Raw genomic sequence first — 72,089 nt, 5'->3', positions numbered from 1 at the left:
CAGCTTGCTGTGTGAGTGGCTGAGATTCCTGCCATTGCTTTGGAGAAGGCTGTGTTATTGGAACTCTGGCTGAAGACACCACTGGAACTTCTGGCTGAGGATTATTGGGAAATCCACATGGAAACAAGTGACTTGGGAAAGCCCCTGCCAGGGCTGAGCCTGACTTTACCAGAGAAGGGTTGGTAGGCTTGTTAGAATCTGTTCCTTTATCTATGTTTCTCCACTTTTACTCTTTCTACCTCTTTGTAAAAAAAAAAGCCACTAAAAGTAATTTTGACTTAAGCTATAATATTTTAAAATTGGGACCACAATATTACTTTATAACTCTCATATTTAGCATAAAATCCTAAATTTACATTTTACATAAGGAAAAGATCCTAGGATCCAAGCTTTAGGATTAAAGGGGTTCTTAAAGGTCATCTAGTCTAATGCCCTCATTTTATAAATGCAGAAACTGAGGCTCTCAAGGAAGAAGTGATGTCCAGGAATTCTCTAAACCTAGTGGAATAGAACCTTCAGGAGGAGGTATATGCACTAGCAAGAGTCCAGAACTGTGGATCAGAGCTCGGGGGCCAAACAATAAAACAAATAGGCTCATTAGCATGCTAAGGAAACACATCTTGCTATCAGCATTTCAGCTTTTTAGGGTACAAATTGGGTTTTTGTAACTTTTCAGACTTTCTTAGAGCATACAGACAATCAATGGCATTCTGTGGCAACCTAAGATAGATAAGTAAAACATTTATAGGACAGGAAGAGGCAGAGAGATAAAAGGTGATCATTCAAGGAAGAAAAGGGGGAATATTTGAATTCACAAGAATTAGGTTCAAATTCTGACTTTGCCACTGTGGGAAAAAAATTAAAAGCATTATCATTTCATGACCTCTTGATGTCCTAAAGAAATAGAAATCCCCCAACCACTTGATGAGATAATATTAGGAAGGACCCAATATCCTATGCAAGGTTACAGCAAAGGGAAGGGTTTTAACCACAGGGTCATCCTTGGGAAAAAAACAACAACCTTGTGGCTTTGTCTAAAAGGACTTCTTTCACAATTGTAAAAATATTTAGTCATTTCCCCTTGTCTCCTGCTCTTGAACAGAGAATGATTTCTTATTCAAATAATAAATCCTGCCACCTACATTTCAAATACTTCCCTTTTCTTCTATGAATGATCACCTCTGGGAGTGAGCAAGACTTCTGGCTCCCTGAAGGCTCCTGATTGGTTCTGTACTGCAAACAGGCTTATTCTATGTCCAGTGCATCTGTATAGTAAGGTAGCTCACGGAAAATAGATACATTAGTTTCAGGAATATTTCGACAAACATAAAGTGCTTTAGAAGTATCAAGCTATATAAATATATATAAATGGAAAGTATTAATCCCAACTACTTCACACCATTTTTGTGTCCCCTAAACCACATAAAAACATTTGTACTAATGACTGTATATAATATAAATATCTAATTATGTAATCTATAATCTGTTTGTGTCTTCAACTTATTACTAGCTAAAAAAGAGATATTAAGCTAGGTATTTTTTTTTTGTTTCTGGGCCCAGTTCTAAGAACTGTACCTTTCTATATAATGACTAAACCAAACCCTGGGAAAACAACCATATAATTATAATTGCTTATTTATAAATCTCTTAAAATTTACATGGCATTTGTCAAAGATCTTATATATATGAAATTTTATTGCCATTAAACTTCTGAAATAATCAATTTCTATATGTTATAATTATATATATATATATATATAATTATAGAATTTCTAGATTATAAAATATTACCCATCTTTCTGTGTTTCTCTCAATACAACTCATTGTGGCCATATAACAACTTGCCTTTGCTGTTGTCTACCCTGTCCCAAATGTAATTGAGAGCCAAGCTAAGAATAATCATTGTAGGTGCTACTGTGATAACATGAGTGGAAGGGGAAGACAATCTCAGAATTAAAATTTCTTTTGTTGGCTTGCTGAAACTTTTTGTTTTTTCTGGTTTAAATAAAACACACACACAATTTTCTGAAATAGTACTCCATAGGCTAAATTTTAAGTTTTCCAGAGAGGAAAGATTAAGACATACTTAAATCGACAGTTGGTGGAGATAGGGTTATACCTCACCGGAGATAAGGTAAAAAGATTTGTATGGGGACTTAGGTTAAAAAAAAAAAAAGCAAACTATACATATACTCAATGGAGGAGCTTTAGTTATAGAATTCAAAACCATATCAAAACTAATACTCACTCCAAGTAATTTGCACCCCATAGGTGGCAGTTAAATGATGTAGTGAGATACTGGGCATCTCATAGAGTCAGGAAGACCTGAGTTCAAATATGGTTTCAGGCACTTAATAGCTATGTGACCCTGGGCAAGTCACTGTCTGCCTCAGTTTCTTCATTGATAAAGTGAGGATAATAATAGAGCTCATCTCTTGGGGTTGTTTTGAGGATCATATGAGATAATATTTATAAGGCTTTTAGCACACAGAATAGAAGCCTAAATAAATGGTTATTTTTTTCCCCTTTCTACTACTGTCAATGCCACCTCTTATTATTATTAAACTACAAGTTAAACATGAATCAAGAGCTAATGCTATCTGTAGATGCTTTAATACTCTCTAGATGAAGTTTCTAAATCTTGACCTTGGCACAACTAGGCAGAAGGAGCCCCTATTCTTGGCATGATCCCTAGCTGAACTTAGAACATCAAAGAGAGATATGGATAATCCCTACCACTGGTAAACAGTGCCCAGGGAATTCATTGTATCTGTATATTCCCTTCTGTGATAGAAAGGATAACCAATAGCATTTTATAGTCCAGAAAAAAAAATCCCTAATTATATAAAGTTTCCAAGCAAGTGTCCAACAGAGTGGACTAGACTCTGAACTTATCTGATTGTACTTCCATTAGGCCTCACAGTCTCTAAATTTTCAAATTTAAGACCACTAACTAACAAAGCAGAAAGCATCTGTTAACTTTATAATTGGAGTGTTGTCATAGAACCAGCATGTAGTATGTAGTAGAAAGAGTATTATAGGAGACAACATCCCAGTAGATTGCAGCATCTTTGAGGCCGTTTTGTTTTTATTTTTATCTCTGTATTCCCAGTACATATTATAAGGGTATTATGGGATAAGAAGGGTTTGGATCTTCAATTTCATTGGTATAAGTAATAGTTCTGCAAGGAAACTCCTTCTACTAATGCTTTACAGTACCTTCTCTTCAAAGAATTGTCTCAAATTGTTTCTCGGAAAAGTTTAGAGGTTAAGTGATTTCCCCAAGGTTATGAGGCCTGTTTGAGTAAAATTTAATCCTTACACTCATTAGATAGGCAGAGTATATTGTGACCATTTTACTGATGGGGTAACTGGAACTTAGAGAGAGATTAAATTATTTGCCCAAAGTCTCCTTAAATTAGGTCTTCTTACTCCTTTTAAGTTGAATGTTCTGTTTTTGTTGTGGGGTTTTTTTCCCCCATTATACTCTTCCTTCTTAGACTAGGGCATTTATCTACTTCTTGTATTTACTCACTTATTTTTCCCTCTCAAAGTCCCTCTTCCAAACATTCCTTATTTCAGAAACAATTTAGAAATTATAGTTGCTTTGTCCCTCCTTTTGGCATGGAACTTTATACCCCCAAAGTATAGAAGTGTTTCAGGTCAAATTATAAGCAGGAAAATTCCTTTCCTTCCATGAATTCCTTGTTAATGCTGAGGAAAGGGTAATCCTGAACATCAAAGATTAGGATAAGAAAAGAGTCCTGAGACAAATATCCTCCTTGGAATTTTTCCCTAGATTTTGAGAAGGATATCAAGATACACCTCCAGGCTATGTTTTGATACCATCACATTGTATCCAAGACATCTACTCTCACTATGAGGGTCACCCCTTAGGTCTTAAAGACACAAACCCCTGTCAGATAACAAACATCCCCCCCACTTCTGCCCAACCACATTCCATTACCTCATCCTTGGTCCCATTATTATCCCTGCTTTTGTAAGAGTATAAAAGACTCAGAACATATTCCCTTTAGGAGGCAGTGTCCCATCTATGCTGACCTCCCAACCAAATTCAATATGAATTCCCAATTAATAAATTTCTCTTTTTTTTTCTAAACTGGAGTCTTGCATTCTTGCAAAGGATACCCATCCCAAATCCCAGGGGTTCACCTCAAACTCCCCACAACTTTTATATTTCACTCTTCTTTTCTTTGAAACATCAAGTTAGAGTACTACTTATTTCAGGCCTCTAAGTTTAATTTCATAGCTAAAGACAAAATGATTTATAGAAATAAAGAGGCAATTTGAAATTAATTATTTAATCTATTTATTTTTACATAATGAATATGCTTTGCCCTGGATATAGCACTAACTTGAATAAGAGAATCAGAGAACTAACTGGAGTTTGGCTCTGTCTGGCATGTAGTAAATTATGGCAGTTATGTTTATGTAGGCAGTAGGGGGTCCTTTGACAAATTCTACAATTCTTCTGGGAAATCCTAGATCAGTAACCTGGGACTACCTGTTCCTTCTTCCCTATTTAAGCCTGGAATAGAAAATTTGAAGTCAAGAACAAATCAAATATATTAAGAACTTTATGTGAATATAATAAATATATTTATATTTAATATATAATATATTATATTTATAAAATAGTCTCAGCCCTCAAGAAGCTTATATTCTAATGGAGGAAACACCATTTATATAATTGGGTACATACAGAATATAGGCAGGATAAAATTGTAGGCAAAGACACTAGCACTGAGATAGAATACAGCAGAAAAGGTGTCTTGTACAAGGTTATTGTTATTTTGAATTTTTTGGAAAGGGGAAAGGAAGGTTATACACAAGAGAAGAATCACATATAAATAAAATGTATTTATTAACAAAGAAGGGAAAGGTAAGGGAGGACAAGGGGGAGAGTTTCTACCTGACTTATCCCAGTTATTAAACCAACTATCTAGCTACCCTAAACTAAACACCTAAGTTTCCTAATGGTAAGTTCAACAGGAAACCAGATTTCTCACACACACAGAGTCCTTGGTGGGTCAGGTACAGGAATCCAGCTGAGTTCTTAGATGTCCCAGGAAAGAGAGGTTCCTCCAAGTTTCCACTCTGTTCACCAAAGGGTATGGAGATCTTCCTCTCACCCTTGTTTGAGGGTATTCAAAGAGGCTACTTGCAAGATGTCCAGGTGAGTCCAGGAGAGATCAAATCGCACTTTCAGGCTTCACTTTCAACTCCAGGCTGACAGTTGGAAACCTGCTCCTTTTGACAGCTTAGAATCCTGACCCTGTGATTCTTGGAATCCAGGCCTGTCAATCATACTTTTGCTACTTTTACCTTCCTTTGCTACAGTCCCCCCTTTGCACAAAGCCTAAATCGTGTTGAAAACACTATTTTGGTATTTGTGCACTAACATACTTACATATTAAACTAAAATATCTATCCAAAATAACTAACAACGTACACTCAACTATCTTAAGCTATCTAATACAATCCTATTCTAGGGATTTTATCAAGGAAAAAAGTGAAATAAATAACAAACAAGTAAAAATTTCAAACAGATCAAACATATACGAAAGCACAAGCAAATAATATGAAAATCAAAAGATAAACACAACTTTCATGCAAAACATTAAACTCATAAATACTACTTTTATTAACTAATACAGAACATTCTACTATTATTGTAATGCATTAAAAGCAGAGAAAATTTTTTGAAAATTACAATAAACACAACATTGCATAAGTTTTACAAAGAAAATTAAACCAAACCATTAAACTCACTTATGCAAACTATATGTAACAATAGATAAAATTAAACATAAGTGATCTATTTACATATATACATATGATACCCATAACATGTATGCACACTTCATATTTACACATATGATACATATGTGTTGCGCATGTACATATACTATGATACAATTGATCTTACAATACTATTATACTATAACAGCCGTCAAGCGGCTGTTACATACAAGATTTTCCTTAGTGGGTTTGGGCACAAGAAGGAGCAAGGAGTCTGAGAAAATGGGTGATAAATAAAGAGACACAGACAAGTTAATTTAAGTAGGGAGCAGCGCTGGTCCCTGATAACATTTTCCTTAGAAAAATAATTGAAGGAAAATGTGAGAAATAACAGAACACGTGCAAGCAAAATTTCCTAGATAGAAAAGAGGAAAAGAGTATCAAGCATGAGAATGAAAATCCAAGAGAGAAATCAGCGGACTGCTTCCCATATTTATTCCAGTGTGGATTGGGAAGTGCTCAATGAATACGTAACAAAGCATAGTTGATTCACATTGGATGCAATGGTAATGACGACACTTTCTGGGCATGTTGACTTCAACCCTCGCTTTCGCAAATAAATATTTCTCCAAATATTGCTGCCAAATGTTAATGAGTTTGCCCTGAACAAAGGCAGCATGGCTAGGTCAAGAGTCCGCTCACAAATATCAGAGTTTAACCATGTGTCTGATGACACAATATCCACACATCATTCATATTTCTTAGATGTGAATATGCCCAGAATGCTACATATACACACTATTGACATATGTGATATGTGATGTTATGTTATTTGTGTTATGTAATGTATTTTTGTAATGTAAGTTAGTATCTTGCCTTATCTTATCTACTTTAATCTAAACTATCTAACTAAATCATTATCTTCAAAATTCTCCTATCTATATTCCTATACTAAATTAAGTATCTAACTATTTTTTGTTACTAATTTATAGCTAATTATAACATTGTTAGTACCCTAGCTATACATTGTTTTACTCATTCAAATAGTGAATCAATGTAACCTAACCATTTTTATGTATTTGTGTTTATGTGTTTGCTATGTTATGTTATTTTGCTAGTGTTATGCCAGTGTTACTATTATGTTAGTCTTATGTTACTGTTGCATGTAATATTCTTACCACTCCTTCAGATCTTTCCTTCTCTTCTCATCTTATCTTGTTTGAAGAATTTTTCCTCTCCAACTCCATGGTAGTAAATATAATTATGTTTGTGTGAATATATGTCATATTGTTTTGTGTTATAATACATTACCCAAATTTTAATCCATTAGTCCATTAATTACTTGATCCTCTTAATTATAAATTCCTTTCAAAGTCATTATCTCAATATTTATAAATCCTTCCAATATTTTAACAATGTCCTTTAATTTCCTGAATTCTTTTCATCTGCATTGTCCTCTACCATCTGAATGTCCTCTTCCACTGGAATGGCCCCCTCCTTACTGATCTTTCTGACTGCAGACTCAATTTGACTGATGATTCACAGCTTCCACAATTTATTCTTCTTTAATTTATTCTTCAATGTTTTATAGATTTTCATTATTAATACCATGTGCTAATATGATATGTGAACAATGATACCATGAATCTGTGAATTTCAAAACGACTCCACCCTATTCAAACCATTCCTTAGAAGATTGGATTTAGCTATTTCCTGATCAATAACAATAGAGATACTTGGAATAACAGAATCAGGTCTTGGAAACTACATTCTCCACCCTACTCAGTGTAACAAGATTTGGAAGGGCTGCAGCAAACTCAAGATTTAATTATTTGAGAATATGGCCTTCAACAGACATGTGCAAAAAAAGGACAGACCTCTGGGCAGTCCTAGGTCAAGTTAGAGCCACCATTGGCACATGTGAGACACAGGAAGTGAGGTAGAGAACAGCCTCTGGAGTTCTCGGGACTTCCTGTGAGGAGGGCTAGAGTTCAGTTCGAGGCTGGTGCTTGGAGTTGGAGGAGCCCCGCAGACTGCTTTCCTTCAGATTGGTCACGTGAGTGATAAGGACTAATCCCTTTCCCTGCATTGGTTATCCAAGGTCTTAACGCCTTCTTTGGCTCAGCCTGAGCCAGAGTGGTTCTGAGTTAAACTTCTTTCCTTCTCTCCCTTTTCCTTCTCTCTCTCTCTTTCTCTCTCCCTCTAATACTTTCTTCCTCCTATTGTAATTAAAACACCATAAAAATTTGGCAGCTGACTTGAGTGTTTCATTTAGGAATTACATAAGTGAATTCCTTGGCAACCTTAAATTAATATATATCAGTCTTTTAAAGTGATTTCTCAAAAAAAAAAAACTTTTACTGAATATGGAGAAATCAACACAATTATGTAAGGACCTACCCAACTCTCCTGTGTTGCTGATGTTTTAGCAAAATTTTTCACATATACTGTATCTCTTGGTTTGAAATTATGGAAAGAATAATCCAATGGACCAGCTTGGATCAATACTCCCATATCATGTAATTCTTTAAGATGTTGTTTTAAAGCACTTAAGTATGAAGCAAGTTGACAATCTCCTCCTAAGAGAGATGTATAGACTCTCTTACAAGTTTTTGCCTGTAGTGGAACATGTCCAAAGAGCATTTCATAAGATGATACATGTAAATCTGCTCCTGGTTTAGTACGTAGGTAAAACAAAGCTATGGGAAGAATATCTGGCCATTTGAAATGAGTTTCAGCATAGATTTTCCCCACTATAGTCTTGAGTTCCCTATTTACATGCTCCACTTGACCTGATCTTTGTGGGTGATAAGGAACATTATATTTGGGTGTTATTCCTAGATTCTCATAGACTCTTTTCAGGATATCCTGGGTGAAATTAGATCCCTTATCAGAGTCTATGGGAAGTGGTACTCCAGATCTAGGAATAATTTCCTTAATCAATACTTTTACCACAAAGCTAGCTGTATTTGTATTTGACAGAAATGCTACAGGCCACTTAGTTAATCTATCCACTATTACCAGACAAAACTTGTATCTTCCTGCTTTTGGCATGCTGATGTGATGAATTTGTAGACTCTCAAATGGACAATATGCTTAAGGTCTACCACCTAAACCTTTCTGTCTGAATGTCCCTTGGTTGAATTTTTGGCAAACAGAACAGCTTGTACAGATCTTATTCCAGGAGCTACCCATTGCCTCTTTATAGAATCTACTACAGCTTGAGTACCAAAATGACCTTTTGTGTGGATGGCTTGACACAAATAGGTATACACATTTTTTGGTAACAGCAGTTTTCCAGTGTCTGCAACCCATATTCCATGTTCTTTCCTTGTTCCAATTTTCTCCTTCCACTTTTGAATTTCTGAATCTACATAAACTTTTTCTAGATAATCAGATTCGATAGTTGACAAATTCATTACATACACTGGAGTATTCTTGGCAGCAAATTTCACAGTTATATCAGCTCTATGATTTCCTTTAGAGACTGAATCTCTGCCATAAGTGTGACTTCTACAATGGATCACTACTAGCTGTTTAGGTTTTTGGATACCATCCAACAATTCAGTTATTTTTCCACATGAGCAATTGGTTTTCCCAATGCAGTAATAAAACCTCACTGTTTCCAGATCTTTCCTGTAGCATGACATAAAACTCTTGGAATCCAGGCCTGTCAATCATAATCTTGCTACTTTTACCTTCCTTTGCTACAATATGAGCAAAGAGCTAACGGAAACCAAGGAAATGAAAAGGAAGAGATAAGGAGGGGAGAACCTTAATTACAAAAGTGTAACACTGTTCTCTGGATTCATATTCTTGAGAGTATACATAGGAATAAAATCACTAGTTATAAAACACATGATTTCATCTGATAAATAATATATAATATAAATATATACAGAGCATAACAAATATATCATTTACTTATTAATAAACAATATCCCAAGGGTAGTACAGGAATTGAGTTCAAATTTTTCCCCAGACACATCCTAGCTGTGTGACCCTGGGCAAATAATTTAACCTCAATTGTCCAACCCTTACTTAGTATTAATTCTAGGAGAGAAGTTAAGGATTTTAATGAATGAATAAATAAATAAATAATGCCCCATAACCAATAATTTGTGTTTTAGCAATTCAACAAATTATAAATCTATTCACCAACTCTGATGTTGCTGAGTTTCTTTGTGACATCCTGGAGAACAATATGATTATTCTGAATTTTTAGTACTTTGAAGATAAGATTTCTTGCCTTTCCAGGCTCATGAATTTAGAGGTTAAAGGGTACTTAAAATTATATTTTTGAGGGTGGGGCCAAAATGGCAGAGAAAAAGCAAAATCTCATCAAGCATCTCCCAAATTCTTCTCCAGACAACTTTAAGATAAAGTCTCAAAACTAATTCTCCAGTGAAAGAACCCACAAAAAGATGAGGTGAAATAATTTTCTAAGATAATCTGGAAAGTGAGCAAGAAAGGTCTATTGCACCAGGGTGAGAGTGGAGTGTGGTCCAGGGCAGGCAATATCCCAGCATACCAATAGTAGGCTATATTTTGGAAAGTGAGCAGCAGACCTTGGGAACAACTGAATTGGCAACAACACCTTCTAGAGCTCTCAGCCCACAGATGGTTGGGGGAAACTAGTCAGAAGATAACAGAGATCCTTTTGCTAACACTGGGTGTGAGATTCTGTTTCACTGCCCATATACAGAACCAGGTTGCAGTTCTAAGCTGTAGTCCTAGGTTGAAGGAGAAGCACTAGCATACCAGAGATTGTGGCTATAGGGGAGTGTGAATTCTGGTCACAGTCCCAGATTGGAAATGAGTGTTTGTGGTTACTCATGGACCAGAGAACTAGCCAGGAAAGTAGTAAGCACATTTCTCCTTAGGTCATACTACCTTTAAAGAACTGAAAACTTATAGAACCCCAAAACTAACTGAAAATAGTTATAAAAAAGTGTGGGACAGTGCCCCATCCATTCGTATAGCAGAGCCTAACATTAACATAAAGGTAAAAGTCAGTAAATAGTCTGGGAAGGTGAGTGAATAACAACAACATATCTCACCATAGAAAGTTATTGAACTAACAGGAAAGATAAAAGCACAAACTCAGGGGTCAATAAAATAAAAATTGCAGCATCCAAAGACTCAAAGAAAAATGTGAATTAGCTTCAGGCCTAAAAGAATTCCTGGAAGAGCTCAAAAAAAAGTATTTTAAAAATAAAATCAGAGAAACAGAAGAAAATTTGGAAAAAGAAATGTGAGCAATGCAAGAAAATTATGGGGGGAAGTGTCAATAGCTTGGAAATGCAAGAACAAAAGAAGTGAAGAAAACAGAACCTTAAAAAACAAAACAGAGCAAATTGTAAAAGTGATACAAAAAATTACTGAAAAGAAGAACTCCTTACAAAGCAGAATTTGTAATGGAAACATGGGAAAATGTTTTCAAAAATTTACTGAAGAAAAGAACTCTGTAAAAATTAGAATTAATCAAATGGAAATGGAGATTACAAATTTTCATTGAAAAAGTATTTCCTTAAAAAATTAGAATTGGACAAATGGAAGCTAATGACTTCGTGAGACATTAAGAAACAAAACAAAAACAAAGAATGAAAAAATAGAAGAAAATATGAAATATCTCATTGGAAAAACAAGTGACCTAGAAAATAGATCCAGGAGAGATAATTTAAGAATTATTGGAGGGGCAGCTAGGTGGCTTAATGGACTATTGCAGATACTTCTGGATGCTGAATCTTCAGGGCCCTCTTTTATAAAGCAAGACAGAGTGTTAGGGACCTGTCCAAGTCTGAGTGCTGAAGGGTCATATCCATCACCAGCATCATGCTTAATGGCTTTGTTTCCTGCTGTGGGTTTCTGACCCACCTTGGATATTCTGATCACCCTGAAGCTTCCTTAAGGGTCTTCTTCTGTTTTCTATTGACTGCAAACAGTCTTGAAGGCTACATGTGTCACTGGTGGCACTGGAAGGTCACTGGACTATTTGCCACTACTAACATCAACTTTGCTTGTGCCCCACTTTCCTATTACCCATGAATTTCTGACTGGCTTTTTTGTAAAGTTTAGAGATAATAAGTCACTTATTGTAGTTTCTCATTACATTTCTTAATTATTATTTAGTCTGGTGCAAATGTTAAGAAACACTTTAACCTTACTTTCATCAGAATTGGCTCAAAAAAGGAACAAAATATACACTGAAATAAATATAGAAATCTATCTTCCTCTACAGGAAAATAGGAGGGGAAAGGGATAAGAGAAGAGGTGGCATTGATAGAATGGTGGGGGAGTTGGTTGTCAGAAGCAAATTAATTTAAAATTTTTTAATTTAATTCCCCTTCCCAATTACATGTAAAAACATTTTCCATCATTTTTTCAAAGAATATTGAATCTTGAATTCCCTCCCTCCCTCACTCCCCCATCCTTCCACCCCTTGAAATGATAAAGCAATATCATACAGATTTTACATTTGCATTCAGGTAAAAAGAAGCAAATAACTTTTGAAGATGGACAAGGTGAAAGGGGAGAAAGAGGATAGGATAAATAGAAGGAAAAATAGAATGGAGAGAAAATTGCAATAAACATGAGTGAAAAAATTTCATAGCAAGTTTCTCTGATAAAGGCCTTATTTGTCAAATATATAAAGGCCTGAATCAAATTTATAACAATACAAATCATTCCCCAGTTGAAAAATGGTCAAAGGATCTGCACAGGAAGTTTTCAGATGAAGTAATCAAAGCTATTTATAGTCATATGGAAAATGCTCCAAATCACTTTTGAATAGAGAAATGCAAATTAAACAACTCTGAGGTACCATCCCATACCTATCAGGTTGATAATATGACAGAAAAGGAAAGTTACAAATGTTGGGGGGGATGTGGGAAAAATTGAGACATTAATGAATTGTTCATGGAACTATGAATTGATACAACCATTCTGGAGAGCAATTTGGAAAGATTTACAATATTTTTTTTGTGGTGGCAATGATTTGGAAATTGAGGGAATGTCCATTAAGTGGGGAATGTCTAAACAAGTTGTTGTATATGATTATAATGGAATACTATTGTGCTATGTGACAAGGAAATCACTTTAAAAGACTGATTTATATTAATTTAAGGTCTTCAAGGAATTCAGCTATGTAATTCCTAAATGAAAACTCAAGTCAGCAGTCAACCTTTTATAGAGTTTAATTACAAACAGGAGGAAGAAAGGAATTAGAGATAGAGAGAGAGAGGGAGAGAGAAAGGGGAGAGAAGGGAATAGGGCTTAAACTTCTGTTTAAGCTGGGCCAAAAGGCCCAAGCCCTTAGATAGCTGAGGCAAAGAAAGGAGATCAGTCCCTATTACTCACGTGACCAAAATGGAGAAACAGTCTCAGGGGCCTCCACCTCCAGCTTCCTTCAGAGCCAACTCTCAAAGCACCACCTCTCAGACCAAAAACCTCTCCAACCAACCACCTCTCAGTCCTCAGACCCCCCTCTATCTTTAAGGAAACCATCCAAGTTCCCTCCCCTCAGTTCTCACATCTACCAATCACTGTCCATGTCTTCCCTGTGCCAATGGTGGCTCTAGCTTAACCCAGGACCGCCCAGAGGTCTGTGGCTTTGCACATGTCTGTTGAAGGTCATATTCTCAAATAATTAAATCTTGATCCTTTGCTGCAGTCCTTCCTAAATCCTGTTAGGACTGAGTGGGGTGGAAATTGTATTTTCCAAGACCTGGTTCTGTCATTCCAAGTATCTCTATTGTATCAATTCTAAAATCAATCATGACTCAAAGAAATTCCTGTTCTATGCTTAAGCATAGGTCAAAGCCCTTTCCATTGTTCAGTAAAAGGTTTCTGTCCTAAAGTAATCTTAAGAAGGGAGGAGGAGGAACCTCCCATGCCAATGGGGTTCACATTCCAATAGAGTTCCCACAATCAATAGGAAATTTTTCAAGTATGAAATTTCCCAATGGTGAAATTTCCAACATTTATAAGTCTAAGAAATTTTAAGGTTTACAGCTATAAGAAATGGTGAGCAGAAAGACTTATATGAGCTAATGCAATATGAAGTGAGCAGAAACAGGAGAACATTGTACATAGAAACAGCAATATTGCATTATGATCAACTATTCTCAGTGATATAATGATGTAAGATATTTCCAAAGAATTTATAATGAAAACTTTTTTCTACTTCCAGAGAAAGAACTGATGGAGTCTGAATGCAGATCAAAGCATACTTTAAAAAAAACAAAAACTTGAATTTTCTCTTTTTTTTATTGTGTTTTCTTCCATATGATAAATATGAAAAAATGTTTTGCATGACTGCATATGTGTCACCTCTATGAAATTGCTTGCCTTCTCAAGGATTTGGAAATAGAGGAAAGGAGGGAGAGAATTTGGGACTCAAAAATTTTAAAAGCAAATGTTAAAAATCGTTCTTACATATAATTGGGGAAAAAAGAAAATAGAAAAGAGAGAGGAAGGAAGGAGCAAACGAACAAACAAATGAACGAATGAATGAATGAATAAGCAAACTATCCTTTCTTATTCCTTCAACGTTAGCACTAAAGAAAATGAAACTCCCAGAGGTTAACTAATATCCCAGATGGAAGGGACCAGAGCTAGCATCCAATTCTAACTCTCCTAATTCTAAGTTCAAAGCTCTTTCTATGAATCAAATCATTAACATTAACACTTTTTAACATTAACATAAATCATTTTTAGTATTAAGCCTAGTATAGATGAAACCAAATAGACATTCTCTTCTTTAGAGAGAAGCCAATATAAATGTTCCTGCTTGATTACAGAAGAGAAGAAGCAGTAAAAAGAGAAAAGATGTATATGTGTGTGTGTGATGGGGATTATCAATCAGACTTGAGGCTGCCAGGAACTGGCAGATGGCTGCCTGATCTAAGGAAAATTGCCAATCTCCCCTATATATTTTCAAGTAAAAAATCTGAAATTTGTACCAGACTAAATAATGTTTAAGAAATCTAATGAGAAACTACAATAAGTGACTTATTATCTCTAACCTTTACCAAAAGCCCGTCAGAAATCCATGGGTAATAGGAAAGTGAGATACCAGTAAAGTTGTTATTAGCAGAGGCAAACAAGCCAGTGGCCTTCCATTGTCACCAGCGACACATATAGTCTTTAAGATTGTGTGCAATGAACAGAAAAAAGAGGGACACCCTTAAGGAAGCTTCAGGGTGGTCAGAATGCCCAAGGTGGGTCAGAAACCCACAGCAAGAAACCTCAAAGACATTAAGCATGGTGCTGGTGATGGATATGACCCATCAGCACTCAGACTTGGATAGGTTCCTTAGCACATTATCCTTCTGTATAAAAGAGCGCCTTGGAAATCCAGAAGACCAAGGTAAGGTAAGACCAAGCAGGGTCCACCACACCACCCAAAAGCACAGAAGGGAATGGAGCTTGGATCTAGCAAAAATCCCTAATTCAAGCATTAAAGTTGGAAAACTGAATAAAGCAAAGAAGACAGAGACCAGTATCCAAAATTATTGTAAATCTAGAGATGACCTGAAATCGAATTTGGAAGGAGAAAGTAACTAAACAAAACATGCAAATAAAGAATCAAAGAGAAAAATGAGTTTTCTAAAATGACTACACAAATACATAAAGAAATTAAATAAGACATAAAAATTAAATAAAAGATCTGAAGGAAAAAATTGAAAGGAACATAAATAACTCAGAAGAGAAAATAGTAAACCTTGTCCATGAAATGGACTCTGAAAACTAGAGTAGTCCTAACAGAAATCAATGACTTCACAAAGTAGCAAGAAATATTAGAACAAAATTAAAGATTGAAAAAAATGTAAGAGATTTGATTTTTTAAAAAGTGATTTGAAAAACAACTGACTTGGGAAATTGTTCAAGGGAGAAAATTTTTTTTAAAAATATATTTTATTTGATCATTTCCAAGCATTATTCATTAAAGACATAGATCATTTTCTTTTCCTCCCCCCCACCCCCCATAGTCCACTGGGCATTAGATGTTTTCTTGATTTGAACCCATTGCTTTGTTGATAGTATTTGCATTAGAGTGTTCATTTAGAGTCTATCCTCTGTCATGTCCCCTCAACCTCTGTATTCAGGCAGTTGCTTTTTCTCGGAGTTTCCACTCCCATAGTTTATCCTTTGCTTATGAATGGTGTTTTTTTCTCCTGGATCCCTGCAAGTTGTTCAGGGACATTACACCGCCACTAATGGAGAAGTCCATTACGTTCGATTATACCACAGTGTATTAGTCTCTGTATACAATGTTCTCCTGGTTCTGCTCCTCTCGCTCTGCATCACTTCCTGGAGGTTGTTCCAGTCTCCATGGAATTCCTCAAGTTTATTATTCCTTTGAGCACAATAGTATTGTATCACCAACATATACCACAGTTTGTTCAGCCATTCCCCAATTGATGGGCATCCCCTCGTTTTCCAGTTTTGGGCCACCACAAAGAGCGCAGCTATGAATATTTTTGTACAAGTCTTTGTGTCCATTATCTCTTTGGAGTACAGACCCAGCAGTGCTATGGCTGGGTCAAAGGGTAGATATTCTTTTGTCGCCCTTTGGGCATAGTTCCAAATTGCCCTCCAGAATGGTTGGATCAATTCACAACTCCACCAGCAATGAATTAATGTCCCTACTTTGCCACATCCCCTCCAGCATTCATTACTTTCTCAAGGGAGAAAATTTAAGAATCATTGAACTCCTTGAAAATCATAATTTTCAAAAAACTAGACTCTATACTTAAAGAAATTATAAAGGAAAACCACCTAGAGCTCTTGGAACTACAGGGCAAAGTAAGTTTGAAAAAATCTCCCAATCATCTCCTGAAAGTTATCCCCCAAAAGAAAAGTCCAAGCAGTCCAATATTTCTAAAATCCAAAAGTCCTACCTCAAAGAAAAAAATACTGTAAATGTCTAGAAAGGAATTTCTGTACCAAGGAACCAAAGGCAGGATTATATAAGACCTGGCAACAAGAAGAAATGTTGGAATACAATATTCTAAAAGGTAAAAGAGATAGTCATAGAACATAGAAAGAATTTACTCGACAAAGCTGAAAATAATCTTGCAGGGAGGGGAATAGAGCTTCATTGGAATAATTTTTTAGCATTTTTTGATTTACAAAACAAACAAACAAAAACCAACAACTAAATAGGAACTGTGAAACACACAAATCCAGAGTAACCTACAAAGGAAATTTCATTTGGGCAACTGGAAGATGCTATATGATGATGTTAACATTCTAATGGGGGAAAAGAAACAGGTGTAACTTCTGGATCTTAATGCTTTCATATGGTATTAAGGAAATTAAATAAGAAAAACATGTCCTAGGGTAGACTGGTTCTATTCTTTTTTTCTAATTTTTTTAAATTCAAAGATATTTTATTTTTCCAGTTACATGTAATAAAAATTTTCTTTAATTTTTTTTTTATTTAGTCAATTTAGAACATTATTCCTTGGTTACAAGAATCATATTCTACCCCTCCCTCCCCTCCCTCCCCTACCCTCACCCTTTCCATAGCCCACAGAGGGCAAATCTCTTGGGTATTAAATGTGTCCTTGATCAGAATCTATTTCCATGTTGTTAGTGTTTGCACTAGAATGTTCATTTAGAGTCTACATCCCCAACCATATCCCCTCAACCCATGTAATCAAGCAATTGTTTTTCTTCTGTGTTTCTACTCCCATAGTTTTTCCTCTGAATGTGGATAGTGTTCTTTCTCATAGATCCCTCCTATTTGTTCAGGATCACTGCATTGACGTTAATAGAGAAGTCCATTACATTTGATTGTACCATAGTGTGTCTGTCTCTGTGTACAATGTTCTCCTGGTTCTGCTCCTTTCACTCTGCATCAATTCCTGGAGGTCATTACAGTTTCCATGGAATTCCTCCAGTTTTTTTATTCCTTTGAGCACAATAGTATTCTATCACCAACATATACCACAATTTGTTCAGCTATTTTCCAAGTGAAGGGCATCCACTCATTTTCCAATTTTTTTTTGCCACCACAAAGAGTGCAGTTATGAATTTTTGTGTACAAGTCTTTTTCCTTATTATCTCTTTGGGGTACAAACCCAGCAGTGCTATGGCTGGATCAAAGGGCAGACAGTCTTTTATCGCCCTTTGGGCATAGTTCCAAATTGCCCTCCAGAATGGTTGGATCAATTCACAACTCCACCAGCACTGCATTAATGTCTCAACTTTGCCACATCCCCTCCAGAATTCATTACTTTCCATTGCTATCCTGTTAGCCAATCTGCTAGGTGTGAGTGATACCTCAGAGTTGTTTTGATTTGCATCTCTCTGATTATAAGAGATTTAGAACACTTTTTCATGTGCTTATTAATAGTTTTGATTTCTTTGAAAATGGCCTGTTATATTATTATAAGGTCTAAATTGTCTCCCGATACCTTTTCTCTCCCCACTCCCGAGGTAAGCAATGTAATTTTGTATTTCCTTTAATTATGAATTTGAAGAAAAAACTTTACTCTGAAAAGAGGCACATAATTGTAATGGAATATTATGCACTCTAAGATATAAAAGGAATGGATCCCGATGATCCTAGGTGAACTAATATACAGTGGAGTGAGAAGGACTAGGAGAATTTATATAAAGATGATGCCATTTGAAAGAAAAATAACTTTGAAAGACTTGAGAACTTTAAAACAATGCAATAACCAACCGCTTTTAGAGGATCTATGATTCATTCCGCTTGCCTATTCTTATGTTATAAGTTTTTGTTTTCTCTCTCCCCTCTGGATTTTTCATTGGTAGGGAAGAGGGTGGGGAGGAAATAGTAATTGACAATGCCAACATTTTTAAATGCACAAAAGTATAAACGAGTATGAATATTTAAAAATTAATGTGTAATTTGTTATACTTTTCTTAAATCAATAAATATAAATAATAAACAAATATAAAAATGCCTCATATGTGATCCTATAAATCAAAGGGAGTGGAGGAAGAGAGGGGAAGAAGCATTTAATTAAGCACCTACTGCTTTAAAAAAATGTTTTAGTGTTTGAACACCATAACAATCCTGCATGGTGGTTACCATTATTATCCTCATGTTGTAGTTGAGGAAACTGAAGGTTAAATGATTTGCCCAGGAACATATGCTAGTAGTCTTGAGGCTGGTTTTGAATTCAAGTTTTGACTGAGCCCAGGTCGGTGGCGCTCTCTTTACTGCATCACTTGGCTGATACTAAGTAGCGGCGCCTGTCTGGATTTGAAACTGTAGCTTCTGACTCCCGCTACAGTTAACTCGGTTACCACAATTTTAAAGCAAGGGTTTATAGTAACAACTTCCCGCACCTTTACATCGCACAGGGAAAGTTGTCAAGTGTCAGGGCCCAAGTTTAACACTGTGGCAGTCTAAGGCTTGGGGGTCCTTTATTCCAAGGCTGCTGAAGCTCTAGGGAGCAAGGAGAGAACGGACGAAACTTTGCACATACTTCCTCCCAGAAGAAGAAGAATCGGATAGGAACGTAAATCTGTACGCACGGTTTCCAGACACAAGACCAATTGATCTATTTTCGCTGACGCCCTCCGCTACTTCCGCCAGGAGTCTTTCGAAGTCTTTGGGCGTCAACTACTTCCGCCCTGAATCTACTGATGGCGCCGGGCGTCAGCCACTTCCGCCCGAAGTGGACGGCGGCCTAGAAATGCGCGGGGCTTGAGATCCCTTTTCCTTCCCGGAAAAGAACCCTTCCCCCTCCCCCCACCTTTTCCAGAGTCCCTCTGGTCAGGGTTGTCGGGAGAAGCACGCTCCTGGCGGTTTGAGACCCTGGCCTGAGGCTGGTGTGGGAGGCGGGGCCCTCCAGTTTAGGCTCGTGGGGCCGGCCCCTAAGCACTAGGGGAAGGGAGGAAAGATCAGGCCCTGCTGCTCCACCCTCTCCTCCACTACCTCGCCGTGACTTCCTCCGGCTTCAGGACCCCCGGCGGCGATGGAGTTTGCGGAGCTGATCAAGACCCCGCGGGTGGACAACGTGGTGCTACACCGGCCCTTCTACCCAGCGGTGGAAGGCACCTTGTGCCTTACCGGCCATCACCTCATTCTGTCCTCTCGGCAGGATAACACCGAGGAGCTGTGGCTGCTCCATTCCAATATTGATTCCATTGAAAAGCGGTGAGTCCTGCTCAAAATTTCCCTAATGTCCCTAGTGTGAGCTTGTTGGACAGATGATAATCTCACTGGGCTTCAGTTTCTTCATCTGTTTAAAAAAAAAAAAGGTAGGAACAGTTTGGTCTCTGAGGCCCTTTCCAGCCCTACTTGCTCTTTATCGTGCCGCTAATTTGTCTTTTACAGTTATCTGCATATTCTTCCCCTTTGTTGTAAGCTCCTTGAGGGCTGAAACTGTCTGCACTTAACAAATGTTTATTGATTGATTTGCATTTCCAGGATTTAGCTGCGAGCCTAGAATGTTGTAGATCCTTTATAACTGAGGAAGCAGCTTTTTTCTTGTCTCGAAAATAATTTCTAAATCTGAATTGTAGGAAACAAATGGAAAATGGGGAAAAACGGCCTAAGAGGAGAACTTCTTGTCCATCTACATACATCTCTTATTAGTAACCATTCTATCTTAGCCTCATTTCGAGAGACCTGTCTGATCCTTTATTCTGTCTCATTTTCTGAATCCTGCCATTTGACTAGTGTGTTATGCCATGCCCTCAAGGCATAATGGTCCCATTTTTGGTTTATAGCTTTAAACTTTCTCCAGAATAATTAGTTAATATTAGCCATGCAAGTCACTTCCTTTTTGTTGTTATTGTTTGGTTGGTTCTGGGTCCTCCCTTCTTTGATCTTGGTCACTTTATCAGTTTCCATAGGTTCAATTATCCTGTCTTATCCTGCCCATTCTCAGATTTACACATCTAGCTCTAGTTTCTTTACTGAACTTCAGACCCTCATCACCAAATCCCTATTGGAAATTTGGGACTGAGCAACTTATAGACATATCCAAAACATCATTATCATCCCCTTTCCTCCATTTATCTAATGAACTTTCTTATTTCTGTCAAGGATACCACCATCTTTCCAGTTAATCTAATTCAAAATCTCAAGAGTCATCCTTGACCTCTCAATCTGCCTCATGTCATGTAAACAATTTTGTATCACTTCTTATTTCTACCTCCACAACCTCTTCAATTTGATTATTTTGGTAGTATTGTCATTTGTTTGTCCTTTTAAAAATTCTCTTTCTTCTTCAGTCCATCCTCTAAAGCAGTGATATCAAACTCAAATAGAAATTGATTGATTTAGAAAACCACAAATCAACATTGTCTATGCTGTATTGTATGTCTAATTTATTTTCTTAAATATTTCCAAATTACATTTTAATCTGGTTCACTCCTTCGACACCTGCCCTACACAGCTGACCCAAATAATATTCCTTTTTTTTTTTTTAACCCTTACCTTTCATCTTAGAATCAATACTGTATATTGGTTCTAAGGCAGAAGAGTGGTAAGGGCTAGGCAATGGGGTCAAGTGACTTGCCCAGGGTCACACAGCTAAGAAGTGTCTGAGGTCAGATTTGAACCCAGGATCTCCTGTCTCTAGGCCTGACTCTCAATCCACTGAGCCACACAGCTGCCCCCCCCCCCCAATATTCCTAAAACACTGTATCACTTCCCCCTTTCATAAGCTCTAGAGCAGGAGTCCCCAAACTTTTTACACAGGGGGCCAGTTCACTGTCCCTCAGACTGTTGGAAGGCCGGACTATAAAAACCTAACCCTAACCGGGCAGCAGTATACACAGTGTGGAATCCCTTCCCCCAGATTGCTGCTCACCATGCTGACATCTTCCATTGTGCAGCCACATAATCCTTTGCTGAGTGCCAGGCAAAGGATTATGTCACTGGAAGTAGTGCTGTATGTGAGCAATGCCACGGTGCCACCACATACAATGCTCCTCTCACTGAGCACCAATGAAAGAAGTGTGGTGGGGGCTGGATGCAATTTGGGGACCCCTGCTCTAGAGGCTCCCTCTTTTTTTCAGATCCTCTCTTCTGTCTTCGAATTGATACTGAATATTGGGTCCGAGTCAGAAGTGATAAAGCTAGGCAATTTGGGTTGAGTGATGGCTAGGAAGTGTCTGAGCTCATATTTGAACCAAGGTCCTCACATCTCTAGGCCTGGCACACTATCTTTTGAGCTCTCTATCTGTTACCTAGCTGCCCCCAGTAGCTACTTTTTATCTCTAAGACTTATAAAATCTTCTGGCCTTTAAAACCCTTTACAACCTGGCTACTTTCTATATCTGCTGTAACTTACTACTATTCATGTTCTACCTATAGTAATTCTAAATTGGCCTTCTTGTTCATCACACAGGACATCCCATCTTCCATCCTTTGCACAGGTTGTTTGTAACATTCTATTAGGTGAGATAATACAATTTTTGTAGTCCCTTCTGCTTACACTAAACAACACATGAAAGAAAGAAGTCTTCCCTACTAGAGCTTGCACTAGAAAAATTATGAAATAGAGACCATTTAGTTCCTAGCCACTTCTCACTTTTGCAATCTTCAGCCCTAGCTGTTTTCAAAATTAAAATTCTTATTTCCCCTGAATCTTCTTGGACTCGGAAATTAGACTTATAGAATGTTAGAAGGAAAAAAGATTAGATATCATCTAATCCAACCCCTTCGTTTTGTAGATGAGGAATATGAGGTTCAGCAAAAGGAAGTGATTTGCACACCTAATACAAACTACCTATTCAGGAGGACATGTAAAGTTATAAACTAAAAATCTAAACATTTGACAACAACCTGATGTATTTTGTAAACAGGGAACACTTAAGATTTTAAACAAGGATGCTTAGAAAAGCAGTGCCTTAACAGGCATAGATCTCTAATGGTGAAATTCCTGGTGGGAGAGACCATTAGTGAGCATAAGAAGGCCTCTGCCTCCAAATCATACCATATAGTAAGATGGCTATTCAGGAAACCTTGTTTCCTAATACAAGTAAATAGTAACTTTGTACCTGGCTTTTTTTTTTTTTGCTTCATATATTTATCACTTGACCCAAATTGAGTGCCTGTGTGTTCATGCTAAGGTTTGCAAAGAGGTATGACAACTTCCTGCTTTCTTTATACCCCAGCCTCTAGCCCCCACATGAGCTCCTCAGCTTATATTCCAGTAGAGGAAATAAGTTACACAACTCACTTGAACTTGTTTCATTCCTCCCTTTCCCTTCATCATCTTGACTATTCTTATTACCTCACTTCTCTCAATACCTTTGTTTTCTTTTCTACCAACTTCTATTCAAGAAGAAATAAAAGGGAACATAAGCTTCAAACCATCATAATGGAGACACCCCCCCCCCCCCAGTTACTTATTACTTTTTACATTTGGTAAGAGGCCTAATTTTTTATCTATATCTGTTTGTATTGTCATAGTTATATTTAAATTTCATTAATTTTGTACCTAAGAAACATTTTCATGTCCCCCCCTTTTCTTGGTCTTGAACAGTGATTTCATCTATGTAGATATACCTTCCACTGATGAAGATCTTCCAGAAGTAGCCTGTTACCTTTATTAAAAGACCTAGAAAAAGAGTATTGAGATCCTAGTGTAAAAGGTTCTAAAAAAGCAGTAGGTGATCAACTCTTTTTATTTGTTTAAACCCTTACCTTCTGCTTTTGAATCAATACTATGTAGTAGTTCCAAAGCAAAAGAGTGGTAAGGGCTAGGCCATCAGGGTTAAGTGACTTGGCCAGGGTCACATAGCTAGGAAGTGTTTTTGAACCTAGGACCTCCCTTCTTTAGCTAGGCCTGACTCTCAACCCACTGAGCTATGGAGCTGCCCATGGAATCAACATCTCTTAAAACCAGTTTTTTTCCTGTGCTGTCTTGATGACAGTTTGTAGGAGGTTTCTTAGTTGCCAGTTGTCAAAAAAACAACAACTTGGTAACAACAACAACAATAATAATAGCATTCATATAGCACTTACTATGTACCAGGCAATATGCTAAGAGCTTTACAAATATTACCTCATTTGGGAATCACAACAACCCTAGAAAGTAGAAGCTATTTTTATTCTAGACTTACACTTGAGGAAACTGAGGCAGATTACAGTAAATGACTTGCCAGGGTCACACAGCTAGTAACTGTCAGAGCACAAATTTAAACACACATCTTCCTGACTCCAGGCCCAGCTCTCTGTGCACTATGACACCACCAGTTGCCCAACTGATGATAATGCATTTGCAGTGGCAATTTTGTAGGGATAAAAGCTGGTCTTTATGGTGGTGTATATACAGTTAAGTTTTACTAAGAAGCCAATCAATCTCTTCTGGAGACTACTGTACTGATGGAACTGAATAACATCATAGAGTGTGTTAGGAGCTTGATGTCCTGGGGAAAGGGAATTCTCTCCTATTCCTTGAGAGCAGTGTAGTAAAAAGTGTAAAGTAATGGGAATTTCAGGTTAACAAATATCCTTCTTATGTGGCTGTCCTTCCCTCCCCCCCCCCCCCCCCCCCCGGAACTTTCAAATTCTCTCCCTTTATAGAATTTGGTTGGTCAAACTAGAAAGATATTGTGTTGGCTTAGTTTATATTATATAGTACCAGTAATGAAAACAGAAAAAATCAAGCAATTATTTATAATCTAAGACACTTTAGACTGCAGGAAGGCTAACATGGAGGATATTAAGCAAAAGGAAGCTGGCCAGTTGCTAAAGAGAAGGGAGAAAACATGTACCTACTCCATTCTGGAGACTACTAGACTTTTTTTTTTAACAGATATTATTTCATTTGACCCTCCCTTAAAATAAGAATTTTTTTTATCTTTTATCTTTACAGATTATATTTTGTAGGGAAATTGGGAATTACTTAAGAAGTAATCAAGGAAAGGAATAAAATAATTTTTGAACTTCATATTCTTTGAGTTTTCCTGAACATAAAAATTAAATTAATACTGAACACTGCCTCTTAGGAGAACCTCTAAAGCCTTGTTTTTATTTGTATCTTTCCCAGTGCTTTTATGTCAAAAGCCTCTGTATAAATATTAATTCTGTGCCTGGGTGAATGACCAAGATTATAGAAGTAGTACATTATAGATCTGATTAAAATACATTGTTTGTATAAAGTAGTCCACAACTTTTTCCTGGACTTGTAGTCTATGTAGTTATTTTAATACAGAAACTACCTGATTAAATACTCGAATTCTCTCTTTTTTCTACCCTCTATTCAGTATCACTAATATTGTTAATTATTTTGTTAAACAATTTTTAATGGGAAAGAGTTGCTGTTGGGTAGTGGTAAAAGAGAAACCATGAAATGTCAGAAGAAAATTCTAATACAATAAAAACTTAATTAATTTGCACTTCTAATTTAGATTTTTATAACAAACATGGGGCCTTTCTTCAGTTTATTTTTGTTTTATTAAATAATTTTTCCAAAGTGCAAGTAATAGGGGCAGCTGGGTAGCTCAGTGGATTGAGTGCCAGGCCTATTGACCTTCTAAGTTCAAAATCTGATCTCAGATAATTCCTAGCTATGTGACCCTGGGCAAGTCACATAACTCCCATTGCCTAGTCCTTACCATTCTTCTATCTTAGAACTAATACATAGTATTAATTCTAAGGCAAGGAAGGTAAAGGTTTAAAAAAAAAAGTGCAAGTAATATAAATAAGATTATAGAAGAAGGCTACTGAATTTTGGAAGTATGAGGAATAAACAATTATGGTGAGTCATTCTCATCTATTTTTAAACTTATCTCCTAATGATATCTACTAGGTGTATTAGTCTAATTTTAATTACTGTGTATATATTAAAGTAACAAAATATTTGTTTGAAAATACTTTTTAGTTCACACTTTATGGATTCCCTTCCCCCAATTAATCTGAGCTTAGATTTTATTGTATCTAGTTGTTGGTAGTCTTAAATAGTTAGATTAGTACTTTTTCATAGTTTAGAGTTTTCTACCTAAAATGTTTCTATTCATCCCTGAACATGGAATACTATATTTCAGGTTTGTGGGATCATTGGGCACCATAATCATAAAATGCAAAGATCTGCGGATTATTCAGTTGGATATTCCTGGAATGGAGGAATGCTTGAATATTGCAAGTTCTATTGAGGTAAGAACTCTGTCAAAGAAGCTGTGGTTAAGGAACTAAGAAAATAGAAATTTTACTTACATTCTTGTCAACTGCAAATAATAGAGGTCCTACTATCTGACTTAAACAGCAAAAAATCTTAGTCTAATGTATTCTTCTTTATAAAGTTCAGAATTTAACTCGTTTCTAATCCTGATTCAGTGTTATAATCATATTCCTAGAAATTATTGGTTTCTAGGAAGTTTTAATGGTTTTCATCACAATTGAAAATTCCCCATCAGTCTTTTTGGATTCCCAGCTCTGGCACTGACTTTTTCATTTGGGGAAGTTGCTTGCCCTTTGAATCTTAGTTTCCATATTGTTAAAATGAAGCAATTGGCTTCAAGTTGACAAAAATGATTAAAAGCAAGAAAATTTAGTCTTGGTAGGGTTGTGAAATAAGCAAGTATCCTTCCTGGGTAGTAGAATCATGATGATTTAGATTCTTTTTGGAGAACATTCTAGCAGTACAAAGTAAAAGTTGTAAAAATAATCATGGGGGGAAGGGGGCAGGAACCAACAGCTTAAATTTCCATTACAGGAATACTAAAATAAATTAATACGGTCAAAATGTATGTCTGACCTAAATGTTTATGGTCTGACCATAAATCAGCAAGCAGATAGATCAAATACCTCTTTTATAGTTATGGCTAGGAAGGAAATTCTTAACCAAAATAGAGGGAAAAGCTGATCACAAATGATAAAATTGGTAATTTCTGTAACATGAAATTGAAAAGCTTTTGCATGAACAAAATATAATCAGTGTAAAAATGAAGCTGTTTGGAAAAAATTTTTGCATGAAATATGATCAGTCAATAAGCATTAAATGTCTGCAATATATGAGGCATTGTGCTAAGTACTTGGGATACAAAGAAAGGTAAAATACTCTCAAGGAGCTCACAGTCTAATGGGAGAGAGAACATGCAAACATTTATAAAACGGAATATACATTTGAAATAATCTTCAGTAGGAAGGCACTGGAATTAAGAGAATTTGGAAATGGATTCTTATAAAAGATAGTATTTTAGCTAGGACTTGAAGAAAGCCAAGAGTTGGAGACGAGGAGAGAAAAGATTCTAGGGAAGGAGCATAGCCATTGAAAATGCACAGAGTTGATTTTTTTTTTTGAGGAACAGTAAGGTCACTGGACTGTAGAGTATATAGACTGACATAAGGTATAAGAAAGATGGAAAGGCAACCAAGTTATGATGGACTTTCAGACATGGAAAAGTTTTTTATATTTGATCCTGGAGATGGTAGGAAACCATGAGAATTTATTAAGGTTGGGATGGATGATATAGTCAGCCCTGTGCTTTAAGAAAATCATTTGTCAGTTTGATGGAGAATGGATTGGAGTAGGGAGAGACTTGTGCCAGTTAGGTCAGCCAGCAGTTCATTGCAGTAGTCCAGGCATGAGATGATGAGAGTTTGCATTAGGATGATGGCAGTATCAAAGGAAAGGGACATAGACAAGAGATGTTATGAAGATAAAGTCAACAGGTTTTCTGAACAGACTGAATATTGTGGAAAGGAGTCTAAGACAATACTTATGTTATAAGCCTGTGTGACTAAAAGAGGATGTTGGTATCCTCAAAAGCAATAGAGAAGTTAAGAAGAGGGGAAGAATTTTTTCTCCCTAAATCGGTAGATGATGAATTCAGTTTTAGATATATTGACTTAATTATGTCTGTGGGGTATCCTGTTTGTGATATAAGGATAATTTTAGGGTTGTGACCTAATCTAAATTAATTTTGGTCAACAGGAAATATCCCAAATAAAATACCCAAATCAGTTATCAAATTTATGGTGGTTTAATTAATATAGAGGAAAGGAATTAAGGAGACGGGAGAGGGAAAGGGTGTAGGGTTTCTCCTGCCTGGTCTGTGCCAGGGGAAGTTCAAAGTCCTCTACCACAAGGTCTCTGAAGATTAGTGGCTTTCTAAGAGGGTAGTGCTTGGAAGGTAAAGGAGAAAGAATCAGCCTAAACTCCGATAGAGCTCAGTGTAACAGTTAAAATTTAGGAATATGGGGAGACTGAGGCAGGTAGAAATTAGTTTTTCTCTGCAAGGAGTATTATATTTTTAAAGGTTTATTAAAGATTAAGGATTAAAGAATATACAAGTAAGAAACATGTGCCTAGGCCAGAGGCCTAGACAAAATAACCTCACATCATGGAAGAGACGCGTCTGCTCCAAAACGGAAGTCCAAAAAGAGCCCCAAAAACCTTTGCCACCAGCTTAAATCCTTCCTCGATCTTGGCCCACCTCAGAATTCCCGTGAGATTACAAAGCATTTTGGGGAAGTGGAGCAAAGGCTTGTGAGGATTGTAGTCCTGTATTCAAGTCTATTTTTTACATTCCCCCGTTTGATCGTTTGCAAAAAAATTAATTTTTTTTCCAAAGGATCATGAAAACATAATCAATTTAAAGATTACAATAATTTGATGATAAGAGAAAAAAAACAAACAAACCCAATATTGCTGAACGCATTGACAAAAAGCCAGTTAGGGGGCAGTCCCCTTTGGCATGAAAGTACAGATACAAATGAATGTTCTATCAACCACACCCAAAGTTCAATTTTGTGCAACTTGTGGTCTGGAGGCTTCTTCATGGTGGCTTCTCTAAATAGTTCAGTTTCTGGATTCGGAGAGGTAGCATCTTCTTTACCTAAAATTCTTCTTAAAAGGAATTTAAACTTTGCAATTTAAATAATATTTTTTTTTTACATTTCCCCGTTAAGAGGGTGATTAAAAAACCGGGATCACTTAGGGATGCATGGCTGAGGTATGAGGTATATGAACCAATTGGGAAGAGATATTAAAAAGACATCAGAAAAATCCAAATAAAAAAAGAAAATATTGGATGAAAATATAGACTAGCAAAATCTTATGTGTAAAAATTCCAAGTAGAAGAAAAATAAATCTGTAACAGGTCCTTGAATCAGGGCCCAATTAAAATGATCTAAGCAATGACACATTTACCCAGTCAGTAGCCAGGACTACAGAAAGGTACCACACGAAGAGAGGCAGAAAAGGGGACCAGAGTATATAAGCCAAGGTTCCGGGAGCGAAGTTTGAGGTACTTGGTAGAATGTGGAACAAAGAAGACCTGCTTTTAACACATGTTAAATAGCCGCAACCTCGAACCCCAAACACGTTCAAGTCCTCTTTGTCTAGGCTCAAAGCGACATCAATTTCACCAGGATTGGTTGGTCTCTTTGACCTTATGCTCTATTGGCACTATGCAGTGGCTCTTTTGTGCATATCTTGTCCTGGAATCAGACAGAATCATTAAGCAAAGTCCCATAATTTATTTAAATAGGGCATGCATTAGCAAATGTATTTCATACTTGTAGCACTGAAAAATCAAAAGGTTAAAGAAAAACTTAATGCTGGTGACATGTGCTTCAAATATAAAAAGGAGAGAGAAATAATAAAAAAAAACTGAAAAAGTATATTGCACATGCAAGAAAAATATAATAATAAAAGAGCTTTAAAATTCAAAAATATAGCTTATAATCATTGACACACTGTCAGCTGAGAAAATATAAAATGCAAGGATTTCTCACCAAAAATGAGATCCATTTCCTCTTAATATCTGGCCATGATCACTGTGAGTAGAAGGCAAATGAATTGAACAAGGTTAACAATTTTTCATTTTTAAAAATACAGTAGTACAAATATGTAGTTATCAATATCCCCAAAATTCTCAATAGCCCAATTAATTACAATAGCAAACAAACACACTTTCACATTTCACATAAGTTGCTGTATGACATTTTTAAACCTATGAATTGATGGACATTTGTCACAATTTTTTACAAACATAGCAATCCTTCAACCTTGGTAATAAACATATTTTTAAACAAAGTAAAACTCATCTTGGGTTAAGAACATGATCAAGAAATCTATATATATCATTCTGGTGGAAGTTAAATAGTGAGCTGAAGAGTATAAATAAAGGGTTGCTCCTTTTTTGGAGGCTTATAGGGATACAAATGCCCTGAGATTAACTGCCCAACTTCCATTCACATGTGGGAAGGTTGGGGGTTTATAAAATGTATTTTACTTCAGCTACTAGAATGGGCCTTAACCTCGTGGTAGGGGCAGGCAAAAATAACCAGATTGTTAAAAAAAAAATTCCAAAAATCATATTTAAAAAACCCTTAAAATCAAATCATTTGAGGTATTTAGCACATTAAAATTTTCCAAGGTTGTTCTACAATTATAACCAGTCCTGAAGTCCATCTATGTGATAATTTACAAAGTCAAAATAGAAAGGCTGTTTTTTTTCATATGGGCTTAATTACAATAATATTTGTTCAGCACAGTTATAGGGGAAAAACAACAGAATTTCAAAACTCAGTACATTCAAAATAAATTCAATCAACCTTCAGTTCAAGCAGAATAATATTGAATCCAGTAATATATGAACTTAAAATCACAAAGTTAAACCATAACAAAAAATGCAATAGAAATACAGAGATTTTTTATAAACCATTGGAGTCTGAAATGCCTTAGAATATAGCCTTAAAATCATAACCTCCAGTCTTTAAAGTTCCTTAGGTGTGTGTTTTTTTGTTTTGTTTTTGTTTTCTTTTAATTAATTATCCATTTAAATGTCTACTGTCCGAAGGCAGAGTGGTAAGGGCTAGGCAATGGGGGTTAAGGGACCCGTCCAGCGCCCCATAGCTGGGGAGAATCTGAGGCCAGATTTTAACCCAGGACCGAATGTCTTTAGGCCTGACTCCCAGTTCGTTGAGCCACCCATTTGCCCCATCAAAGTTAAAGTTGAAACTTTGGGCTGAATCTGCTCCCTGACAGGCAGGTAAAATCAATGAAATTACCAGAAGAGTCAAAAGATATCCTTTTAAACAGCCCATTGCTTTTTAAGTTTCTGTTTGAAAAATCTGTTTCTTCTCCTCTCCCTTGCTCTCTCCCCCTGCTCTGATACCTCCTCCTGCCCCAGTCCACGTGGAGCCCAGGCTACCCACGTGGAGTCAATACCCCCGCCCACTTGGAGGCTTAGTCTAAGGGAAAATTGCCCATTCTCCTTTCCTTCTCGTCTCTCCCCTCTGCCCACGTGGCCAATACTGTTACCAGCTGTTCGAAATGAGTCCTGAGTGATCTGCTCCAAGGATCTGGGTGATGAGCCGTCTGGGTCGGAGGCCAGATGGATGAGAGACAGACCGCCGGGGTGGGTAGGGCTGGGAGCTCGGGTACCAGGTGAGAGGCCAGGAGCAGAAGCAGGAGCCGGAGAGAGCTGCAGGCAGGAGCTGATCAAGATGGTTTTCTAAAAGGCATCTTGGAGATAGTGACTTAAAAAAAATCATTATCTAGGTTAAAAAATTTGAGAAGTTCTCATCCAATCTAGTGGTCACCAAAAACTGTAACAGTTAAAATTTAGGAATATGGGGAGACTGAGGCAGGTAGAAATTAGTTTTTCTCTGCAAGGAGTATTATATTTTTAAAGGTTTATTAAAGATTAAGGATTAAAGAATATACAAGTAAGAAACATGTGCCTAGGCCAGAGGCCTAGACAAAATAACCTCACATCATGGAAGAGACGCGTCTGCTCCAAAACGGAAGTCCAAAAAGAGCCCCAAAAACCTTTGCCACCAGCTTAAATCCTTCCTCGATTTTGGCCCACCTCAGAATTCCCGTGAGATTACAAAGCATTTTGGGGAAGTGGAGCAAAGGCTTGTGAGGATTGTAGTCCTGTATTCGAGTCTATTTTTTACATCAGTAAGATGCCTCACCTGAACTAGGCTACTCAGCTTCTCCCAGTATAGTATCAAGGAAAACTCACTGCCAAACTGGATAATAGCTGCTACCACACCAAGATGCCGGAACACTTAGCACGCTCAGCAAGCTGCCACCAGCCACCTCTGTGCCTTAAGAGGCCAGAGAGAGGAAGTGACACGAAATATATAGACGATTTTGCATCACTTTCCTGAGTCTCACCTGTACCAATGGTAGCTTAAGCTTGACTTAGGATAGCCCAGGGGTCTGTCAGTTGTTTCTGATTTGTCATTTGCTAGCACATGTATATAGGCCATCCTCCTAGATACTTAATCCTTAAGTATGGGTGTAGACATTCCTGATTTTGTTAGACTAAGTAGGGTAGAGTAATCTAAAGTTCACAATGACCTGGAACAGGCTACTGGAGATTCAAGACTGGAAATGAACAGAGAGATTTAGGCTGGATAAATAATTTTATAATCATCAGCATAGAAGTGATCATTGAATTCAAGAGAGCTGATGAGATCAACAAGTGAAATAGTATAGAGGGAGAAGAGAAGAGGACTCAGGACAGAACCCTATGGGACCACCACAGTTAATTATGACATAGGCGATGAAAAAGCAAAGGAGACTTAAGAAGCACTCAGATAGATAGGGGGAGAATTAGGAGACAGTGGTGTCAAGAAAATCTAGAGAAAAGTATCAAAAAGAAGATGGTAATTGACAATGTCAGTCTGCAGAGAGGTCAAGAAGGATGAGGATTGAGAAAGGGCCATTAGATTTAGCAATTAAGAATTTGTTAGTAACTTTGAAGAGAGTAGTTTTGGTTAAATGGCAAGGTTGGAAAACATTTTAAAGAATTAGGAAGAGAGAAAGAAAGAAAGAAAGAAAGAAGTGAAGGCATCTTTTGTCAACAGCCTTCTCCAGTTTAACCATAAAAGGGAGGTGAGTTATGAGAATGTGGGTAATGGGGACAAATGGATCACATTAGAAGTTTTTGAGGATGAGGGAGATATAGGCATGTTTGGAAGCAACAGGAGCAGCCAGTATGGCGGGGGGGACTGAAGATAAGGGCTGAGAGTGGGGATGACATGATAGAGAGGGAACAATCTACTAGAGAAGATGGGAGGGAATGGGATCACTTGTACAAGTAGAGGAGTTTGCCTTGGCGTAGAGAAAGGCATTCATTAGGTAAGACAGGAATGGAGGAAATAATGGCCGAAGATATATAGATGATATGAGGTAAGGAAGTGAAAAGAGGAAGCTCTTGGTAAATGGCTTAATTTTTTTCTGGTTCTCAGCTGAGAGAGTAGGGAGGTAGGGGAGTAAAGAAAGATGAAATGGTTTGGAGGAAACTCTGTGTTAAGGGAGATATTGAATTAATAATCCAAGATAGAGTAAAAACACCGAGGAAAAGCAACTGCTTGACTACAGGGGTTAAGGGGTTATGACTGAGGAGAGACTCTAAATGAACACTCTAATGCAAATACCAACAACATGGAAATGGGTTCGAACCAAGAACACATGTGATACCCACTGGAATCATGCGTCGGCTATGGGAGAGGTGGTGGGAAGGGGGTGGGGGGGAGGAAAAGAAAATGATCTTTGTTTCCAATGAATAATGTTTGGAAATGACCAAATAAAATAATGTTTAAAGTGAAAAAAAAATCCAAGATAGATAGGAAATAAACACAAATGCCTAAGACCAAAGATCATTCCTCAATGGTTTAAGCTGCCAAGGATATTGAACACACAGTTCTGAAAAAGTACTGTAAACTATTATCATATGAAAGACTTTTCCAAAACACTAATAAGAGAAGAAATATAAATCAAAATAATTTTGAGGTTTTATCTCACAGCCAGGAAATTAAAGTCGACAAAAGATGGAAATTGTCACATTGTCAGACATACACACTATTAGTTGGTTGAGCTTTGATTTCGTTCAACCGTTCTAGAAATCAATTCAGAACTATGTAGTGAAAATAACTAAAATGCCCACATCCAGATAGAGATTCCATTAGTATTATATGGCTAAGTGGTGAGAGATAGAAAGAAAGGTACCATATACCCTCAAATATTTATAGCAGCTTTTTTGTGGAGACAAAGTAGATGTCCATTGATCAGGAATGTAATAAAATATTACTTGACCAAAAGAAGCAATGACTATGAAAAACTCCAGAGGAGCAGTTAGTTAAATGATAATTATGCAAATTGAAGTAAACAAAATCAGGAAAACATACGCAATGATTATAATTAAATTTTTTTTTAAGTCAAAACTAAATGTAGCATAATTATAATGAAAAAGGCTGATCCTGAAGAAAAGAGGAGAAAATGCACTTCTGTCCTTTTTTTAAAGAGGTAGGCAATTTTGTATTGGCAGTATTGCCTATACATTGAGGCTTGGTTTATGCATTGGTTTATTTTATATAACTGCTCTTTTCCCCTCTTTTTGTTACAAGTGATGACTCTCTGAATAGAGACAAGGGAGGAACAAGTTTAGAAATGAAGTTGACTCAAATAGAAGATAGTGAAGTTTTTTAAAGTTGTATATATTTAGGACCAACTATCAGGAATATCAAGAAATCTGGAGAAACTATGTATGAAATAATGCAAAGTAGAAAAAACAAAACTGGAATAAACAATTGTGATCATATGAGGAAAAGAAAATAACCCTAAATTTGTACTCCTCCTCCCCATCCCATGGGAGCCCCACATACCCTGTCCACCTGGCCACCCACTGCTCGCAGCCCCCTCCCCACATACACACACCCTAGGCTGGGCTGGGGCATGGCCACGGCGCACTACTGCCCAGGTGGGCCCTGAGGCACGCTGAGCCCACATGCGGCTACATGTCATAAAAAAATGGCTACATGTGTCAGTGCTGACACACATGTCATAGGCTTGCCATCACGGACTTAGAAGGTTAAGGGTAAATCAGACTAAGATACCTCATAAATACATTATGGGAGTTTGTTAGCTTTTTAAACAGCTAACTTACTGTGAATCCTTTTCTAATTAAAACAATCTTTTTTTGTAAAGTGAATGACTATAAAGGTAATTTTAAGGTTGTGACTTAATCTAAATTAATTTGGTCGCCAGGGAATATCCCAAATAAAATACCCAAGTCAGTTTGGAAATTTTATGGTGGTTTAATTAATATAGAGGGAAAGAATTAAGGAGACGAGAGAGGGAAAGGGTATAGGATTTCTCCCACCTGGCCTGTGCGGGGGGAGTTCAAAGACCTCTGCCGTGAGGTTTTTTTTTTTTTTTTTCAGAAGATTAGAGGCTTTCCTAAGAGGATAGTGTTTGGAAGGTAAAGGAGAAAAGAATCAGCCTAAACTCTTGAGAGAGCTCAGTGAAGATGCCTCACCTGAACTAGGCTACTAAGCTTCTCCCAGTATTGTATCAAGGAAACTAATCGCCAAACCCGGACAATAGCTGCTGCCGTGCCAAGACTCTTAGCATGCTGCCACCAGAGCCACCTCTCTGCGAAAAGAGCCCGGAGAGAGGAAGTGATGCGAAATATGTAGACCGTTTTTACATCACTTTCCTGAGTCTCACATGTACCAATGGTAACTTAAGCTTGACTTAGGACAGTCCAGGGGTCTGTCAGTTGTTTCTGATTTGTCATTTGCTAGTACATGTCTGTCATAGGCCATCCTCCTCAATCTAAAGTTCACATAATTACCCCTGATTTATCTTATCTCTTTTTAAGAACCTGGAGTATGAATCATTTAAAATTTGTTCTGAGAGATCACACACAACATATGCCATTTAAACCAATTCTTGTGGTCTACTTAGGATTTTTAAATTGCCTATTTGAAACATTGTAACCCAATTATGCAATTAACATAATGGGTGCTGTATTTTTCTGAATAATTTTAGAAATGCACTGACTTTTTTCCTGATCTTCCATTATCTACATCCAAATTTTGAGTCAAGATTGTGATTGTCCTGTATATTAAAAGGGGGCAGGAAAAGCAAACTGCTATTCAACATTTTTATGCTAAATAAAAGGAGTTTCTGTAACATTGAGTAGAGGAATTACAATGATGTTAAATGGATTGGAATATTGCTTTGTTAACAACTGGACAACTCATTAAAATGTAACTGGTGCATCTTCATTTAGATCCATTGTGTGGTTATTATTCAGTGAATTTATAGGATCATAGATCTAGGGCTGGAAAAAATCTCAGGGGCAGTTCAATCCCTTCATTTTATAGGTAAGGAAACTGAGGTCCAGAAGATTTTTTTTTATTCAAAAATTTCTATTTTCCAATTATGTATAATAACAATTTTTCAAAATTATAAGATCCAAATTATCTCCCTCCCTCTTTTCATTCCCCTCTCTCAGAAATAGTAAGCAATTTGATTTGGATTATACATGTATTACCAAGCAAGATATACTTCCATATTGGTCATTCTTTTAGGAGAATACTCATAAAATCAAAACCCCAAAATAAGATGGTAAATAAACTAATGTGAAAGATAGTATGTTTTGATTTATATCTGACTCTTAACAGTTCTTTCTCTGGAGGTGGATAATATTCTTTATCATAAGGCCTTCATAATTGTCCTAGATCATCGTATTGCCAATTGTAGCCAAGTCTTTTGCGAATTGATCAATGTACAGTATTGCTGTTACAATGTATAGTGTTCTCCTCGTTCTGCTTATTTCTCTTGCATCAGTTCATATAGATCAGCGGTTCTCAACCTTTCAATTTGTAGCAATGAGAATACATAATGCATATCAGGTATTTACATTCCAAATCATAACTGTAGCAAAATTACAATTTTGAAGTAGCCACCAAAATAATTTTTTGGTTTGGGGTCACTGCAACATGAGGAACTGTATTGCGGGGTCATGGCATTAGAAAGGTTGAGAACCACTGATATAGATCTTTCTAGCTTTCAGAAATCATCCTGCTTATCGTTTCTTACAGCACAGTAGTATTCCATTACCAACATATACCCAATTTGTTCAGCCATTTCCAATTGATGGACGTCCTCTCAATTTCTAATTCTTTGCCACTACAGAAAGAACTTCTATAAATATTTTTGTATATGTAGGTCTTTTATCTTTTTTTGTGATCCCTGATATACAGACCTAGGACTGGTATTACAGGATCAAAAGATACACACAGTTTTATAGCCCTTTGGGCATAGTTCCAAATTGTCTTCAGAGTGGTTTATCAGTTTATGACTCCACCAGTACTGCATTAGTGTCCCAGTTTTGTGAAATCCAGAAGATTAAGCCACTTGCCCCAAGGTCTTATAGGGAGGATCAAAAGCAAGATTTGAATCTTTACCCTTTACAAGTTAGAATAGTTTGCACCACTTCTAGAATAGGTTCACTTAACAAAGAAAGAAAAAAGAAATGTCAATGTATCAAATTCAGTCAATTCAGTTATCTTTATAGAGAAATGTGCTCCTATCTTCCTTTAATAAGGAGGTTTTTTAGTATTAAGATAGGATATGCATTTATTTATCTACACTATTGCCTGCTCTCCCTTGTAATAAGTAACATACATGCATTTGCAAGATCTCTGTGTCAGGATTTGAAGAATGCTGCTTGTGACCTATAATGATTAAAATAGTGGAAGACATAAGCTGCAGTAGATATAACAGTGGTTGTTAAAATTGTGACCGCAGAAAATATGTTTTCAAGACAGTGTCTTGTTTTTTAAATCAAATATAAGGTGGTCACCAGGGAAAAATTCCCAAATATTAAATATCCCCAAGTCAGCTGGGTTTTTATAGAGATTTTAATTAATACAAATGAGGAATTAAAGAAAGGGAGACAGAGAGAGAAAAGGAAATAATGAGAAAAGGATAGGCCAGCCCAGGTCAGCCCTGGCCAACCCAGGCCCAAGCCCTAAGAGAAAGATTAGTCAGTCCTTTATCCACTCACCACAAGATTTGTCCAAGCAAAGATTTTAGTGTTCAGAGAGAGACTAGCTCAGCTTTGGCCGTCTTCCATCTCCAGAGAGAGTTCCTCTGAGCTTTCACCAGATGAATCCTGAATCTGAATGTCCCCAGCTCTCTCTGAGCTCCCTTTTAAAGCGAATTTTCTCCTATGTCACCTCCCCTAAGTTCTTACATCTACCAATCACAGTAGACGTTTTCCAAAGGACAGACCATTCTTAATTCATACCTAAGAAGGCTTAAATTTTTTATTAAGTTCACACCAGAAAACCTGAGTAAGTTGTCACCTCTTTGCTCCTTGTAAATTCACAAGTTGCCTGACCTTTATAGGTACTTAGCACCCTTTTGTATTAGATCTAAAAATAGGCACAGCTTAAGAACTTTTGTCTTACTATAAGTATGGGTTTAAGTATTTTTCATTGTTTAGTAAGGAGTTTACAACTTTATCTTCCCCTAGGGCATGCCCAAGTAGGGGTGGAGTAGAGTTCTTACATTCCTGATCTAAGTTCCTTCATTGTTTAAAATGGGGAATGGTCTTAACCAAATCTTATGAAGTAGGGTCTGAGAATTTTTAAGGTTCACAATCCAACCTTATGAAGTAGGGTCTGAGAATTTTTAAGGTTCACAGACCCATGGTTGTAATACCTCCTCATAAGGATCCCATTATGTTGGCTGTCTTAAGCTCCATATACTAATCAGTTTATCAGCCATAGACATTGAATTAAACCAGTTGTATATTTTGGCTACATCCATTACTGTAAATCTGGGAAGGAATTCTGAAGTCATTAAGGCCTCTACCTTACTTAAATCATAGTGCTGAAAAGAATGAGTTGGGCTTTAAGTCTTTTCTTTTTCAGATTGGTCTAAGTATGTTTCAAATTTGTTTTAAAAAATTATATAGACATTATGGAGGAACCTAGGACAATTTAGACCCACTGAGAAAAGGAGCCATAAAAGACATGCTTGCAAGTTTGCCTGAGATTTCTGGCAAGGTCCAAATCTCACAGCTGGGAGCTATTGTTTGGCTGAAACTCAGATAAGAGGAACCCTTGAAGGCTTCCTCTCCAGATGGTCATAATAAAACCTTGAGCTATTCCTTATTTTGAAGAGCAAAGAAGCCTTTGTAATATCATGATAGAATGACCCAGACTTTCCTTTTCCCAAGTTACTCAGAATAGATTAGCTGTCACTCTTTCTCAATTTGCTTGTGTTTATAGAGGAGCCCTAGAAATGTTTTGGGTAGAGTAATTTCACAAACAGTATTTTATGGGAAAGCAAAACCTCTTAAAATGATGTAATGCTTAATACTCTACTTTCTATAAAAAAATCTTTTTCATCATAATGAATGAAGATCATGCATAGCTCTGTCTGAACCTTCTTTGTATCTCTCCTTCTCTTCTTCCTTCCTCTATTTTTCTATCTACTTTTTCTCTCTATGTCAGAACCCTGAATCAACAAGACAGAGTGTAGTAAGTGAAGGAATACACACGTTTTAGATAGTTTCAGAAATCTTTGGTAACAGTGTGCATGTTCTGTCGAGAATTTTCTAGATCATTGAGTATTAAGTATCACCATTTCAGGTACAGGATGGTTTTAGGTTTTTTTTTTTTTCAATATCAGATTATGGTGAAAAAAAAATTTTTTTTTCCACAATGCTGGGATGGAAAACATAATCATAACAAGTAGAAATGTTGGTCTTTTTTGCCTGGTAGGCTGGTGGCCACATTGACTGATCACAGTCTTGAGCCAAAAATGGATAATGTATCAGTTCTTTCTCGTTTGCATCATTGTAATCATTGGTAGTATTGAAAGTGTAGTGATAATTTTAGTGTTTTGACTTAAATCTAAATTAATTTGGTCTCCAGGGAAAATTTCCAAATAATAAAATACCCAAGTCAGCTGGGAATTATGGTGATTTTAATTAATATAGAGAGAAGGAATTAAGGAAAGGATGGAGAGAGAGAGAGAGAGAGAGAGAGAGAGAGAGAGAGAGAGAGAGAGAGAGAGAGAGAGAGAGAGAGAGAGAGAGAGAGAGAAGGAAGCTGAACTGAACTCAAAATCTAATTGCACTCTGAACTGAATTCAATTGCCTGAACTGACTTTTTTAGCCTCCTTTTAAAGAAATTTTCTCTTATGTCACCTCCCCTAAATTTTCACGTCTACCAATCACAGTAGACACTTTCTCCAGGACTGCCTATTCTTTACTTCTCACCTTCTTTGATTAGATTTTCTCCAGGACTGTCCACTCTTTAGTTCTCACCTTCTCTGGTTAGATTATATCTTCTGAGGTACTTCACACTTCTTTGTTTTTTTTTTATATATATATTTTTTAATTTTATAGTATTTTATTTGATCATTTCCATGCATTTTTCATTAAAGACAAAGATCATTTTCTTTTCCTCCCTCCCACCCCCCGTGGCCGACGCGTGATTCCACTGGTATCATATGTGTTCTTGACTTGAACCCATTGCCATGTTGTTAGTATTTGCATCAGAGTGTTCGCTCAGAGTCTTTCCTCTGTCATGTCCCCTCAGCCATTGTAGTCAGGCAGTTGCTTTTCCTTGGTGTTTCTACTCCCTCAGTTTGTCCTCTGCTTTTGGATAGTGTTTTTTTTCTCCTTGATCCCTGCAGATTGTGCAGGGACATTACACCGCCACTAATGGAGAAGTCCATTATATTCGATTATACCACAGTGTGTTTGTCTCTGTGTACAATGTTCTCCTGGTTCTGCTCCTCTCGCTCTGCATCACTTCCTGGAGGTTGTTCCAGTTCACATGGAATTCCTCCACTTTATTGTTCCTTTGAGCACAATAGTATTCCATCACCAACATATGCCACAATTTGTTCAGCCATTCCCCAATTGATGGGCATCCCCTTATTTTCCAATTTTTGGCCACCACAAAGAGCGCAGCTATGAATATTTTTGTACAAGTCTTTTTGTCCATTATCTTTTTGGGGTACAAACCCAGCAGTGCTATGGCTGGATCAAAGGGTAGACATTCTTTTATCGCCCTTTGTGCATAGTTCCAAATTGCCCTCCAGAATGGCTGGATCAGTTCACAACTCCACCAGCAATGAATTAATGTCCCTACTTTGCCACATCCCCTCCAGCATTCATTACTTTCCATAACTGTCATGTTAGCCAATCTGCTAGGTGTGTTCACACTTCTTTGTTAAGCTTATCTTTTGTGAGTTACTTGACCTTTTTGTGATTAATTCAACTTTTGTAGGTACTTAACACTTTTTTGTATTAGATCTAAAAATAGACTTAGCTCAAGTTTTAGTTTCACTATAAGGTATGAGTTAAGTACCTTCATTGTTCAATCAGGAGTTTACAACTTTATCTTCCCCTAAAGTATGTCTAATTAGGGTGCAGTAATTTCCAAGTTCACAAAAGTTAGGCTGACTCAGTGATGCAGTGTTCCCGGACCTGCTTATCTATTGGTGATGAGGAGAGAAGGCACTCAAATCTGTAGCTTTGTATTACCCTATATTCCTCACATAGCAAATTGTTCCCTACCAGTCTGTACCTGGAAATTGTCATGTACTTGCTACTTTGGGGAGGAATTGAGCTGTAATGGCCCATACCCTTTTACTGATACACACTTGTCCCAAATTGTCTTTATCTCATTACAAAGTTAGCAATAAAAACTTGCAAAATAAAAATCTTGAAGCTATTACTGATACAATTATCGGCCTGTCAACATATTGCTGTCTTCACATACTTTAATAAACCCTTTAGTTCTCTTTGGCTTGAATTTTTCCTTGTTAATCAGAGTAAAAACCTGAAAAAAGAATTTTCCTTGCAGCAGTTGGAAAATCTTCCTGCTAGTGCCCTTCCTCTCAAACAATTTTATAATGAATTACTTTGTATTTCTTGGTCCTTATTCTGTGTATACTTATATATTTCTTTGGTTCTCTCATTATCATATAAGATCTTTGCTTGTAGAGATTATTTAGTTATTTTGTACTTGTATCCCCAGGCCCTACCACCTAATAAGCACTACATAAATACTTGTTGATTAATTAGCTGATCCTAATTAACCAACCTTTTTCTCCCTCATCTTATATCACCTAGTATGCTTCCTACCACTATATTCTCTTTCACCTATAGCTCACAAGATAGCCCTTATTCTTGCCTTTATATACACAAGTAATCTGATTCTATCACCCTTCTCCAGCAGATTTCCCCCTCTATCAATTTCATTCTCCCATTTACTTCAAACTTTCCCTGACTATTAACTGTTTTTTATTGCCTACAAACATGTCTATGTCTCCCTTAGCCTTAAAAAAAACTTTCATTTGGGGGGCAGCTGGGTAGCTTAGGGGATTGAGAGCCAGGCCTAGATGGGAGGTCCTAGGTTCAAATGTGGCCTCAGACATTTCCCAGCTGTGCGACCCTGGGCAAGTCACTTAACCCCCATCGCCTAGGCCTTACCACTCTTCTGCCTCCTTACTTTCCCTTACCCTCATAGCCAATCTGTTGCCAAGTCCTGCCAATTTTTATTTTCTTAACATCTCTTGCATATATCACCTTCTCTCTTCTCACACTGTTACCACCCTAGTGCAGATTCTCATCACCTAATGCCTACATTATTCTGATAGCCTGCTGGTTGAGCCCATCTTCCAGTCAGCTTTCAAAGTGATCTTCTTAAAGCATAGATCTGAACAAGTCACTCTCCTGTTCAGTAAACTCCAGTGGCTCCCTGTCACTTCTAGGATCAAAAATAAAATTTTCTTATTTGGCTTTTAAGGTCCCTCAAAACTTGGCAACCCCTGGCTTTCCAATCTTATTCCTTATATCTCCTTCACCCTCTACCATCTACTCTATAATCCAAGATATTGACTTCTTTGCTCTTCTTGGTTTAAGACACTCCATCTAAAGGCTTAGGGCCTTTTTCGCTAGTTTTTCCTTATACCTGGAATGCTTTCTCCTTATTTCTGCAGTCTTTACTTATCTTCCTTCAGGTTCCAGCTAAAGTATCAGCTTTTCCCTATCCTTTATAATGCTATTGCCCTCTCTCTGATGATTTTATCCTGTATGTGGTTTGTTTTTATATAGTCATTTGCATATTGTTTCCCCATGACTGCCCTCCTTGAGTAGGGACTGTCTTTAGGGTTCTATTTTGTTTTGTTTTTGTATTCCCAGCTCTTAGCCTAAACTCTAAAAGTCCAAAACAACTCAAACCCACCCCTCTGCCAAATTCTTGAAGGCACTCCTTTTTCAGTCCTTTTGTAGTCTTAAGTTAGGCAATATCCTGAACTCCCTAATCACTCTCTTGCCATTTAATTCTCCATAAGATCTCTCAAGTCTGACCCTTTATTTTGATTGATACCTTATCTTAAGTTAAGCCTTCTTCACCTCTTACCTTGGTTATTGTAATGACCTAATTGTTCTGCCTGTTGCAAATCTCTCTCCATTCCAGACTTTTATATGCTGCTCCCAAAGGGATTTTCCCATGTTATGTCCATATCACTTTCTTGCATAGTAAAACTCCATGGCTCCCCGTTTCCTATAAGAGAAAATATAAACATCCCTATTTAGATTTTTAAAGCCCTTCATAATCTAGCCCTGACCTATCTTTCCAGACATAAATGATTCCTTTTACCACCCTTTGTAATCTAGGCAAAGTGACCTTCTCTTTGTTCTTCAGACATAATACTCTATCACCCTCAAATACAACACTCATCTCCCTTTACCATATTTTTGCCCTTCTTATCCCCTGGACCTGGATTGTATTTCCTCTTTCTACCTCATAGAATTCCTTTCTTCAGGATTTAACTAAAGCCACTGACTTTCTCCTACTTGAAGCTTTTTCTGATCTCCCAACTATTAGTGCCTTTCCTATTTGTACATATAATTTGTACATATTTATTTGTGTTTATCCTCTACTATGTATATATTTGTAATTATTTTCTTTATGTTCTGTCTATACTTATTGTTCTATGATGGAACATAAATTCCTTGCAAATAGAGATTGTTTCTTGCATTTGTATGCACATTGCATGGTTCATTGTAGATGCTTAATGAGTACTTGTTGGTCAGTTGATATGCAGTGCAAACATTTTCACTCTTCTACAGTTTATTTGCTAATTCCATATTAATTTTATTTGTGCTACAGCTTTTAAGTTTTATATAGTCAAAATTATTTGTTTTATTTCCTTCATCCTTTGCCTAGTTAGGAATTTTCCTAATCCTGGTCACTAACAATAACAGATGTTATATTCTTATGATTTTTTTACATAATATGACCTTTTATATTTGGTCTTCTGGCTGCTTTAGGTCATAGTTTTTTCATCTGAAAATTAGGGGAAGGCACTAGATTACCTCTAGAGTTTCTTCCAGTTCTAGGTCTATGTTAATTGGGAATAAGATGATGTTCTATTCTGACAAACTACTTTAAAATTTTCTCTCAAGAATACTTATCAAAAAGATTTTTCCCCAGGAACTAATATTCTTCAGTTTATCAAATGTTAAACTCCCATCTTTGATTGCTACTACTTTTTGCTTGTGTTTCTTGATATCGGGTAGTTTTGATGACTAGTTTTATAATATACGTTAAGATCTGATAATGCTAAGCCCCCTTAATTCTCTTTTTTCATTATATCTATTAAGATTCTACACCTTTTGTTTTTCCAAATAAATTTTGTTATTTTTAATATCCCTTTTGTAATATGGTATTAACAATAAATGTAAATTATATAGTATTTTCATTATATTGGCATGACATATCCATGAGCAGTGAGTATCCAGTTATTTTTCTCCTTTTATTTCTCTATATGCACTTTGTTAGGTTGAATTATCAGGACATAGTGAATTTGGATTTATTGGATCATTAAGCTCTCACTATGTGTCAGCCATTGTCCTAAGTGCTGTTATACAGAAAAAGGTTAAAAAAAAAAAGACACTGCTCCCAGAAGCTTACCATCTAATTGGAAAGATAACATGCAACACCTATGTAGAGACAGGCTATGGGGAACTTAGAAATAATCAACAGAGATAGGGCACTAGAATTTAGAAGGAATGAGAGAGGCATTTTGTAGTTATTTTGAATGAAAATATGTTTCTATTATCTCAAGCATAATATTAAATGTAATTTCAGAGGGAAGGCAATAAGATTAAGGAGGACTGGGAAATGTTCTTTGTAGACTATGCAACTTTAGCTTAGACTTGAAGGAACCCCAAAGTCTTGAGATAGAGAGAATTCCATACATAGTGGATAGTTTGCAAATACTTACAAAGTTGGGAAATGGTATGTTGGGTAGAAGGAACAAAGCTAATTGCATGTCTAATCCATTCGATTGTTAGCTTATTTAGGGCTGGAACTGTTTTGCCTTTACTTGTAACCTAGCATTTAACACACTGTCTGGCACATAGTGGACATTAAATAAATCCTTATCTATCTCATTTGATATTATCTAATGAGATAATATATTTTTAAAAAAGCTTTGCAGACCTTTAAGGCACTAAATGAATATTAACTTGTCATTATTGTTGTTATTTTGGTTTTTTCAAATCCATTGTTGAATCAGGCCAAGTATAAGCAGTGACATCTTTTCCATGAAAAGTAAAACTGGCTTCCCCAGCTTCTTAAATGTTGCTTTGTTTTCATCTAGGCTTTGTCAACCTTGGACTCCATCACGCTGATGTATCCTTTCTTTTACCGACCCATGTTTGAAGTGGTAGAAGATGGCTGGCATATGTTTCTTCCTGAGAAAGAATTTGAGCTCTTCTCTTCAGTTGTAAGTCACCTTTCAAGAATCATGCCTAATTGAAGGTCAAAATGCTGCCCTTTGAAACTTACCTTTATTCCTCTAAGAAAAATTAGGATAAATCAATTTCTCCAAACCCTCAGAAACTTTTGTGATAAGGAAAAAAACTTTGTCATTTAGAAGTAAGCCTATTAATTCCTAATAGTGAAGCTTAACATATCCTTCCATTGGGAGTTAACTTTATTCTGAATATTTTATGTGCCATTTTATATAATTTTTCAGAATACTCACACTCTGACCTAAGTCTTTAGACTTAGTTGATGAGCAACTGGAGGCTTCAAACTAAGAACAAATGTGATGGAGACCTTCTCTGTGCTCTTATATTGTATGACTACCAAAGGAGGATGTGGGCTATCCAGTAGTTAAACTATTTCTCTTACCTACCCATTTTCTTCCTCATCCTTTTCTTTGAGGATGAAACCACTAATCTTTAGTGATATCTCCTATAACTAAGAGCTCTCAGTTTCCACAGAGTTTCCATTTTAACTTACAATAACTATCTTTTGCAATAAATGAGCTCTTAGAATTTTTTTTCCCCAGCACACCTATATTGTATAACATGATACTATTATGAATAAGGAAGATAATATATGAGGCTGCCAGATGGTACAGTGGATGGGGCAATGGGTCTGAATTCAAATGTGGCCTGATATACTTACTGGCTTTGTGACCCTGAACAAGTTACTGTTACTCTGTCTGCCTCAATTTCCTCTATTAGAAAATGGGGATAATAAAAGCACCTACCTCACAGGTTTGTTATGATGATCAAATGAGATGATATTTATAAAGCATTTAGTTCAGCTTCACACATAGTAGGTACTCTATAAAATGTTTACTCCCTTAATATAGCCATGTCCATTCTTAATTACTGATCTAAATCTATAAGATTGGTGTGTATTTTAGCTGCTAGCTCCTTTTGATGGATTTCATCAGTAGAAAATATTAATTATAGATGCAGATAAAGTAGCCTAAATTGATTTTGGGGTCTTGTAATTCTAACTTCTTGATCATATTTTTAAATATCATATTTTTATCATATTTTTGAGTATCTGTTCAGATACTTTAAAAAAATTAACAGGTAGAACATAAAATTGATTATTTAAACAATCAGATTAGTATATTCAGCTCTGGATGTCACATTTTGACAGTGGCATTGACAAATTAGAATGTATCCTAGAGGTACATGGAAAACTGAGGCAATAAGACACCAGGACCTATGAGGAGCAATTGATTGAGTATATGAAGGCTAACTGGAGATAAGATAGTTTCAGATATTTGAAAGGAGCCCAGGTAGAAAGAGGGGAAAGAAGATTTGTTCAGTGTTTGCATAGAAAGCTTGATCAGAACTAGTAAGATGAAGTGACCAGGACAGATTCTGGCTCAGCACAGGGAAAATTTTCAAGTCAGTAGAGAGATCTAGCTGGAAAACAGGTTTCTAGAGGGGGGGAGAGACTGACCCTTCCCTGAGGGGTATTGAGGCAGACATGGGAGGGAATTCTCCTAAATGGAGTTTTGGATTGGGAATTTGTCATGTCTTTTTCAGCTCATTTGATGATTTTTATTTTGTTCCATTAAGATTCTGGCCCAGGTATGAAAAATCCTCATTTGTATTTTACAGACCAATGAATGGAGGCTGAGCTATGTCAATAAGGATTTTACTGTTTGCCCCTCCTACCCTCCAATAGTTACTGTGCCCAACTGCATTGATGATGAGGCCCTTAAGAAAGTGGCTACATTTCGTCATGGTGGGCGCTTCCCAGTACTTAGTTATTACCATAAAAAAAATGGAATGGTAAGTATAGTTTGACTGTTTGGTTTCTTGAAGAACCTCATACTTTTTTAAAATTTAAGTTAATTTATTTAGTTAATTTAGAACATTATTCCTTGGTTACAAGAATTATATTATTTCCCTCCCTCCCCTCCCCCCACCCACGTGCAATTTCATTGGGTATTATATGTGTCCTTGATCAAAACCTATTTCCATGTTGTTGGTGTTTTCATTAGGATATTCATTTAGAGTATACATCCCCAGCCATATCCCCTTGACCCATGTATTGAAGCAGTTGTTTTTTCTTCTGTGTTTCTACTCCCACAGTTTTTCCTCTGAATGTGGATAGTGTTCTTTCTCGTAGATTGCTCCAAGTTGTTCAGATCACTGCATTGCCACTAATGGAGAAGTCCATTACATTTGATTGTACCACAGTGCATCAGTCTCTGTATATAATGTTCTCTTAGTTCTGCTCCTCTCACTCTGCATCAATTCCTGGAGGTTGTTCCAGTTCACATAGAATTCTCCACTTTATTATTCCTTTGAGCACAATAGTATTCCATCACCAACATATACCACAGTTTGTTCAGCCATTCCCCAATTGAAGGGCATCCCCTCATTTTCCAACTTTTTTGCCACCACAAAGACGCAGCTATGAATATTCTTGTACATGTCTTTTTCCTTATTATCTCTTTGGGGTACAAACCCAGCAGTGCTATGACTGGATCAAAGGGTAGGCAGTCTTTTAGCGCCTTTTGGGCAAAGTTCCAAATTGCCCTCCAGAATGGTTGGATCAATTCACAACTCCACCAGCAATGCATTAATGTCTCAACTTTGCCACATCCCCTCCAGCATTCATTACTTTCCATTGCTGTCATGTTTACCAATCTGCTAGGTGTGAGGCGGTACCTCAGAGTTGTTTTGATTTGCATTTCTCTGATTATAAGATATTTAGAACACTTTTTTCATGTGCTTATTAATAGTTTTGATTTCTTTGACTGAAAATTCCCTATTCATGCCCCTTGCCCATTTATCAATTGGAGAATGTCTTGATTTTTTTCTACAATTGGTTTAGCTCTTTATAAATTTGAGTAATTAGACCTTTGTCAGAGGTTTTTGTTATGAAGATTGCTTCCCAATTGGTTGCTTCCCTTCTAATTTTGGTTGCATTGGTTTTGTTTGTACAAAACCTTTTTAATTTGATGTAATAAAAATTATTTATTTTACATTTTGTGATTTTTTTCTAGCTCTTGCTTGGTTTTAAAGTCTTTCCTTTCCAAAGATCTGACATGTATACTATTCTGTGTTGACTTAATTTGCTTATAGTTTCCTTCTTTATATTCAGATCTTTCACCAATTCTGAGTTTATCTTGGTGTAGTGTGTGAGATGTTGATCCAAACCTAATGTCTCCCATACTGTCTTCCAATTTTCCCAGCAGTTTTTATCAAATAGTGGATTTTGGTCTCAAAAGCAGGGATCTTTGGGCTTATCATAGACTGTCTTGCTGAGGTCACTTACCCCAAGTCTATTCCACTGGTCCTCCTCTCTGTTGCTTAGCCAGTACCAAATTGTTTTGATGACCACTGCTTTATAGTATAGTTTGAGATCTGAGACTGCAAGGCCTCCTTCCTTTGCATTTTTTTTTCATGATTTCCCTGGATATCCTTGATCTTTTGTTCTTCCAAATGAACTTTGTTATGGTTTTTTCTAATTCAGTAAAAAAGTTTTTTGGAAGTTCAATGGGTATGGCACTGAATAAGTAAATTAATTTGGGTAGGATTGTTATTTTTATTATGTTAGCTCATCCTACCCATGAGCAATTAATGTTTTTCCAGTTGTTTAGATCTAGTTTTAATTGTGTGGAGAGTGCTTTGTAGTTGTGTTCATATAGTTCCTATGTTTGTCTTGGCAGATAGATTCCTAAGTATTTTATATTTTCTAGAGTGATTTTACATGGAATTTCTCTTTCTAATTCTTGCTGCTTAGATGTGTTGGACATATATAGAAATGCTGATGACTTATGTGGGTTTATTTTGTATCCTTCAACTGTGCTAAAGTTGTTGGTTATTTTTTCTAGCTTTTTGGTTGATTCTCTAGGATTTTTTAAGGAGACCATCATATCATCTGCAAAGAGTGATAACTTGGTCTCCTCATTGTTAATACCGTCAATGTTTTTTTCTTCTCTAATCGCTCCAGCTAGAGTTTCTAGTACAATGTTAAATAATAGAGGTGATAATGGGCATCCTTGTTTCACTCCTGATCTTATTGGGAATGCATCTAGTTTTTCCCTATTGCAGATGATGTTAGCTGATGGTTTTAGATATATACTGCTTATTATTTTTAGGAAAGGCCCTCTATTCCTATGCTTTCTAGTGTTTTCAACAGGAATGGTTGATGTATTTTGTCAAAGGCTTTTTCTGCATCTATTGAGATAATCATGAGATTTTTGTTGGTTTGCTTGTTAATATGGTCAATTATGTGGATGGTTTTCCTAATATTGGACCATCCTTGCATTCCTGGTATGAATCCTACCTGGTCATAGTGAATAACCCATGTGATGACTTGCTGGAGTCTTTTTGCTAGTATCCTATTTAAAATTTTTACATTTATATTCATTAAGGAGATTGGTCTGTAGCTTTCTTTCTCTCTTTTTGACCTGCCTGGCTTTGGGATCAGTACCATGTTTGTGTCATAGAATGAATTTGGTAGAACTCTTTCTTGGCCTATTCTGTCAAATAGTTTGTTTAATATTGGGATTAGTTGTTCTTTGAATGTTTGATAGAATTCATTTGTGAATCCATCTGGACCTGGGGATTTTTTCTTAGTGAGTTCTTTGATGGCTTGTTCAGTTTCTTTTTCTGATATGGGGTTGTTTAGGTAGTCTATTTCTTCCTCTTTTAGTCTAGGCCATTTATATTTTTGTAAATATTCATCCATATCATCTAGATTGCCATATTTATTGCCATATAATTGGGCATAATAGTTTTTAATAATTGCCTCTTCATTAGAGGTGAGGGTCTGTCTACCTTTTCATCTTGGATATTGTCAATTTGTTTTTCTTCTTTCCTTTTTTTAATTAGATTGACCTGTACTTTGTCTATTTTATTTGTTTTTTCAAAGTACCAGCTTCTAGTCTTATTTATTAAATCAATAGTTCTTTGACTTTGGGTTTTATTAATTTCTCCTTTAATTTTTAGGATCTGTAATTTAGTTTTCATCTGAGGGTTTTTAATTTGTTCACTTTCTAGTTTTTTAATTTGTATGCCCAATTCATTGACCTCTGCCCTCTAGTTTGTTAATATATGAACTCAAGGATATAAATTCCCCCCTAAGTACTGCTTTGTCTGCATCCCATAGGTTTTGAAAGGATGTCTCATTGTCACTTTCTTCAATGAAATTATTAATTGTTTCTATGATTTGTTCTTTAATTGATTTTGGAGAATTGTTTTGTTTAATTTCCAATTAATTTTTTATTTGCCTCTCCATGTACCCTTACTAATTATTATTTTCATTGCATTGTGATCTGAGAAGGTTGCATTTATTATTTCTGCTCTTTTGTACCTGTTTGCAATGTTTTTATGCCCAAATACATGGTCAATCTTTGTGAATGTACCATGTGCTGCTGAAAAGAAGGTGTATTCTTTTTTGTCCCTATTTATTTTTCTCCACATATCTACTAACTAATTTTTTAAAGATTTCATTCACTTTTCTTACCTCTTTCTTATTTATTTTTTGGTTTGATTTATCTAATTCTGATAGAGGAAGGCTCAGGTCTCCCACTAGTATAGTTTTTCTATCTATTTTATCCTTAAGCTCCACTAGTTTCTCCTTTAGAAATTTGGATGCTATGCCATTTGGTGCATACATGTTGAGTACTGATATTTCTTCATTGTCTATACTGCCTTTTATCAGGATGTAATTACCTTCCCTATCCCCTTTAATCAGATCTATTTTTACTTTGGCTTTGTCAGATATCATGATAGCGACTCCTGCCTTCTTTTTATCAGTTGATGCCCAATAGATTTGACTCCATCCTCTTACTTTGATCCTATGTGTATCTACCTTCCTCATGTGTGTTTCTTGTAGACAGCATATGGTAGGGTTTTGGATTCTAATGCACTAATCCACTCTGCTATTTGCTTGCATTTTATGGGTGAGTTCATTCCATTCACATTCAGGGTTGGACATTAGGGATCCCATTGCAGACTGTTTCCTTTGATCAGGTATTCTTCACACCTCAAACTCAGAAAACCCAGATTTTTTTTTTACCTTCAAAACATAGCTCAAAGAACTACCCTTTATAAGACTTGACCAAGCAAGTGTAAGGATAATTTCACACAAGTAAGCTGCAATTAGTTTGTGATTAGTTTTAAGGAACTTGATTTCATGATTTAAAACCATTTTCATGTGTGTTTATTATTAGAATTATATTATGCTATAGGAAACAGTTGTTATAAATACAACAAATGAATAATTGTCCCTTCCTAAAGTAGACATTGTCTCATCAGTTCAAATCCATGTCACATGAATATTTGTGATGGTTGATGTTATCTTTTACCTACTTCATGATCTTCATTGATGAGAGTGAGTTGGTAAGAAATGCTCATAGACTGATAAATGTGTCATATGTGTAATTGTTTTCTAATCTAATATAAAGAATGTTTTCTAACTGAATAATGCTTACCTCTTAGAAGAGCAAACATAATCTTTACATTATTTCACAGGTGGATATATGGTGAAAAATATGAACTGGGCACATATTTTTTATCTCCCCAAAGTGGGAAAGCAGTCGCAAACCCATTTGTAATGAAAATAAACAATCAAAAATCAGAACTAGAAAATGTTTCTTGGCTTCTCTTCCTAAGACTTAAGAAACAGCATAGTTTAATGGGTAGAGAGCTGGCTTTGAAGCCAAGAGGACCTCTGTTTCAGTTCCTCCTCTCATACATGGTGATTTATGACCTTGGACAAGTAGTCTAATGTCTCAGTGCTCTAGGTAATTCTCTAATACTGAGTTTCAGAGAAAATGACAACCTGCTTTGGTAGAAGGAATATCCTCTTCTTGCAGTTCCCTGTATCAAAATCACAGGTCTAGTCCCTGTCCCTATTCCCTATTCCAGGACTTGGTAAATAATCAGGGATATTGTTTTATCAGCTTTTCCCAAACTATATAATCTGCTCCTTAGCTCACCTCATCTTACAAGGACTCAGGTTTCTTTGGACATATTATTTTGAATCTTTTTCAGTTCAGCTAATTCACTTCTTAATTTTTGCCAGTTTTTTGTGCCTTCTTGAATTTTAAACTGCTGTCTTTTCTAGGTGATGATCCGAAGTAGTCAGCCACTAACAGGCACAAATGGGAGACGCTGCAAAGAGGATGAAAAACTTATCAATGCTACCCTTCGTGCGGGAAAACGAGGCTACATTATTGACACTCGGTCTCTAAATGTGGCTCAACAAGCTAGAGCTAAAGGGGGTGGTTTTGAGCAGGAAGCTCATTATCCTCAGTGGAGACGCATCCACAAGTCCATTGATAGGTAAAACCAACAGAGATGATAATATAGGGCCTTTTAAAATAAAAGATAATCATGATAGTTGGGTTCTTAACTAGTAGAAGTTGTTTGTTTAAATAGTTCCATACATGCTGCTTATAATCAAAGTTGTACTGTACTTTCTTAGTATTTGATGCAATGAGGAATGATCAAAGAATACCCCAGGTGCTGAAGGTGTCACAGGCTATCCTTCTGAATCATCCTTATCCTTCTTACTGCAAAATCTGCCCCTTAGCCAATAATATCATGGTCAATCTTGTTCTTAAAACATGACTGTTCATAAATTCCAAAGCTGTAAGACATAGATTTTACATATATGTTACATATATTGTGTCCAGTCCACCAACTTTTATAATTAACTAGCATTTTCCCCTATTTATCTTGTCCCTATTTGCTAAACACTTCTGAATAAATTGTGGCCAAAACCACTGGCACAGACATTTGGTACTGATAGGCATTGGAGCCAGAAGAACATCAGGGAAGTCTGAAGTAGCTATGGTTGCCTAATGTTTGGGTTGATGGTCCCAGGCCCCTGAAGGAGCATTGGACAAACTTTGCTCTAATCTCAGGTACAGAAATTTTTTCACAAGAAGTCCAGGGTGACAGGTTTTATCTACAAATCTAAGCATTCAAACAAGTTTCTTTATTCTTATTGGGGGGTGATAGATGACAAAAGTGATAAAGTTATAATAGGTTAAATTTAAGCTTAGAGGCATCTTAGCTTCCCTTCAGGGGTTAATAGCTTGTGTGACTATGAGCATTTAACTAAATCTCTCTGGAGCCCTAGTTTCCTTATCTATAATATATGACATGATATATGCCTGCAGGGAGGAAGCAAGCATTTCCTAAGTACTTGTTGTGTGTCAGGCACTGTAAACTCTACAAATATTATTTCATTGGATCCTCACAGCAACCCTGGGCAGTAGGTGCTATTAGCATCCCCCATTTTACAGATGAAGAAACTTAGACAGGCATTGGTTAAATACCTTGCCTAGGCCCACAGCTATTAAGTGTCTGAGGCTGGTTTTGAACTCAAGTCTTTGTGACTCCAGACCCAGGACTCTATCTATATACAGTGATACCTAGCTGCCTACAGGGTAGTTATAATGACTGTCAAATAAAAATATTAATATTGTATTATGCATTTTAGGCACAATTTTGCCTGAATCAATTTTTATTAACTCTACATTATTCTAAGTACAAGCATTTGTATCTCAGAACAAGAATTGTCCAAACTGACTTAGTCCCCTTTATTCCTCAGACATCTCTCTACCATAAGACAATATGAGATATTTTGTAGAAATCATGAACAAGGAGAAAGTCACATTCTGTTAAAATAACATTTTGGGTTAATATTCTACTTCATCTAATAGAATAATAGTCACTTAATGCTCTCCTAGAACTTTTCATTTCCTTCTTTGACAACCCTAGCCAGTGTTCTCCTGAAGTAATCAAAAATACCTCCCTGAGATCACTATTTTAATCCTTTCAGAAGAAAAAGGAAGGACTACTCTTAGGTTATAACTCTCATCCCTTCAAGGAATGAGGAAGGCAATGATCTTAATTAAACTAGGAGTATTTTTTGTTCCAGATTTGATTGCCATTTTCTCAGAACTCTAGCTTTGGTTCTTGATGGATTGCTAATTTCCCTCAAGGGAAAAGTCTTTTGAGGCCGCATGAGTAGTCTTAGCTTTTGTGTATCATGGAACCCTTTTATAACCTATGGTCTCCTTCTCAAGATAATGTTTTTAAATGCATAAAGCAAAATACATAAGTTTACAGAGGAAACCAGTTATGTTGAAGAACTGTTACAAAATAATTTTTAAAAAACAAACAAGCTTATAGACCCCCCCAAGTTAAAAATCCTTATATTAGAAAAGTGTTTATTTTTTAATATTTTCAGTTGAACTAAAAATGTTTTAATGTGTTCCTACATTATCAAATGAGTAATATTTGTAAAATACTTTGTAAATGTTATAGTGTTTTGAAATGCCATCTATTTTTTAATAGTGATCTGAATTGTTTTTGTTTTCCCCAAAAGGTATCATATTCTTCAGGAAAGCTTGATAAAACTTGTAGAAGCCTGTAATGACCAATCACATAACATGGACCGGTGGCTTAGCAAATTAGAGGCTTCTAATTGGTTGACTCACATCAAAGAGATTCTAACCACTGCTTGCCTGGCCGCTCAGTGTATTGACAGGTAAAGTGCACCTCTGGAACCTTCATGTGGCTCTTGTTGGCCAGACTTTGATTTACATAGGATTCTAGGCAGATAACGTGTTTCTATTTGCTTTCAATTCTGCATCTTTGCTTCAGAACATAGTTTTGGTCTTCACATCATGTGCTATACAAGGCAACAGCAATAATAAAAGCAAGAATTATTGCTTTCAGATTTATAAAGCAATTTACAAATAGTATCTCACTTTATCTTCCAACAACCATTTGAGGTAGTTCTTCTTATAAGGTTAAGTGAATTGCCCAGGGTCACCCAGTTAATAAGTGTTTGGGGCCACATTTGATATATCTTCTTAGTTCCAGGTCCAAGGGTCTAGCCATTACCCCACTTTGCTATAAGTAATTTGTTTACAAATATCTCATATGATCCTTGCAACAACCCTGTGAAATAGGTGCTATTATCACTCCTGTTTTCTAGATGAGGAAACTGAGGCAGACAACAGTTAAATGACTTAAGAACCTATTTATGTGCCAGTCACTGGATTAGGTACCAGGAATACAATTATAAAGAAATTAAGTAAGAAAGAACTGCAAAAACAGTGGGACAGGAAGAATCTGAAGTTCAAATCCAGTCTCAGAAGCTTACTAACTGTATAACCCTGGATAAGTCACTGCCTCAGTTTCCTCATCTGTAAAATGGGTATTATAATAATAGCTCTTGCTTCATAGGGTTGTTACAAGTTTCACATAATAATCGTAAAGCACTTAGCACAGTGTCTGATACATAGTAATTGTTTAATAAATGCTTGTTTCTTCCTTCTTCCTTTCCCAGTTCTCCTTAGAGAGAGAAACAAACATCTGGGAAGAATACTAGACTGAGTACAGATTGGAAAATCCAGGGGGAAAACCTAATCTTTTTTTTCAGCCTAGGTCACAAGGGAGGAAACTCCTATAAAAATCCTTATAGCTCAGAAAGTGCAATAGGACCTGCAACTATATACTACAGCAAGGAACAGTCATGTATAACCTCAGACTGGGACTGATTTTACAGGGAAAGTGCCTGGGAGTTAACCAGCAGCCGTGAGGCTCTGACCCTGGCGTTGAGTCTCAGATTTAGCCCAAACCCAGTGTGAAATGTAGCTGAATAACCAGAGGAGGGACCTGAAACCCAAAAAGGAATCAGCAGCTCTATTCTCCTGAACCTACAGAACCTTCCAACTAGCTAAGAAGGGCTGGAACAAGTAGTATTCTATTGGAATTTCATCAAGGGGCAGGTCTACAGTTGTGTCTCCCAGGCTCAAATTGAAGTCAGAAACTTGAAAAGTTCAGCCCTGGAAGAAGATATTCAGACTTCACCCTAGATCAGACTACTTTGTGTATTCTGAAAGTTTGTAGGTCTCTGGCTTGACCCACACCTGAGATCCTTGAATACTAGATACTTGAATATTAGCCCTGATACTAGATGATGTAGATATACATATTTGACACTCCCTCAAATACTAAGCTCCCAAGTCCTCAACTTACTTACTCCACATGACCTATACCTCCACCCCACCACAGCTACACAGAAGGGGGACATACCCTTCATCCTGCAAAACAAATGTACCACTTCCATGTTCATTAACTCTAGTTCCCTTATCTGATCACTCTTTTGTGATTCCACCTTTACCTTTGCCTTATAACCCCAGACTTTGCTCTTCCTCCAAACCAGGACCTCCAGTTTTTCTACTCCTGAGTTTTTTGCCAAACCATCAATCAAACTTACACTAACTATATTCTCCTCCTTTTCCCAATCTTGACCCCTTATTAAATCATTTCAATTCTACACTTTTTTGAGTTCTTTTTCCCTTTATCCTATTAACAACTACCATGCAAAGTCTCAGTTTTGGATTTTATCCACTATCCATTGCCTTAGCTCTGTAAAAACTAAATTACATTAACATTCTGGTTCTTAGTTTCTATAGAGTTTATTAATATTTACTTGAAATAGAGAGCATAGAGATAGAGGGAGATTTAAGCCTTTCTAATCTAGCCATGTGGTGCTCTTCACATGGCTATTTCAGCCACAGTCCTGCACCACTGTGTTCAAGGGAATAGAGCGAGCCCACTTCCTGAAACCCCCTCTTTTATTTCTTCTCTTTTACTCCTGGATCCTAACCCGATCCTTTCCAGGTCATTGTGTCTATATCACTTCTCCTGTGACCTATATTTTGAGTGCCCTCATGTCCATACAATCACGTGATATAAGTCTATCAGTCTTAATAAGACTGAGACCCTGTTGGGCTGTGGAGAAATATACATTGCCTTACAAGTTATTTGTACTCAATAAATGTTTATTGTTAACAGAGTTCATTGAACATGTCGGGAGTATCCCATTTGTGCTCTGGATTTTCCTATCAGGGAAGGAGCATCAGTATTGATTCATGGAACAGAGGGAACTGATTCTACACTTCAGGTTACCTCCTTGGCCCAGATCATCTTGGAACCAAAATGTAGGACCATCCGTGGTTTTGAGGCTCTTGTAGAGAGAGAGTGGCTACAGGTAAGAACTGCATGATTCTCATAGAAATTGCCATCATTTATTCAAAAGGAATTGTTCCTTATGTATTGATTTCTCCTTTATTGTAGTAGCTCTCTCCTTATTCATTGCTACCACATTTTCAATGAAAAGTTTTCTATTTTATTTATAGACAAATAATTCCTTTATCTTAATGCCTATTGAATGAATGAATTCAAACTAACAAATAGTGTTTATATGGAAGGCACTGTAGGACAAAGAAATATATGGCTATCCCTATTTTACTGCAGTTTTGCTATAGGAATTAAGTAGAAACTTTATTCACTTTGGACTAGAGTAGAGATGGAAGGAAGGATATAGTTTGAGCTGGACTTTTTAGGATAGGAAGGAGTCTACTTATCTGGTTATTCTTTGTCAGTTTTCCTTCAGAGTTATTCATTATATCTGTACAGATGATTCCCCAATTAATGCATTTTCCCTAGTCTCTTCTAATTTCCATATTCTGAGTGCCTGTTAAATATCTCTGCCTATATGGCAACACATTAAACTGCCTTTGAGTCACAAACCCTTACTTATTGATGACCATGTGCCTTTGTTTAATTTACAAATTGTATCATTTTAACCAGAAGTTAAGGATTTTATTCTGAAAAGATATTCCAAAAAAGCAGTGTTATGTCAAGTAAAATCTCATGCCATAGCATGACAGAAATCACCTTACCTTTACACTCTAGTGCTATGAAAAACTATATTTAATGAATTATTGTAGCAAAAAAAAATCATACTTTATATTGCTGTAAAACTAGAGCTTCTGTGGAGTAAAAATTTATCATTTATAATTATAGCTCAATCTTATTATGATGCTATTATTTTTTTTAACAAACCCTTACCTACTGTCTTAAAATTGATACTAAATATTTATTCCGAGGCAGAAGAGTGGTTAAGGGCTTGGCAAAGGGGGCAGAGTGACTTGCCCAGGGTCACACAGTTAGGAAGTATCTGAGGCTAGATTTGAACCTAGGTCCTTCCATTTCCAGACCTGGTTTTCTTACCTACTCAGCCACCTAGCTATTCCTCGAATGTTCTCAACACTTAAAAATACTTAATACCATCTGTGTTCTTGACAGTGACCGTTGTGTTTTATGTATTTTGTGTTATATGATGCTGTGTTACTCTTCCTTCCTCCCTCTTCCCCTCCTTTTCCATCCTCCAGAAGCAATGTATAGCCCTCTATTTACTCTATGATTCAGGTATGATTTTAATGGTTATTGAAATCCTCAAAATTAATGGAAATTATTTCTATTAATTATATCAATTAACATTATATAAAACCCCAAATTTTAGTACTTTGTTATAGGTGTTGCTTTGATATGTGAGGTTGAATACTTGCAAGGTCATTCTGCTTCGGTTGAGATCTGGAGGGTAAAAAAGCAGAACTTGAGCATTATTGATTATGTATAATGACTATTACTGCAGAGTATTATTTCAACTACTCATTTGGACAGTAAGTGACATATTCTTCTGAATATTTCTCTATACCACAGTTTTCCAAATGTATTTGACCATATAATACTTGAGCTTGTAATGTGTTCTTGAGAACATGGGATATCTTTAGATAAAGATGGCTTAGAGAAATGTTGAAGCTAAACCAAATAAAATATTTCTTTTGTCATATTTTTTAAAAAATGCAACCCTTGCCAATGTTGCATATGTTATTTTTCTCACAGACTCCTGCTTCATGTTAATTACCCCAGAATATCATGGTTTCACAAGGAAACATGCTGCTTTGAAGGAATGGGAAAACCAGCCTCAATAGTTTTGCTGTTTGATATATGGTCCCACTTGGAGAGCAAACTCAAATAATCTGACCACATCTCTTCATGAACTTGGGGTTTTCCTAAGCCATAGTGGCAAACTTGGTTATCAGAATTGACTTGAAAAATTGAGTGTCTAAGGGAAAGTACAGCTAATAGGGAAATGAGAAAAGAGAGAAGGCAGTCGTTTTTTTTCTTCTCTAAGAGTCAGAATCTTTTCCCCTCTTATCTTTTTAGTTTTCTAATTCTGGGAATTTGAATTATAATGGTAGAGTATGAACAAGGCTTTCATTCACTTTCCTTTGGGTCATAAATCCCTAGCTAGTGTTTCAAACATGCTCACATAAAGAGTACTTCAGACCTACTTGATGGCATTGTATTGGAAAGGGATTTGCTACTTTTCCATTGAATTTATTGTGGATGATAGCAACATATGGATAGTCAGGAAGTATTTGAAGGGGCATCCTTTTTCATTTTGGTGTTTTGGGGGAAACAGTTTTAAACCAGGAAATTTTATCTCATTTAAATAACATTTCTGGAAAGGTTTCCCCTCTGAGATTGCCCTGTGTGTTATTAACAGGCATCTTATGATAGCTGTGGCAGACATAGTAGTAACAAGTGTACTCTAATATTCTCACTGTGGGGCTTTGCATTATTCTTTATCTCTAGGCAGGCCACCCCTTCCAACAGCGTTGTGCCCAGTCGGCCTACTCCAACAGTAAGCAGAAGTGGGAAGCACCTGTGTTTTTTCTTTTCCTAGACTGCGTGTGGCAAATCCTGCGCCAGTTCCCTTGCTCCTTTGAATTTAATGAGCACTTCCTCATCCTGCTCTTTGAGCACTCTTATGCCTCCCAGTTTGGGACTTTCTTGGGCAACAATGAAAGTGAAAGGTAAGCACACATCTGTGTTGTTCATGGCAGCAGCCTGTCTTACATGCTTTGTAGTCCTTGAGAAATAAAGACTAAGTTCTCTTTCCTTTTTGTTCTCAAGTTATCACTGTGAAGAAAACAACCTATATACAATAATTTATATAATAAAACATGCTGCAACCCAGACCATCCAAGTGACATGTTCTGTCGGAGCTTGTATTCTCAAGACCTTTACTTTAATTTACAGACACACTAAGTGGGATCATCTGAATAGGTTTAGATTCTTGAGTTCTACAGTACTGCCATTTTAAAAAAAATGGTCTCAAAAAATTAGCTTTCAGAATTAGAAGGGCCATCAGAGAGTGTCTAGTAGAACTCATTCTTTTTTTTTTTTTAATCCTTACCTTCTGTCTTAGAATCAATGTTGTGTATTGGTTCCAAGGCAGAAGAGTGGTAAGGGCTGGGCAATGGGGGTTAAGTGATTTGCCCAGGGTCACCCAGCTGGGAAGTGTCTGAGGCCAGATTTGAACCTAGGACCTCCTGTCTCTAGGTCTCTATCTACTGAGCCACCTAGCTCCTTCTTAGTCAAGCTGATTCTTAACTAAGAATCCTTTCTTCAACATAGCTAACAAATGATTGTTCTGTTGACTTACCCAGAGTTATTCCACTTATATAGATAGCTCTTATTATTAAGAAATGTATCCTTACATCAAGGCAAAATCTACTTTGCCACAACTTCAAACCAGTGCTCTTTTCTTTTTTGGCCTCTTGGGCCAAGCAGAGCAAGTCTATTAATATATTAGGCCCTAGAATATATCTAACCCACTTCGCAAGCCTGATCATCATCAAGTCCCTAGGTTTATTTAGAAGATGCACTATGGAATGATCTCTAGCATTATTAGACTGAAAATTTTTTCATAGTAATACTGGCACTTATAAAAAAAATACTTTTCTGTCAATAGCCCTATGATATAGATGGTGCACCTATTGGTATCCTTTTTTTCTAAGTAAGGAAACTGAGACCAAGACTTGTCCAAGGTCTCTGTTGTTTCCACTGTTCTAAACTGATCTCAGTAAAGGATGGACCCTCAAGTTACCTAATTTTTTCCAAAGACAAATTGTGATTTTTTTGGATAACTATTTCCATTTAATTGTATTAATAGATACAAACCAATTTTGTTTAAAAAAACAAACAACTTTTTAACAGAATTTGTCTTTAGCTACAAACAGATGAGAATGCATATTTATTTTTCATCAAGAACTATAACGATAAATTCTTCAGGTATAATTTTCCTTTCATAGATCTAGCTGTCTTCATTCAGCTTTAGTGCAAGCCTTAGAACATGAACTCAGAGGAAAGGTTTTAGTCTCTACAGACACTTAATTTAAGGAATTGCTACCAAATCTACAAGTTGTTTATGTGCTTGATTTAGCAAGAATGGTCCTTTAGTGTCTGGTTCGAATGTGTTGACACTCCATGTAAGTGACTGCTTTGTGTATTTTATTCCCAGGTTTCTCTTTATGTTATTGTGGTAATGAGACAAAACTAGTTCATTTTTAGGCATGTTGAGGAACTAGTTCAAAATTTTATGTGGATAGGGGAGTGGAACTAGCAATAACCTTATGCATTAATGACTCAAAACTATTATTTTATAAAAATGTTCTTATGACATAGAAAGAAGAGAAGGAAACAAGCATTTATTGTGTCTGTTGTGTGCCAGGCACTATGCTAAGCATAATCTTTTAAATTAATGAAATAGGGTTAATTGCCCATTTTCCATTTTAAGTAGATTTTCTAGGAATGCTTGCCTTCATTCATAGTAGTTAGAGATTACTGTTGAAACTGTTAGTATTGCCGAAACCCAACTTAATTCTATGTAATAAGATTGTTTATTATGTCCTACCAACAGCTTATATTAGAAATAAAGAGTTTTGGTGCCAGATGCAACCTAGAGATAATTTAGTCCAGTGTGCTTATTTTACAAAGGTTACGGAAGCTTGAGGAAGTAAAATAATTTGCTCTGGATTGAATGACAAATATTCTCAATCAGTCTAGTGCTAACTGCATTGTACTATGGAGCAAGCCCCTGCTCCTCCCTGGGCTCATTTTCTCTTCTAAGATGAAGGATAATCTTTATGGTCCCTATGGTCCTTTCTAGCTCTGACACTGTGAGAGAGCTCAGCCATGAGGTGCTCTTATTATAGCTAACCAGTCTTTTCCTTCAGCTGTTGAGTCTTGTTTTTCCTAGAAGTACAGATGAATACCTAGACTGGAGTTACTGTTCTTAGACTCATAATTTTTAGAGCAAATGCCTTTTCCCAAAGACAGTAAGTATGTAATAGATAGACAAGGAGTAGAAGTAATTAGTGATAGGAGCAAAGTAAAAGACGGTAAAGGTGGACATCCCAACAGATCAGGAATTCTCTGTGGTCAAGGAGAAATGAAGGCTCCAGAGTAAAAAACTACCAAGATCTACTAGGAAACTGAATTTTTAAAATTAGTGCCCTCCTCTTAAACAAAGGATCCGGGCAGCACAGTGGATAAAGTACAGGCCCTGAATTAAAATCTGACCTTACACACTAATGACCTTACACACACTTACACATCTAATAATTTGTATGACCCCGGGCAAGTCATTTAATTCTGTTTGCTTCTGTTTTCTTGTCTGGAAAATGAGCTAGAGAAGGAAATGGCAAACCAATTCTTATATCTATGTATGCCAAGAAAACCCAATTGAAGTCACAAAGAGTTTTGGATATGACTGAAAACAAAATAACAAAGGGCAGCTCCCAAGGAGTAGATAGAATGGATGGAAAGGAAATGTAAAGTAGGAAAGCCTGTCAATTGACTATTCAAGAGAACATCTAAAATTCTATTTTGCAGCCAGCTACTCCTCATTCTGGATTTTCAGTACAACTGTTACTTTCCTTTGTTAATGTTGTTTTAAGTAGAATTATTTTAAAATTTCAATACCATGTTTTGAAAAATGTGTCAGTTTATTAAACCTGGCTAACTCTGGGAGGGGTAGGGGATAAAATTGTTGACAACAATGTATTATCTATCAAGCTTTGTTTCAAGGAGATCTTGTGGGCTATTCCATTTTGCCCCTTGTGACCCTGGCTACTCAGTATTCCCATTAGACTCCAGTTTCCTATTCATGATTTTATATATAAAGTTCAAAGCTTATAAGAATGCCAACTTTTCCTTCCTCAGAAGTAATACTGAGTATTTACTGCTTTCACGTGCTCATTTTTCTCATGACTTAGAAATTCCCTTCCATATCCTAACATCATCGTCAGATTTCTTTTTGTGCAAAATTTTGAGAGAAAGCAGGACTTTTATTCAGTCCTTTAATACTGGTCCTCTCCATTAGGAGTAGAGAATTGGTTCTAACTTGTTCTTAGAATTTTCATGACCTTGAGTAACAGAGAATTGGAAGTTGAGCCTTAACCATGCATGTTCATTTAAAAAAAGAAATAAAGAAAATACAGCCAAGAATCCTTTGGAAATACAGCTAATTGGCTGCCTTGTCCTTGCTCTTATGGGCAGGGCTCTTTCCTATTTGGTGTTTGAACTACCCTATTATTAGTTCTTTTCCCCCTTCTCAGTTCTTTGCTGTCACTTCTACACCTTAATTAGAAATCATAGAATATTAGACTTAGAGAGCATCTGCTCAGACTCATTAATTTTACAGAGGTCTAAAAAGTTATATGATCAAGTCACACAGCTAGTTAGTGGCAAAACCAGGACTAAACTACTAGTTGCTTAACTTTTGATTCCTGTGTTCCACCACCCAAACAGCTGTGTGTACTGCATTCTGATAGAGGGAGCAGCAAATTGTCAGTGGTTATAACCTTCGGCCTACCAAACAAACAATACCAGAATTGCAGATGTACTCTACATAGATCAAGAGGAGAGTACACAAGTTAATGTGGCCGATATTTAAAACCAACAGTTGAAAATCTTGAGAATGAGAAGGCCTTTCTCTATAGTTCTTAACTAATCATATTTAAGGCCTTGGACTCTATCTAGACAGTTTGTCTTGATCTTTCCTATTACATATGGGCCACCTTTGTCATGCTACTTAGAGAATAGAGAGATATAAGAATTTAGGTAGTTAGTGACCAAATAGACTTCTTATAACTCAAAACTACACAATTGTTTAGCTATTTCGCTCCAGTACAAGTGTTTAATTATCCTCCATGTTGCTCAGAAACTGACTATAACAGAGAGTTAGAGGAGCAAAGAGCTACTTTACACTAAGATTTCAGGCTAACCAGAATTAGCTGTTATGGCAAATTGTCTTGATGTAGTTAATTTTTAGAATTCACAGAGTCCGTCATGTTTTTTAAAATCTTCCCAAAATATACTAGGCTACTTTACTCTGTTCATAAATAGGGCATAGTGAATATAATTGAATTTTTCTTGAGTAATTAAAGATCTTGGGCAGCTATGGGGTATAATCAGTTTGGGAGTCAAAAAGACTCATCTTCCTGAGTTCATACCCTATCTGCCTCAATTTTCTTATCCAATAAGCTAGAAAAGAAACTAACAAACCATGACAGTATCTTTCCTAAGAAAACCCCAAATGGGTCCCAAAAAATCAGAAACAACTGAAAAATGATCTTGTAGTCTTACAATTATAAAAATGAAGTTTGACTGCATTTTCATGCAATATTTACTGATTTGTTCATAAGTTTCAGAATTCTTAGCAATAGGAAATATTGGAAGTTCTTTGTTACTCAGCAATTTGAAATTTATTTATACAGCCCTAAACCTTGTAATTGAAAAATAAAGGCAATATAGTTCTTTGAATGGATTTAAGTGAAATCCTCAACATGACCTAACTAGTATGTCATTTTAGTCTGATTGCCAAAAGAAATTGCCTATAAAACAGTGTTAATTCTGTATTCAAGCTGAGGTTGTTTAATTATATTAGGAAGTAAATTACTAGCAAGTAACTTGTATAGGAATTTCTTTGAAAGTTTAGTGTCTCCATTTGTCTATCTTAATGTATACAAAGAGAATGCTGTCCCAATATTATATGAAAGATTCATTAAAAGGCTCATTAAATAAGATTATTTAGTAGTGGCTAGTTTTATACTTTCTCTAAGTTGGCAATGATTTTCTTTATTAGGTGTAAATTGAAATTACAGCAGAAAACCATGTCCTTGTGGTCCTGGGTCAATCAACCCAGTGAACTGAGCAAGTTCATTAATCCTCTTTTTGAAGCCAACAGCCTGGTCATCTGGCCTTCAGTTGCTCCTCAGAGTCTTCAGTTATGGGAAGGTAAATTGTTCTTTTTCACATCTGTTTTATTCCTAATCAGATAGTGCCATCTCTGGTTTATTATTATTATTATTATTGTTGCCATCTTTTTATTTTAGAATGGTAAAACCACCAATTGAGTCTATAATTTTAGTGGGTTCTATACTTATATGCATTTCGTAGTTAACTGTGTACCTGTATACCAAAAGTTAATAATACAAATTATTTAGAGGAGTAGTTTGTGGCTGTGTAGTCAATCAAGACAAACTGGCCCCCAAAGGGCTCAAGCCTACAAAATAAATCAATAAGGAGTGGCTATTTAGCTTGGATATTCTCCACAGGTAGAAAGTTAGAGTGAAAAGCCTACTGGAAGAGGAGTCAGATAACATTGGTTTCTAGTTGCAGAACCAACTATGTAAGCAAGTCATTCAATTTCTCCAACTCAAACAATGGAGCTAATAATGCTTACTTAATAGCATTACTATGAAAATCAAATGAAATCTATGTAGCATATCTTAAAAACTGAAAAATCCTATTCAAATATTAAAAAATGGTTGTTTTAGCTAATATTAAATGAAATATTACCTATATTATAAAATAGTTTTTAATGTAGTTTCATGCAATTGGTATATGCCACCACCATTTAACAGTAGGCATTTATAAAAGAATTCATTAGATTCTTTTAGATTCATCCAAATTGCTCATAAGGAGGGGGCAGCTGGGTAGCTCAGTGAATTGAGAGTCAGGCCTAGAGATGGGAGGTCCTAGGTTTATATCTGACCTCAGACACTTCCCAGCTGTGTGACCCTGGGCAAATCACTTAACCCCCATTGCCTAGCCCTTACCACTCTTCTGCCTTGGAACCAATACCCAGTATTGATTCCAAGACAGAAGGTAAGAGTTTTTAAAAATAAGTAAATAAATAAAAATTTAAAAAATAAATCATAAGGAACCCTTGTCAGACAATGGCATATAATATGTGGAAATAGAGTGTCACTTTTATCTCTACATCTTTAGCAAACAATTAAATAATCCTCACTTTGTGATTGTAGATGCATAAGTATGTAGGGAAGGAATATTAGGTACTTATTCCTATTATTCCACAAATGTAATGTAAATCTTTTGTTTCTTTCTCCTCTCTGGGTTCAATAGGAGTATTTCTACGGTGGAACAGATCTTCTAAGTATCTAGATGAAGCCTATGAAGAAATGATTAATATCATTGAATATAACAAGGAATTACAGGCAAAAGTAAATACCCTCAGAAGGCAATTAGCAGAGCTCGAAACAGAAGATGGGATGCAAGAGAGCCCCTAAGATTTTCTCTTCTGGCCCTAGAGTTGGAGCCTTTTCCATTTCTTCCTTTTCCCCCTTGTGTCTTTCTCCTGTTTTCCTATGGTTCATCTTTACACTGAAGTTTGAAATATTCTTAAATGGTGGGATTGATCCAATGTAATAGATTTCTGAACACTTCACTGATGAAATCTTCAACCCTTATTTATGTTACATAAGTCCTTTTGGGCTACTTTTCTTTGGGGAAAAAAGGAGGATGATAGTCATGTTAGTTGACATAAAAGTGCTGGCATATTTGATGCCATTGATATTATAAACCTCTTACACTTAAGTGTAAGCTTAGTCTTATCCTTTTTAATCTTAATGGATGGCTAGCTGTGGACAAAGATAAAAGTCCATCTAATTAAAGGACTATCTGGCTTTTTTGTCTTGTGTTTGGTGTTACTATCAGATGTCTGTATGCTTCAGGTGCAAAAACTTGGGTTTTCAGACCTGAATTGGCAAATCTAGGCATGTTTAACACATCTTTTTCAAACAATGGCCTTTGTTTAGTAAAATGGGCTTGTACCTTTTTAATCCATAGTTAAGACTGATAAAGCTAAATTTACTCTACATTGAGTTTATCAAGAAAGGAAAAAGATATACTCAATGTCGTCATTTCGTTGTTATAGGACAGTGGCCTTTGGAAGAGAAACCAGGTTAGTCTGATAGGACTTTGCTTAAGAATTAAATTTATTGAACAATGAACACTAAGTCAGAGTTCAAAGAATGTGCAATATTAACATTGAGTTGCTTGGGAGTTTTTTGTTTTGTTTTGTTTTGTGTTTTTAGTTTCTTGACCATACTTTCTAAGAGTGAACATGTGAGGGCCAGAAAGGAAACATCATTTGGAAGAGGTCATAATTTACATTGTAAAAAACGGTTACTTTTAACCAGAGATGCACTGCCCTTGTCTAATGTTCTCATTGCACTGGGTTTTTGCCTTGTTTTTGTTTTTGTTTTTTTAAGAATAGGAGTTAACTGATATTGAGGTAACAACTTTATGGTGATTTTTATTACAATGGATTTTTGTCTTGACTATTCTCACTTGTCCATGTTTTCTATATCAGACACATGTGATTTAAGAAGGACAAAATATGTGATTGTGATGTAGTACCACATTTCAAGTTTTAGAAACTTAGTAGATTAAAATATTTCTAATTGTTATACAGAAGTATTAATGACTTATTTATTCTGGTTTCAGTTTTTCCTTCTGCTTAGTCCTAGAAAATTTGTTGCTCAGCTTTTTCAATGTTATTTTTTTTTTAGTAAAATTATTAGCCCTTTTTGTTCTGAGAGGACACTATGAAAGATTAGGCTTTAATACCACTCAATTTAACATCTATACATATAACTATTTTAGTGTAGAGTGCTAAAACATAACTCAGAGTTAGTGCTACTGTATGTTGTAGAAAAGGATACATTTTTGCAGTCCATTCTTGAATGTAAATCTGTGACCACAGTAGCTGTAGAAACTGGCAAATACATACTGCTTCTCCCTACCACATCCAAAAATGTGGTTCTACCACATTAAAAGTTTCTATCTTTTTTCATTCCTTCTCCTGGCTGGTTAGCAGTAATTTGAAAAAGTGTCTTTAGTGAGAAGTTTCTTGTAGGTATTTTAGAATAGCTGGTATCTCTGGCTATAGTGAATGTTGGGGCATAATAGGCCTCATTAAAGACAAAGGCAAAGAAGGAAATTGAATAGTGTACGTGTATATATAGATATACATATACATTACATATGTGCACATACACACACATATATCTAAACTGGAAGGCAAACAAAAGGAAATGCTTTTCAACTTATATATTGAGTCCTGAGAATGGCCAACTACTTTCCCAACACATCTAAACCTATTCTTTTTCACAATAGGAGACTTTTTTTCTTCCCTCTAATTACTTAGGCATAAGGGCAATTTCTTAGTGACTCCTTAAATTGATTAACATAATATGTGATCCACAGGAACTATGTAGGCAGATACAGGGACTATATTTAGTACTAGGTCCAAGTGATGGAGGTATGACATATCATCCCTGTATTATATTCCCTGGTGAGTTAAGTATAATGAATGTCTGAGCCAGAGTTCTATAATAGTAAGGGACAAAAATCTGCTCCCTCTTTCTCTTCCAGAAAACAGGTGCTAGCACATGAGGACTGTTATTGTTGTATGAATTGTGCATTGTAGTACACATTTGCAGATAGAAATCTCAAACTCTGAGAGCCATTTGGAACAAGTTAGAACCAACTGAAGTGTCCTCCAGTTGTGTGAAAAAATAAATTACCTCTGACTTGATTAAAAAGAACAGGCAAAAGCGTCAAACCTGTTAGAATGTGCTTGTGGGATATTAGTGTTTTTTAAGACTTTAGATAAAAGCCTTAGGTTTAGGAGATTGTACTAAACAGCTCCCTATTTCTCATCCAGGCTAATAAATGCAAGAGGTGATTTCATATATGATGGACAACTTCTCTGTTCATCCATATTGAAGATAATGGTTTATATTTTTAGTTGTATTTGAAAACATAAGAAAAAGAATTTTAAAAGCAAATGTGTAGTCACTATCTTCCAGTAATACACAAAAAGAATCCATTAACCTAAGTTTAGTTCTTATCCCACTCCTCAGTCCAAGTGATTTCCACAATTAGCTCTGATTTTTATCAAACTGTACTTAAGATTTTCCAAGAGAGAACTTAGTTCTCTATGACATCACTGAGTCCATTATTGTCATTTGTAATTAGCAACTAACTATGTAGATTTGGAAAATATAGGGTTGACTAAACTAGAGCTAACATTACATTTTTTTTCAAGGCAGAAGTTGTCATATATAGTATTTGTGTGTCAAAATAAACCTTTTGCCTTCACAAAATATTATTATGCAGAAACTATAAGCTTTATTGCCAAATTTAAAATTAACAATATTACATAACTAAGATTTAAAAGTAATTTAGATGAACAATATTAGCAGACAATCATTTGTTCAACATCCCATGATGGGAAGATTTCTTTTAGAATCAATCTTTGGACTCTGAGATCTGGATTAATAAGAATATTTGGGTCCCAAGTGACTTTTCAGTTTAGGTAATGAAATGAGGCAGAAGTTAGAAGACTGTTGATTTCTTTTGAATAGATAAAGAGTAAATGTCTCTATTTTGTCACATAAATTCCCACAAAACCATTTAAGAAAGCTTTTAATAGTCATTTTTAATCACCTGAAATGAAAAAAAAAATTCTTTCAATTTTATTGAATGGATTCTGCAAAAACACAATACACTTATTCCTTATCTGTGAGACTGGACTCATTCTCTCTTTTGCACAAAAAGGGAGCTATTTATTGTTAAAATAGTTTGTTTCCTTGTTCTGGTAATATGAGGCCTGTGACAAATAATGAAAGGCACAACTGATGTAATAGCCTCGCTAACCCTTAGATTAAGGGTTGTTTTTTTTCCATCTTCGTCCATTTGAGGTATACCTGTAGTGATTTTTTTCTACTTTTGCTAATAGCTGGCTTTTCAAGATATTTCCCTACTCAAGTTTTTATGTAATTCTCCATCTTAATAAATTTCAAATAGTGGGAAGACTTTTTTTGCCCTCAGTATAACTGAATAAAAGACTGGTATTCATATTCTATCATTTCTTTCTTCCTTCATAAAAAATTCCGTTCATCTCTGTTCTCAACAATAAGGCCTTATAGCCTTTATAAAATATATACCAGCCTATTTTGAATGGATAACCCAAAGGTAGTTTTTTGAAACATCTTGGATTCATCACTGTAATTTCCTTTTTAGGCAGCCAAACCACCCCTCCCTCAGAATGAAACAGTTACCAAATGTTTAGTTTCTTTTTCTCGTTTGGAAAAAAGCTTTATTCACTACAAAGTCTTTTCAGTTCTGAGAAGTGATTTCTAACAGGCTTTTAGAGTGATGTTTGGTTATTTGCAAATCCAAAGAATGGTGTATGGAGATTTGAAACAACCATATTCCTCATTGCAGTAGGGCCTGTTGTCTGTCTAGCCATAATACCATTTGCTTCTGGTTTAAACTATATGCATCCTGAGAGAGTTATTATTCAACACAAGTACATGCTAAAACCTCATTGCTTAGAATCCTTGTACATCTAATGCCATTTCTAATAAAAATGTTGTACTTGCACAATTTAGTTTAAATGTATCTCCTCATTAGCCAGAAATTTTGATTGTACTCTTGATATATTTGAATGTGACTGTTGGGTTCAAATGCACTATTATTATTCATGTTCCATAAAATAAAATCACACCATATAACATTGGTTTCTGTAATGTATCTTTTGTTAAACCTTAGAGTGCTGTTAATGCATAGGTTCCTCTACAGAGCATCTTCTTTCATTGTTGGGGAAAGATATTTGACCCTCTTGTAAATCTATGTAACATTTTACTATTCTTTGTAATGTTCAAGTCATGATTATTAAATAATGCAAACTAGATGGTAGGTATATTTCCATCCTAAGTCATCTTGAGTCAACTGTTTTGCCAAGTGTGGTTTTATTGACTTGAAAGAAATTGTGTTGTCCCATGTGTTTGTGTTATTGTTGGTGCCTTGTTTTGTGTATGGTGTTTTTCTTCCACTATAAAGGAGAGCTACACTGAATCTAGTATAAAATTTCTCTAGATAACTATTAATAAAATTTAAATCTAATCATATGCTGAAAAATTAAGCTGCCAGCTGACTTTAGTTTTTTCAAAGATCTATAAAGTTGGTAGAAAATGTTTGAATTAAAATTTGCCTGTCTAAATACTACGTATTGTTTTCATTCCCACAGTTGAATTTTCCTTTTCATCTTTTCCTTTCATGCGGTTGAAAATAACCTGTTCCTTAAGGTTTGAGATTAAAATGAAACACCTACAGAAAGCTTCCCTGTAGCAAGCCTTCAGAATAAGGGTGCCAAGGTGTAGCTGCCTACAGTTCTGAAGTTTCCATAGGATTGTATTAAAGCAAGAGATCATGTAACCTAGCCCACCCATAAATTAGAACATTCAGCTAAATGTGGGGCTATAAACAATGGAGTGGAAGGTCAGCAGTTCATAAGGGCAGAATATCCCACTATGTGCCCTTGCTGTCATTCAATTTGTCCAAGAGCCCTACTTTTGACAAGACCAGGATGCCAAATCATTGGATAACAATATACATTTCAAAACTTTTAAGATTTCCATGTCAGAGGTATTATATCCCTAAGTGCAGCAATTCTTGAATTGCCCCATTTTCTAGAGAATTTCACATGTACCGGCAACCTTCCACATTCTTTACCTTTTTGTTTCCTAATAAAATCATGAGTCATTTGCAATACTGTTTGAAATTCTTAATGAATATGACCATTGAATATCGAAAAGGAAGGACAATTAAAATGATGAAAGGAGGGTTTTTTAAATTATTTATTTTGCTTAATTAATTTAGAATATATTTTTGTGATTTCATGATTCATGTTCTTTCTCCCCCCC

General features: G+C 36.2%; 1 protein-coding gene across 1 annotated transcript; it reads left to right on the top strand.

Moving 5' to 3' along the window:
* The first annotated feature begins 18,975 nt into the window (after positions 1–18,975).
* MTMR9 (myotubularin related protein 9) lies at positions 18,976–71,386 on the top strand. Its single transcript, XM_001373496.4, has 10 exons — positions 18,976–19,906; positions 25,756–25,864; positions 45,165–45,290; positions 46,939–47,112; positions 52,409–52,626; positions 54,683–54,844; positions 57,220–57,361; positions 59,818–60,038; positions 65,156–65,307; positions 66,439–71,386. The coding sequence occupies exons 1-10, from the start codon at positions 19,725–19,727 to the stop codon at positions 66,600–66,602; spliced, it is 1,650 nt and encodes a 549-aa protein (XP_001373533.1). The 5' UTR covers positions 18,976–19,724; the 3' UTR covers positions 66,603–71,386.
* The last annotated feature ends 703 nt before the right edge of the window (positions 71,387–72,089 follow it).

Source organism: Monodelphis domestica, chromosome 1 (assembly GCF_027887165.1).
Source record: "Monodelphis domestica isolate mMonDom1 chromosome 1, mMonDom1.pri, whole genome shotgun sequence".
Taxonomy (NCBI): Eukaryota; Metazoa; Chordata; class Mammalia; order Didelphimorphia; family Didelphidae; genus Monodelphis; species Monodelphis domestica.
This window is presented reverse-complemented; position numbering and strand designations above follow the sequence as displayed.

Excerpts from the sequence above, each read along its gene's own strand:
- MTMR9 (XM_001373496.4), top strand. The coding sequence starts at position 19,725 with ATGGAGTTTGCGGAGCTGATCAAGACCCCGCGGGTGGACAACGTGGTG. Across the intron at positions 45,291-46,938 it reads TTGAGCTCTTCTCTTCAGTT|ACCAATGAATGGAGGCTGAG; the intron begins GTAAGTCACCTT and ends TGTATTTTACAG. Across the intron at positions 47,113-52,408 it reads ACCATAAAAAAAATGGAATG|GTGATGATCCGAAGTAGTCA; the intron begins GTAAGTATAGTT and ends TGTCTTTTCTAG.